The following is a 72,089-nucleotide window of genomic DNA, read 5'->3' on the forward strand; positions in this document are numbered from 1 at the left end:
AACTTCATCTACCGATAATTTATTAAATACACTACAAGGGATTTTAAACTATTTTAATTGGTAAAATAATGTTAAAGCATTATTTAAAAACCTTTAATTGGAGTTTAAACACTAAGTAAGAAATTTGATAAATTTTATTTTCTGCAAATTTTATAAAAATTTCGGCAGAGTGCCATCTATAATTGAGAAAAATAGTTCTTCTAATACCTGTAAAAACACTCTCAATAAATTTATTTTTCAACCTCAAACTCCAATATAGTCTCAAATCTATACAAGTCAACACAATCTCATTTCAAAATATACAACTCAACACAGTTCAATAAAATTCTTCATCATTACTTTTGATTTAATTTACATAAACAAGTTTCAATTTATAGAAAGAAAATTAAAAATAATATTATTACAGACTTTAATGTACAACTGCTGAATTAACTACATAGATACATGTGAACAAAATAATATTTACATCAAACTAATTTACAAGGGTGTAAAATAATACCCGTACAAAAATCCTCAAAGTAGCCCCCCTGACAACTTAGTAGCTCACTCTGCTGCCTTCTCTTTTCCCTTATCTGCGACAGCAAATAAAAGCTATCGCTGAGTAATGTTTACTCAGTGGTGCACAATAAAAATTTAAAGATATTGAATATCAAATAATACATCCATAAACATAAATTTAAACCATTGCACAAGATAATTTATAAGGTTCAAGTCAACTTTTGTAATACCATTTTGTTAAAATAATTTATAAATCACAGTATTGTCAATCCATACACAACTTAGGTCATGACACGGAATTTTCGATCAATGCCATGTTGTACACCACGACAAAGCAATCTCAACCCAACTAATCAAAATCAATGAGGGAGGTGGCTAGCTAGCTATATGAGTACTCATCCGATCTCAACCTTAACTGGCAAGCCAGAGAGGGAGGAATATAGTCGATCTCAACCCCGTAAACAGAGGAGGAATACAGTGATACTGTCATGCTAAGTGTGAATCCAAAACCAATTCAAAATCAAGTTATTTAAACATTTCATTCCAACATTAAGCAAATTCTCATTTCAAACTTCAATTCACAAAGTGGGCAACACAGCATTTTTCAAGACATTATTTAGCATAAATTATGTCACAATGTAATCAAATAAATTTTCTCATAGTAAACCAAAATTAAAAATGTATTATGCACAAACCTTGTATGAGTCGCCTCTAGGCCTTGACTCATTTTCCCCTAACTTCCCTCCCAGCCTCTTTTTCAACTGAAACACATAATTTACAGTATTTCAGTATCATGTCTCATAATTAATCTAACAATTACTTTCATGCATACTTGATTGTATCCCTAAATTTGCTTAAAATAGAATTCTTTGTATTTGACATTTTGGAGTTACTATTTATTGCACTATTCAAGTCAAAATATTGACTTTTTCATGCTTAATAGGTATGTTAGTCCTAAATGCACTCACATACCACATTTTAAGTGTCAAATTTATTGGCATTGATTGCTATTCTAATTTCAAAGCTTCCTAGGAGAAATTGTAAATTTTCAGTTTTGGGTCACTGTTTTCTACTATTCCATTGGTCTTATTACAGTGGGAATTTGGCTAAAGGTCCTTCATCAAATTGTTCTTTATTGTGTCTAGTTTATTTCTCTTTTGAATCACTCCATTTAGAGTTTTGTAACTCAAGTTATGTCTATTTTTCTAGGGCTGGCCGGACTAGGTACCAATCCTGTTCTGGCAGTTTTGAGCAACCAATTTTGGTTAACAATTTGACTTGGTTATGGGCAGAATTTGGGTTTGTGTTCTGCATGAAAATTATAGTACTATGTCATAGCTTCCTAATAGTTCAAAAATCAGGTCATTTGGACCTTTATACACCAAGTTATGCCCATTTGAACATGCACTGTTCATATGATCAGTTTGTGGAGTGACAGTGTGCATTACCTGAATTTAACCTAATTTTACACCACTTTGTGTTCAGTTTTAGGGTTGGGTTTCTGCATGAAAATTGTAGTTTTGGATCTTAGTTTTTATGTCCAATTGGCCTCACACCGATTGGAACAACTAATTTTCAGTTATGCCCTCTTGAGTTGACCAAGGTCAAACTGCCCAATTGGGGCAGCATCCATTCACCCTTTTCAATTCAATCACACTCCAAATAACCCTAATTGACCATTTCAAGTCTCAATTAGGTCCAATTGCATCAAATCCCAAAATCCCTAATTTTTTCCCCAAAATTCAATGGTTCAAGAACCCTAATTTCACTAAATTGCACAATACATGAAATTAAATTATTCTAATCACATCTGCTACCTCCATTGAACTTGTATACATAATCTATTAACTAAAACATATCATTTCCACTCAGATCCCATGGCTGCTGAATTTACTCCCTCATCAGACCAATTGATTTCTTTCATTATTTTGAATTAAATTTCCTCCTAACAATTCAATTTCTAAGATTACATAACTAATCAAGATGAAAGAGAAGTTTACCTTATGGAGCTTTTCAACTCTTCTCAATTTCTTCAATCTTTTCTTTTCTTTCTTATTCCAAGCTTCTCTTCAAGACTCAAAGACAAGATTTAATTAAGGGGACTATGGGATTTATGGTTAAATTAGGGGGTTACTCAAGCTCAAAATTGAGCTTTAATGGAGTTTTGGTGAGAGAAATGAGAGAGATGAGAGAGATGAGAGAGAGAGGTGGGGCGGCCTAATTGAAGAAGAAGACTTTTTTTTTCTTTTTTTGTCTTATAAGGCTAAAAATTATCTCCATAATTCAATTTTTAATTATTAATATTTATTGTGTCATCCATGACATCATAATTACTATATATATATATATATATATATATATTTTTTTTTTTTTTTTCTTTTCTTTCCATAACCTCTTCACTTTGAATTTAATTTCCAATATTTTAATTTCCTATATTTTATTGGACATTTAGGCCAAAAGTCACCTCTTCGGGTGAATTGACCAAATTGCCCCTCACCGGTCCGATCATTTTTTCCAATAACACTGTATTGCTTCTGGAAGTCTGATTCAATTATTTGACCTTGTTCTTAACTTTTTTCCATGGTTTTCACATTTCCCCTAGCTTTGCAATAATTCTTAGGCCTGCGGTGTCATAATGCCCCACTCGAAAATAGGACGGCAACTGACCTCACAGTCACTTCCCGTTTAGGTCACCCATCACTGTGGCCTTTGTCTCATTTAACCCATTATGCCTAGTTTTCTTATTTTCTATTTAACCTTCAAGCAATTGCTATTAATTTTTGTTTGTGGCTTTTCTAAGTGACTTAAATATAGTTTTAAGCCCTTTGACTGTCCGGACCGACACCGGCCACCGGAACAGTAAAATATACAGGACTATTGTAACAACCCAAAAATTTTAAAATAATAATAATAAATTAATTAATTAAAAATTAAATTAAACATTTAAAAATTTAAAATTTTTCCAGGAATGAATCTGGACAATATTTCTGTCCAGGTTCATTCCCAGAATTTCAAAAAAAAAAAAAACCAGAAAACCAGCCCCCCCCCCCCCCCTTAAAACTCTCCCTCCCGTCACTCTCCCTCCCCCTTCCCTTTTTCTTCCGACCGGAGAGCCTCCATCTACCATGGCTGGCCGGCGAGGCGTCCCCACACCCTGGGCGACACCGGAGAGCTGCCAGCTGGCCGGAGCAGCGCCTGCAATAGCACAAATGGAGGAGTTTTTCCTCCTCGACGCGCGCACAGTGGGCAATGGCTTTCCGGCGTGATTCCGGCTTCATCCGACGTCCGATTGAAGCGATTCAGGTAGCGTTGGAAAGCTTGTTCCGAGAGCTTTCTTTTGATACCAATTTTGTACCAAATGGAGGTCGGATGAGTGAGATATGGAGGAGAGAAGTTTTGATTTTTTCAAGCTTTTGGGTCAGATCTAGGACGATCCGACCGTTAGATTGACGATCCGAGACCACCTATGGACTGAGGGAGAGGAGAGGAACATGATGGTATGATCAAATCCGGAAAATGTAGCCGGTGACTGGCGGCCAGCCACCGTGCGCGGTGGTTTCGGCGGTGGCTCCGGTGGGCTTTGGAGATGATTCAACTTCCAGAGGCTTCCTCATAAATTTTTGGAATTTTGAGACATAGATAAACTTCGGGTAAGATTATTTTCATTATTTCTCTGTCTGTGGAGCATAAATATAGTGTTTCTTAAACAGGAAAAATTGGAGAAAAATTCTAAGAAAAATATATGATGAAAGTAAAATTATTTGGAGATATTCTATAGTGTTTGTTGAATTTTTGAGTGATTATAGCATATTTTTGAAAAAATATAGATAGATTTTAGTTAGATTTTAGCATATGGACATATAAGATTATTTGAAATTATGATATTTAAATTTTATATGATTGGTTGAAGCTTGAGGATGGAGATTTAAATATGTGAATATTGAATTGGGTTGAATTAAGAATATGTTAGCTGTTAGAAACTTATGAAATTGAGTAATATTCTTGAGTAAAATATTCATGGGTGATTAGAAAATTACAATTCCTTTTGCAATAGCCTTATAATATTGTTAAGGACTGCGAGATAAAATTTTAGAATTTTTAGAGCTCGTTTGGATAGTTTTTGCAAAACGACTAGTTATGGGGGCTAAATTATAATTTTCCAAATTGTAGACTGTTAACTGTTTGGATGGGCCCAGGAGGGGCCTTGTGATATGATTGAGTTGTGATTGTGTGATTGGCAGATATAGAAGTGTATTTTGAAGCCTTTTGCAGGTTGGGTAGGTCACAGGTATAGGGAAAATTCTATCGGATTTTTGGCATGAATTAGGCTGTCTGTTGCCTCTTTAGAGTTTTATTTTGACTTAGTATTAATAAATTTATAATATAATTATTTAGGTGATCGATGTCAGCCATTCTCCTCCATCTAGCAGCCACAATAGTCATCAGTGTACTATGAGTAAAATATTAATTTTAATTGTAATTTCGATATTATTATATATTCAAGTATGCCCATGCATCACTTATATGTATATATCTATGTAGTTAAACTCTAGGCCAGTTTTATATTGCATTCACAACTGTTAAAGTGCCATAGATGTTGTTTGTGGTAATTTGGAGCAGTATGCGTGCATTAGCGTGCGTGAGGTATGGTGTTGGCTATGGACAGGACGGGTAGACATGGCTTGAGATCTTCGCTGGAACCCGATCCTTCGGAGTAGACACAGCTTGAGTTTTTCGCTGGGACCCCGATTTGGTTTATTAAGCGAAAGTTCGGCTTGAGTTCTTCGCTGGCACAAGTTGGATTAAGAGGGCTGTATAGGGGATCAGCTCCCATATATGTATGGTTTGACATTATCGGGTGTGTGTGAGTGCTCCAAATTACCTTTTTGCTGTTATGATGTGAAAATATTGACGATGTTGCATTTCACTCTACAGGGTGCATTAGTTTTAGATAGTTATAGAGATTATGGTTAAAATTGATATTTTACTCTCTGAGTCGAACGCTCACTCCTGTTCACCATATTTTTCCAGGCTATAGGAGAAGACCTTTTTTTTCAGAATAACCTGTTCCTTTCCTCGCAGGTTATAAAAATAAAAATTTCTTAACTGTATTATTATTATCTAAATTTGTAATTTAAAACCCCGCATGTACTAGTAGTAGCATTAATCCTGTCAGGGATTGCATGAATTTAAGTTTTTGTATTAACAAATGAAAAATTTTTATGAGTTTTAAATAGTTTGTAAATGGTGTAACAGGGTTGAGCTGGGCTCCCCTAATTTTAGTTTCTGATAATTACTAGGCTAAGTTGACCCGAAATAAAATCATAACAGTTTAATTTAAATTATTTTATATGCATATTGGGCCTAAATTGTGGGCCTAGTCATGGGTTGAGGAATAGTTAGGCTTACTACGGGCCTCAGGGGCTTTAGGCTGGTTCAGGTCCTAGTGCCGGTCCGGCTCATAGGTTGGGTCGTGACAACTATATATGTAGGGGTGTTACATATTATGAACAAAAAAGTAAGATTTACTAGTATGAGTTATGGGCAAGTTATGACCATTACCAACAGTGACTTCATCATTGCCATTATAAGGAACAGATTCAGAGATGTTGCCAATATAAGCAGTGAGATGGAAATTAGCGCCTAAATCAACAGTCCATTTGTTCAGTCCAGAATTGTCAGTGGGTGCAAGATAGCTAGTGGGTTGACGACAGGAGGTGTTCAACTTTGGTGAAGGACATTGTTTAGTAATGTGTCCTTGGCCCCTGCAATTATGAAAATAATGCTAATTGGAACAGTGGTTGGTTGAGAGGAATTATGGCCACCACAGGAGGGACCCCTGCCTCATCCATGACTTGAAGCACGCCCATTTGAGTATTGTGGCTTTTCTGGCAACTTGTGCCGATGGTGACATGGATGATGTCACAAATACTCATTAAGTAACATAGCATATAAATCAGTAAACAAAATTGGAGAATTTTTGGCCTCTATTGCAAGGATATATGGCCTGTATTCACTACCCAAACCTTCAAGCACATCATTCATAAGTATGTCTTCGATTATCGATGCTGGGAGAGTAGCTAGCTGGTCAAAGATTTGCTTGGCATGCTACATTTAGGTATTTATGGAATTAGTCCCACAAGAAAGATGCTTTAGTTGCTTTCGTAATTGTAAAATGAAAGTACGTGACCCTGTTGAAAACATGGTTACAAGTGTAGCCCATGCTTCTTTTGCTATCACAAATAGATTTTCCAAAATGGTAGAGAATAGCCAAGTCAAGACCAATTGGTCTAAAAGATACAAACTTTCAGATAGGGTGTGTTATCACCCAACAGTTGTGAGAGAGGATATGAGGATGCAGAAACATGATTGGAGAGATTATATCTGTTCAGCAATGGTAGCAGCTAAGCTTTCCACAACATATAGTTGGAAGAAGTGAGTTTCATTAAAACATATTGATTCACGTATGGAAAGGGAGAAGAAGAAGAAGAAGACAAAGGGGTGGAACTTGTGGTAACTAAACTTTGAGATGTTGACATTATGGCTCTAATATCATATAGCAACTTGGACTGAAGCCAAATGTTATTGATTATTGAGTATTGTTATATATAGCTATAAGAGTCCTTGACATAGATAACTACAGGATAAGCTATACAGATGAGGTTAGTTGTGCAAATGAGAATAATTGTGATATACATTATCACTTTCCTATCAATAATTATCCCTCATAATTAGTTGGTTTGAGGGATAATTATCCCCTATTTATCTATTTTTTATTTTAAAAAGAATTTTAAAATTATTTCAAGATAATATATATATATATATATATATTGTTTTGAAGGATAATTATCCTTTATAACTAGTTGGTTACAGAAATAATTATTCCCCGTTATATGTTTATTTTGACATATTTTTTTTGTTGAATTTAGATAGGCTTTAAGATGTTTGTCTTTTCACTATAAATACCCATCCAAATCACTCTTAAAAGGAAGAACACGAAATTAACCCATAATTTATTAGAGCATTCTAGGAATATTCTAAATTAATTAGAAACTTTCTTTTGTGCATTTAGAGTCACAATCAGCAGTCCATCCTTCCAATAAAATTATCTTAGCTGATTTTTAGTTTTAGGTTCATTTTATGTGTTCAATTTATCAAAATTACATCTCTTTTGCTCCCGGATATACTCCCATCATTTGATAGTATTTTTGAAAGCTTTAAAGGACCTCTAATCTAGAAATTGAAGATAAGTTATAAGATAAATCTGATTGAGCAAATCATGCGCTCTTTATGTATTGAAACATGATGCTGTGAGTTAAGTCTATAATATTATGTAAATTATTTTTCTTTTTTTAATTTTTTTTTAGTGTTTATTTCTTTTAAATTTTTTGTTAGAATGTGAGTATCAATGTCATGTTTTTATATTTGCAACAGTCTTAGTGTTTTTATGTGTATAAATTTAATTTGGGTTCACAGAGTCATATAAATTTTTCCGGGTCAATAATTTTATGTTCTAGCCGCCGAATTATTTCAAATTTTATAACAATGCTGAAAAGGTAGCATGTCAAATTCAATCAGAGGTTCATTGGTCCACTCGGCACATGAAAACTTTATGATTGTACCTTTTTACTTGTGGTTCAGATCTTTACATACTTTATTTAATTCAGAACACTAACACAATCCACTTGGTTATCTGTCAACTATCAATGATTGTCTTTGACAAAAGATTGTTCCCATTTTTCTAATTTATGCAACAACTTATTGCCTAATCTACTGCACATATAATATATATATATATATATATATATATATATATGAAATCCCAAAAGAGGCAAAAATAAATATATGACACGAAATAAATGATTGTCAAGTTAAAATTTAATGGAGAAATTACAATTATTGTTCTAAGAATTTTTCATTCCTTTTATTTACAAGGCCTAATTTTTTTTAAATTATTATTTAATTTTTATATTTTAACAAAATTAATTATTATATTTTAAAAAATATACTATTTAATTTCTGTAATTTACTTTTGTTAAATTATTTAATTTTTTATTAAATTTTTTATTATTCATATTATTTAAATTACTATTTAATTTTTTTGTTTCAAGAAAAATAATTAATTAATTCTTATATTTTAAAAAAATACTATTATTTAGAATTTTTATTTTAGTGAAACTAATTAGTTAGTCTATATATTTTAAAAAATATAATATTATGAAAATATATTATTAGATAAAAATAGAAATTTTGCTATATAGAAATTAAATCTAATTTTACATTTTTTTTAAATTCTAATTTCTTAGAAATTATTTATGCATTTTTTTTACTAGAAAATAATTTTTTTCAATTACTTAAAAATTTAAGGAAATTTATTAATTTTTTTAACAATTTATACATTTTTATTAATATATGAAAACAAAGAGAGTGAGAGGGAGAGGGGCGTAGAGGAAAAGAAACATGGAGAGAGAGTCGCAAGAGGAAAAGAAACATGGAGAGAGAAATAAGAAAAAATAAGAGAGAAATAAATGGGAGAGGATAAAGGTAATTTAAATATAAAAAATAATTATAGGACTAAATAGTTAATAGAGTCAATTTATAGAGACCGAGTAATATGTTTTTTTTAAAATATAAGGACTAACTAATTAATTTTACTAAAATATAAGGATTAAATAGTAGTTTGACCAATTTTATCAGTGAAAAAATTGATGAAAAGATTAAACTATTTAACAAAAGCAAAATCCAATGACAAAATAGTGCATTTTTTGAAATACAAAAACTATGTAACTAGTTTTATTAAAATACAAATACTATAATTTACTCTTTCTGTTTTTTATAAAGTATAATATTATAATTTTTTTAAATCACTCAACTTTATTCCTATCTAATTCCATACTCAAACAATAATTTATTTTTCATTTCAATCCTAGAGCCTTAAAAATATTACAGCCAATTCTTAAACCTCTCTTTCCTTCTCCAATATACATTAAAAAAATTATTATTTAATCGTTGCATTTTAACAAAATTAGCTATTTGATTCTTGTATTTTAAAAAATATATTATTTAATTTTTGTATATTGCTTTCGTTAAACTATTTAATCTCTCAATCATATTTTCTATTAATCAATAAATTTTAATGTTAATCAAACTACTATTTAATCTCTCTATTTTAGTGAAACTAATTAATTAATCTATATATTTTAAAAAATAATACTTTTTAACTCCTCTATTTTAGTGAAACTAATTAATGCCCTTACATTTTGAAAAAAAAAAAAATTCCTAAATGCAAATTAAATTTTGTTGCGTGAAAACTAAATCCAATTTGCATTTGTTTTTTAAGTTGTTTAAATATTTTAATTTAATTCTTTGTGCATCATTTCTATGTTTTCTCTATTAAAAAATAATTTTTTGATATTATTGTTTTGATTACTCAGAGATTTAGAAGAACTGATTAAATTTTTTGCTCATACAATTTATATCATTTTTTATCAAAAATATGAAAATCAGAGAGAATTTTCTATCAAACATGAAAAATAAAGGGAAAATAAGGAGGAGAAAGGTAGCATGCAAAATGGATGAAACATTGAAAAGGAGAAATAAAAGAGGAATGGTTAGGCAATTTTGGTGTAAAAATAATTAAAGAGATTAAAAAGTTAATTAAATCAAATTACATAGATTAATTAATATATTTTTTTAAAATATAAGAACCAACTAATTAATTTTTAAAAAATAGGACTAAATAATAATTTTATTAGCATTAAAATCCTAATTCAATCACTAGTTCAATCATTAAAAAATTAATTATATATATATTAATTAAATATTACACTTATTAATATAATCAAATAAGTTTAATTAACTAAATTTTTTTTTTAGAATCAATATTTCAAAGTTTATTATGCTACATTTACATATATCTCAATAATAATTTTAAATTTTATATGAAAATATTAACAATATTTAAATTTTATTTTTTTTTCAAAATGTATAATTAATATATAAATTAGAAATAATTTTGTAAATGATTAATTATCTTCTTGAAATATTAACTATATAATAAAAATAAAATATAGACATATTATTTTATAAAATTTCTTATATTGTTATAAATAAAAAGATAATAATTAAGTAATATTTTATTTTAAATGTTAAAATGTCAATTCTTTTGAAAATTTTTTATTTAAAAAATTTAAAATTAATCAAATCACTGGTTTCACAGAGTCATTCGAATTTTTTCGGGTCAATAGTTCAATGAAGGAAGCGATCCAATTTTATGTTCAACCCGCCGAATTATTTCAAATTTTATAATAATGCTGAAAAGGTAGCATGTCAAAATCAATCAGAGGTTCATTGCTCCACTCGGCAGCACGTGAACACATTATGATTGTACCTTTACTTGTGGTTCACACCTTTACCGACTTTATTTAATTCAGAACATGAACACGATCCACTTGGTTATCTGCCGACTGTCAAGATTGTCTTTGACAAAAGATTGTTCTTATTTTTCTAATTCATGCAACAAGTTAATAAAATATGTATAAAAAATTGAATATGGATAAGAACCTAATGTTTTTAATAATGAAAAAAAAATGTAATCTACTCTAATTAATTTAAGAATAAAGTTTAGTTATTATTTTTCAGTCGTATTAAAAATCATTAATTTGTAATTTGCATATTATTAAGTTTTAATTTGTGATTTTTTTATTTTATAGTTTGTTTATTATTCTTTGTTCTATTTATAATAAAATTAATTATTTGATCACTATTTTTAAAAAATATACTATTTAATTTTTATATTTTACTTTCGTTAAACTATTTAATTTTTATCAAATTTTTTATTATTCATGTTATTTAAATTATTATTTAATTTTTTTATTTTAAAAAAAATAATTAATTAATTTCTATATTATAAAAATTACTATTACTTGGAACATTTATTTTAGTGAAACTAATTAGTTGAATAATATATTTTAAAAATATATTATTAGATAAAAATAAAAATTTTACAATGTAAAAATTAAATCTAAATTTACATTTTTTTAATTCTAATTTATTAGACATCATTTATGTATCTACTAGAAAATGATTTTTCTTAATTACTTAAAAATTTAACGAAATTGATTAACTTTTTTTTTTTATAAATAGTTGTACATTTTTATCAACATATGAAAACAAAGAGATTGAGAGGGAAAGGAGCGTGGAGGAAAAGAAATATGAAGAAAAAAATAAAAGAAAAATAAATGAGAGAGGATAAGAGTAATTTAGGTATAAAAAATAATTATAGGACTAAATAATTAATAGAGTCAAATTTTAGGGACTAACTAATGTGTTTTTTTCAAAATATATGAATTAAATAATTAGTTTCACTAAAATATAAGAATTAAATAGTAGTTTGACGAATCTTATCAGCGAAAAAATTAACAGAGAAATCAAACAGTTTAACAAAAGCAAAAAAAAAAGGACAAAATAGTATATTTTTCAAAATATAAAAACTATGTAGCAAATTTTGTTAAAATATATGGACTAAATAGTAATTTATCTTTTTTTTATACAATATAATATTATAATTTTTTTTTAAATCACTCAACTTTATTCCTAACTAATTCCATACTCAACAATAATTTATTTTTCATTTCAATCCTAGAACTTTAAAAATATTACAGCCAATTCCTAAATCTCTTTTTCCTTCTCCAATGTGCATTTAAAAAATTATTATTTAATCTTTATATTTTAATACAACTAGCTATTTGAATTATGTATTTTGAAAAACACTTACTTTATAACTCCTCTATTTTAATGCAGCTAATTAATGCCCTTATATTTTTTAAAAAATAATTGCTAAATGCAAATTAAATTTTGCTGTCTGAAAGCTAAATCCAAATTTGCATTTGTTTTTTAAGTTGTTGAAATATTTTCATTCAATTCTTTGTGCATCATTTCTATATTTTCTCTCTTAGAAAATAATTTTCCTATATTATTTTTTTATTACTTGGAGATCTAGAAGAACTGATCTAACTTTTTACTCAAATAGTTTGTATCATTTTCTATCAAAAATATGAAAAACAGAGAGAATTTTCTATCAAAATATAAAAAACAAAGAGAAAATAAGGTGGAGAAGGGTAATGTGCAGAAGGGAAGAAACATTGAGATAGAGAAATAAAAAAGGAATGGTTAGGTGATTTGGGTGTAAAAATAATTGAAGAGATTAAAAAGTAATTGAATCAAATTACAGAGACTAATTAATACGTTTTTTAAAATACAGGGACCAACTAATTAGTTTTTAAAAAATAGGACTAAATAATAGTTTTACTAGCATTAAAATCCTTGACTAATGAAAAAATTGACAAAGGCACCAAACAGTTTAACAAATTAAAAATATGACAAAATGGTTAGTTTCAATATAATGCAAGAACTAAATAGTAATTTTCTCTTAAAAAATAGTAATACATTATAATCATATAAAAAGATATGAAACTTCAAAAACCATCAAACTTTGCCATAAAAATTTTCTTAACCCACAACAAATCAAATATTTAAATAAACTAGAAGCTGGCCTGGCCAACTTACCAATGCGATTTTTGCAGATTAAAAAACATTTGCTTTCCAGTATTCAATTTCTGCCCACTTTACACTGCAGGTACCTCTCTACAACGTCCAGCCCACAGAGCTCCTTCACAATAGGCATGGTGGCAGGAACCCCCACCTGGAATGTTAAATGAGAGCCATCTAAGCAACCCCATGAATGAAGCTGTTTTCGTGCTTCACTAATAGCAGCTTTTGTAGCACAGTGGACTGAGGCTGCTAGGAGTAATGGTGGCTCACCAGAAGCTGCACAAAAGCAGATATGATTCAACAGCTAACATCCTTCATAAATCGACACAACTTATTACTATGGACTCATATAAGCATTGCATTATTTATTGTAAATACCCAATTGTAAATAGCACTAAAATTTACAGTCTTGACACAATTTTCTATCCAGGTCTATTCCAAGCGTAATTCTGATTTTGGCAGTGACTGAAGCCCATATCTATTCCAAGCCTCACTTGCTACTCACTACAGCATTTTGTAGAATAACAATCATTCACAATACCATTTTTCCGGAAGATCTCCAAAATGTAGCTTGACAATAAAATGTGATATTGTAATTTGCAAAACATCTTAGAGACCTTTCAGAAAATGCATTTTTATATTTTCTTCCCTTCTCTTGGAATAGAAACAATTGAAAATAAAAAGTAAAAATAAATTCTGCCAGCTAAATTTATGTTGCAAATTATTACACTAAAACTCTGTTACGCACAAAAATATCAGTTTCATGCAGATAGCATGCTGTCCCATTTGCTCATTTTGTTATTCATCACAAAAGCACCTCTCAAAATAATGTCATCCGGTTCATCTGTAATCAAGCTCGCATTACTGCATAAGTTAGATTATAAGTGAGTCGATAATAATACAGCAAAGATAAAATATAGCAATTCTACTCAATCTTTTATCCTTATTGTCAGTAAACAAATATCCCTCTTGCTTCTTTTCTAAGTAATCAGATCAGCAATTCACAAAATGAAAATTTATACTTACATGTGCATCCAACAGGCTTCAAAAAAATATTGAACACTTGATAATGAGGAAATTTTCAGTTTTGCATGCATGGAGAAATTATCATAGATTATCAATCTACCTTTGGAAGAGAGAACACGTAATTATCATAGATTATCAATCTACCTTTGGAAGAGAGAACACGTTTTGGGTTACGTCCACTGTGAAGTAATGCAACATTGAGCTGCTTTGGTATGGTGTCAATTGTAGGGATCTTGTACGTCCATGTGCCTTCTGTGTCTACCAATCCATCTGAGTTTGTTGTGTATTCTTCGAGCATGAAAAACCCAATTCCTTGGACAAAAGCTCCTTCAATCTGCAAACACAAAGACCTACTTCTGAGTAAAAAATACCATGGAGCAACCACATATAGACTGCCTCTCATGTTAAGCCCATTAACGCCATAGACAGCATTGTGCCCTTCAATTTGATAAAGAAATATGAATTTTAAACACAACAAAATCTAACTACATTTACACATAAGGAAGGAGCAAACCTGTCCTAAATCCACAGCAGGGTTGAGAGATTGCCCACAATCATATAAAATATCTGATCTCAAAATTGTTGTTTGCCCTGTCAGAAGGTCTACTTCCACCTGTGTCACCAGATTCATATCAAGTGCAAAATGATTAGCTCAAAAATTACTACCGGTACTGGATTTAATGAAATCATCCTCAATAATATAAATAATGATGAAGGTTTGAACCAAGCTTGTTTTTTCGCTTTTTGCCATTTCAAAACCAAAAAGCAAAAGGCAATGTTTAGCTAGATAACAAAAAGCAAATTTAAAAAGAGAAAAATATACGTGTTATAGAAGTAAAAAAGTTAATTTGTTAATGTAATTGCCTTTATCTTCTAACATTTAAAGTAAAATTCATATACAACTCAACTAAGTAAAATTCATATATTTATTATATTTCGTTATTATTGCATTTGCTTTCCATATATATATATATATACCCAAACAGACACAAGTACTACAGTTGCAAGTCACTCACTGCATTACCACAGAAAGAACAAGAAGAAAGCATTAAATAAAAAACTTGCCTCGCTCACTGCAGCACCATAGTTTAAGTATTGTTTTGAAGCAAAGTCAGGAATGAAGAAAGAATTCACTGATAAGTTCACAGCTTCCAAATATGCCTGCATTTATGTCTGTAAAAGTGAGATGGCATAGATCTTCCACATCTAAACTATAAAATACAATGAAAAATCAAATTCAGTACCCTCTCACCATGACTATCAGTCTACAAAACCATTCTTCTTTCAAAAGCCACTAATCAAATGTAAAAATTAACGAATCCAAAAAATTCAATGAATGGATGGAATGAAAAGGTACATTAATGGTTGAAAATGAAATGCTATATGCAGTGCATGACATTTTCAAGTGACTGAGATTTCAGAAAAGGGGAAAGTAAATAAAAAGATGATGAGTAGAATGTTCCAAAAAAGCAGATAGCTACCTTTTGAATAAGCATCTCCCATCTTATTGAATCTGTTTGCATCTGCAACCTTTCCTTTAGAGGCATCAGTCTCTCAACCAGTACTTCACAGCAAAGTCTGACTGCTTCACAGCTCGACTCAGATGTAGTGCTCCCAGCAGTGATCCCTCCTTGAATTAAACTCAAAGTATCAGCTTGTATGACTCGTATTTTATCCAAGAAGTCTGCATCTCCATCATATTTGATTGAACTGAGAGCAAATGCAGCCATTTGTTTTACCTTTGTCCAAAGCCCCTGACCCAGCTCTATTCCTCCAACTTCAACAACAATAGACCCATCATGTAGAATGCTTACTTTTCCAGGAGTTGGCCTCATTGACACATCATACACACAAGGTATTCGAGATATACCTCTTTTCTTCCAAATATTATACCTATTAAACTCTTTTATCATTTGAGTCCTTTGGTTAAAGCATGCAGATGTGGCTAACTTATCCCATATTGAAGTTAAAGTATATTCTAGAGGATCACCTGCACTGACATCATAGAATAATTTAAGGCTATCATATGTGTGAAAATTTATGGCCCTCACAGAATCGGCATCAACAGAAAGAAAAGATGCTACTTGTTCAATTATGGCTTCTGCAATATATGACCCTTGCAGGTCTCCAGGGCCCCGCATTGCTGATTTGCTTGAAAGGTTTGTTTTACATAACTTTATATCAAAAGATAAAGCACCCCAATTATACTTTTTAAGTGCACCCACAACTGCTTTTGGCATCATAGGACTTATGTCTAGAGATATGCCAGCATCAATTAATATATCAAGATACAAGGCAGTAATTTTCCCATTAGATTTGAATCCTACACTGTAAGTTATTTTCATAGGATGCCTTCCTCCTGCCATTATCATATCAGTCTTGCGGTTCATAGATATCCTAACCGGGCGCTGATACTTGTGTGCTGCAAGTGCACATGCTGTAGCAACCTAAAACACCACATTCCATAGTATTTGCTATAAATATTAAAGATAGGAGGTACTAGAACATCACTCTATTAAATAATGCAGAAAGCACATATCAATTATAATATGATGCATCATTAGGTCCTCAAAAATAATAAAATATTTCTCAATAGAATTGATTTAAACATCCAGTCTGCATACCATGTCTTCAATTTGTTTCTGCACTGTTCCCTACTGTGATACATTACGACAAAGGAAACAATTTTTTATGAAAGTTGCCCCAGGATAGCATACTAATTGGGTTCACATACCACCACATGTTTTGATTTTTCACCGCTAATTTTCTTTTAGGAAGAAGAGGGGATAGGAGATTTATTAACCCAATAAAGGAGTCTAACATTGATTGCACTAAAAGATTGAAACAGGACCATGCAAAACTGAGACAGACTTACAAGTTCTTATAGAGTCATGTCCACATTACCTCAGGTGTAAACAACTTTAACATCAACTATTTTATACAATCTAACTTTCAGCCAACTCACAATATATTTAATGCCCTTCCCATGCAGATAATATACATGTTAATTTTAAATTGGCTGAAGATCTATTAAGCATTTGAAATCAAACATTAGGCAAAGGAATTAAGACTTCATATTGAAAGGTTGTACGGATGCAAAACCTATTAGCATAAAATGGAAATAGAACATGATGTCTACAATATATATAAGCAAAAAATTAATACAAGGGCCAAAGGATAACAAAGCAGAAAAGTTTCTCCAAAGAGAAGATTTCTTTGCAAACCTATTGCAGACCTTAAACAGGATTCGAAAAGATAATTTACTAAATTCTGCAAAATGAATATTATATTCAACTCAACTAATCCAAACTCCTATCTCGTTGTGGTTAACAATATGGATCCTTGTCCTCCATTCCAATGGGTAAAGGAGACAGGCACACAATTAACAATATTCTATCAGAAATAGTACAGAGAAGCCAAATTCATCCTCCCAACACACATCTGAATGCATGCATAAAACCAGAAGAAAGTGAGGCAGTATTTTCTTCTAGTGTCAAAGCAATTAATAATACAGTTTATTATCAGCATTGAAAAAAAATATTTTGGCTGGAAAAAGAATTTAGGGGCCAGGCCACTTAATATCACCTTCTAGAGCAAGACCAGTGTCTGGAAAGAGCTCAAAGCTTGCACAGGAAGTAAGTAGATCTATCCGCAGAAAACTCAAATTTTGCTATAATGCAGTTAGAAATGTTAACTCCGCCTAAGTAGTTTGCGCTTAGCCGGTCCCAAGCTCGGATAAAGGAGGAGGGTTGCGGTAGGTGACAACCAGCGTAAAAATTTCGTTACACCTTATGATATGGATTCAAATGATATAAACGTTGGGGCGTCCTCTATTAACGATGTGCTACATCGGAGCCCGGGTGTAGTGAGAAATATGCAAGGGTATAGGGCGTTCACCGAAAGCGACGCCATGCCGGCACTGGGATGTGGCGTTAAGTGAGTAAGGGTTCCCACATCATGGATGGGTGTGGGTAAAGAAGTTAGTCCATAGGACAAATAGTAGAACAGATAGTGGAACAGAATATAAGATAGACATAGAAAATAATAGAAGATATCATAGAAGGAGATCAATTAAGAAGGAGCAAGTTAGGAGGAGGATCAGGGTTGGTACTTGGAATGTTGGATCACTTACAGGAAAATTAATGGAGCTTGTGGATACCTTGGAAAGGAGAAGGGTGAATATTGCTTGCATTCAGGAGACTAAATGGGTAGGAGAGAAAAGTAAGGAAGTGGATAATTCAGGCTATAAACTGTGGTTTACCGGAAAGGAGAGAAATAAGAACGGAGTGGGCATAATCATAGACAAGACATTGAAAGACGCAGTAATAGCTGTGAAAAGAGTAGGAGATAGAATTATACTAGTAAAGCTAGTACTAGAAGGAGAAACAATAAATATAGTTAGTATTTATGCCCCACAAATAGGACTAGACAGTGAGAGTAAACAAAGATTTTGGGAAGATATGGATGATTTAATGCAAAGCATACCGAATGAAGAGAATGTTTTCATTGGTGGAGATTTGAATGGACATGTAGGAAGTGATAGACAAGGTTATGAGAATGTTCATGGAGGTTTTGGTTTTGGAAGTCGAAATGAGGAGGGAAAAAGCATCCTGAATTTTGTTATGGCATACGACCTAATACTAGCAAATACCTACTTTATAAAAAGAGAGTCACATTTAGTGACTTTCAAAAGTGGGCAACATAGAAGCCAAATGGACTTCCTCTTAACCAGGAAGACAAATAGAGCTCTATGCAAGGATTGCAAGGTCATTTCAGGAGAGGTTTTAACAAGTCAACATCGGTTGATAGTCTTGGATGTCAAGTTTAGGAACAATTCAAGTAAGGTCAGAAGAAATAGTGTAGCTCGAACAAAGTGGTGGGAGTTCAAAGGAGTAAAGCAAGTGAAATTCAAAAATGAGCTTCTCGAGTCCGAAATATGGAAGTTGAATATGGAGGCCAATGATATGTGGATACAGATGGCATCAAAGATTAGAGAAGTAGCTAGAAAAGTGCTTGGAAAGTCTAAAAGACATGGACCACCCTCAAAAGAGAGATGGTGGTGGAATGAGGAAGTACAAAAGGCAGTGAAGAGAAAAAGGGAATGGTATAAGAAATTATCTAAATGTGATAATAATAAGGCATATGAACAGTACAAGATAGCAAAGAAAGTGGGAAAAAAAGCAGTTAGTCAAGCAAGAGCACAGGCCTTTGAAAAGTTATATAAGAAACTTGGAACTAAAGAAGGGGAGAAAGATATTTATAGATTAGCAAGGAGGAGAGAAAGAAAATGTCAAGATCTCAATCAAGTTAGGTGCATTAAGGATAAAGAAGGAAAAATGTTGGTGAAAGATGAGGACATTAAAGAAAGATGGAGAAATTATTTTAATGATCTCTTTAATAATAGTCAAAATGGCAATAACATGAATATAGATTATAAAACAATAGAAAAGAATGTGAATTACACTAGAAGGATTAAATCTTTAGAAGTATAGGAAGCACTTAAGAGAATGAAAGTGGGTAAAGCCTGTGGACCCGATGAAATACCAATTGAAGTGTGAAAGTGTTTGGGAGATATGGGAGTGGCATGGTTAACTAAATTATTTAATAAGATTCTAAACTCAAAGAAAATGCCTGATGAATGGAGGAGGAGTATCTTAGTACCTATTTTTAAAAATAAGGGAGACATACAGAGTTGCTCAAACTATAGGGGAATTAAACTCATGAGCCATACTATGAAGTTGTGGGAGAGAGTTGTGGAGCATCGACTACGTCATGATACTTCTATCTCTCTCAATCAATTTGGTTTCATGCCCGGTCGTTCAACTATGGAAGCGATCTTTCTCATTAGAAGCTTGACGGAGAAATATAGAGACGTGAAGAAGATCTACACATGGTTTTTATTGATTTGGAGAAGACTTATGATAGTGTTCCAAGAGATATCTTATGGAATGTGTTAGAACAAAAGAGAGTATCTATTAGGTACATAAAAGTGTTGAAAGATATGTATGAAGGAGCAACTACTATTGTGCGCACAGTGAGAGGGGACACGAGATTTTTCGATCTCAATTGGATTACACCAAGGATCAGCCATAAGCCCTTACCTTTTTACATTAGTTTTAGATGAATTGACGAAACATATACAAGAGAGTATTCTTTGGTGCATGATGTTTGCGGATGATATTGTTCTGATAGATAAGACACGAGAAGGAGTCAATAGAAAGCTAGAGCTTTGGAGAAGTACTCTAGAGTCAAAGGGTTTTAAGTTAAGTAGAACGAAGACAGAATATATGCATTGCAAGTTCAGTGAAGGCCAAACTGGTGATAGGGAAAGAGTTAGTTTGAATGGAGTGGTACTGTCTCAAAGTATTCACTTTAAATATCTAGGCTCAGTCCTTCAAGTAGATGGGGGATGTGAGGAGGATGTTAGTCAAAGGATTAAAGCCGGATGGTTGAAATGGAGACGTGCCACGGGAGTTTTATGTTATCGTAAAATTCTCAATAAGTTGAAAGGAAAATTTTACCGTATAGCCATATGACCGGCTATGTTATATGATAGTGAGTGTTGGGCACTGAAAGAGTCGTATGCGTCTAAGATAAGAGTTTCAAAGATGAGAATGTTAAGGTGGATGAGTGGCCACACTAGACTAGATAAAGTCCATAATGAGAGTATTAGAGAAAAGGTTAGAGTTGTGCCAATTGAAGATAAGTTGAGATAAGGGAGATTGAGGTGGTTTGGTCATGTGAAGTGTAGATATACGGAGGCTCCAGTTAGACAAGTAGAGCATATTAGGTTAGAGGATAGAAAGAAAAAAAGGGGTAGACCTAAATTGACTTGGAGGAGAGTAGTACAACATGACCTAGAAGCATTACACATTTCTGAGGATTTAACCCAAAATCGTTTAGAGTGGAGAAAGCGAAACCATATAGCCGACCACAAATTTTTGGGATAAAGGTTTAGTTGAGTTGAGTTGAGTTGCAGTTAGAAATGTTCAATTTTCAAGACTGAAAATTTAGGCAAGACTAGTAACAAAAGCATTAAGCTCAAATCCAGTGATAGATCCACTTATACAGGTCTTTGGAAAGATGATTTACACACAATTCCACCACTGTGAAATTTACATGAAGTGATTGTATACTTCTTTTTACACATTTCTGAGGACTTAACCCAAAATCGTTTAGAGTGGAGAAAGCGAATCCATATAACCGACCCCAAATTTTTGCGATAAAAACTTAGTTGAGTTGAGTTGAGTTGAGTTAATTGTATACTTCTTTTATAATAAGAAGAAATCAACATGTTGAAATATGGAGAAGTGTGAAGATACTTACGGGCATGGATTTCGTGACCTTTCCACCAAAACCTCCTCCAACCCTTCTTGTAAGCACACGCACGTTGTGTTCAGGAACACCAAGACATTTTGCAATCGCAGCCTGTGCATACTCAGGACATTGAATTGAACTGTAAACCACCATGCAGTTGTCTTCATCAGGAACAGCAAGAGCAGTCTGATTCTCCATATAGAAATAATATTGTGACCCGAGTTTTATCTGAATGGCATAATTCAGTAGAAAGTAGGCAATGGGTATAATTCCCAGTATTGAAAGATACTACTAGAAAGTAATTAACTGAGCAATTTTAGATTCATAGTTGTGCCTTCAAAATGAAAGGAATCTTTTCTTAGGCCTTCTTGAGGAGGAAGGAGGGCAAAGAGGGAGTGAAAAAATTACCTTAGCAGAGAGAATCTTGTGATCAGCTTCAGCAATTCCCTTAGAGAAATCACCAACTTGTTTGGGACAGATCACAGGCGGTATCTCAAAAAGGCTAGACCTCTCGACAGCCTCTTCTACAGTTAAAATGGGAGACTCTAGATTTTCCAGGTCATAATCTACCACTGCAAGCTTTGCTCCTACATCTGCGTGTTTCTGTGAATCTGCAAGCTATTTAAGAAAATAATTCGATAGACTAGATTAGGCAAAATAGAAACCATGATCCAATCAAATGCAAATTTGGATAATGCCCATGGTAATAACATTACAACCAATAGAAATGGGGTGGATGTTGCTAAACTTGAGTGATGGACGAGGATGTTACCACAAATGCAACTGGTTCTCCAGCATACTGAGTAAGCTCATCAGCAAACAATCTTTCAGGACCAAAAGATAACAATAAACCAATGTTCTGCCCACCTTTTGGAATGTCCTTGAAAGAAACAAGTGCAGTTACTCCATCTGGGAGTGATTTAGAATTAAATCCTATACCCTTTATCCTAGCAAAAGGCTTTGTGCTATAAATGAATGATCCATACAGACAATTTCCAGGGGATGGAATGTCATCCACATAAACAGCCTCACCTACACATGTTATTATATGAGTAATCAGTTGCTTATTGGTAGCTCTCATTAGTCACTATGAACCAACAAAAATATTTCAAAGAGGAACATGTACATCAAACCAACACAACAACTTAGCTAGGAACAAATACCACTTGGGATTAAGTTGTCCAATTTACTTCTAATGGACAACTTGCATGAATTTAAATTGTTTGGTTGCATGCTAGAAGTGCACAAGCATACTTAGAGAGAGAGACCATATTATCACCAATAATAAGTATGCTACTTGATGCAAGATTGTCTTCTAGATATTTTAATTAAGTATTTGAGGAAGAAATTCAGGAAGTTTGAGCTGGTTTGGTGTTACTAATTAGTATTTGTTTAGTATTTTTCTCAACTTGGGATTCCAAATCCTATTTGTAGTAGGATTAACAATTCTACTATAAATACCTAGGTCCTCTAGGTATTTTGGTAGACTTCTATTATTGACAATTTGAGAAGTGATTTTAAGAATTAATACAAATACTGAGAATCATTTCTCATCCCCTTTGAGTGTTTTATTGTGTTCTACATCACTTCATTAAGATGAAAGATAAAAGATAAGTCAACTTCAATAGCATTAACCTTAACAAAACAATTTAACCCTATCATATCCATGCGATCAGAAAATAGCATGGCATACAAGTAAAATAAATGTAAATTACTAAATTTCATAAAGGAAGCAACTCATAATGATGATTTGATATACTGAAAATCAATAATTTTGGAACTAACCCGAAGCTTGAAGGGCAGATCCAGATTTGGTAATTGGCTCACCAATGGGATGATACTCTTTGTTTAATTCGATCACCTGTTTGGATGATGACAGCAAAGTGGGGTATTTAACATGATCCAGATTGTCATACTTCTCCTTTGATATGACATCCTCCAACATTGAAATACCACTATATCCCTTCAACCAACCATTAGAACTGCTATCTACTAACTGACCAAGAAAATCAAAAAGAAAACCAACAGCCAAGCTTGACCTATATGCAGGATCTGAAGTTCCATCGTCAGGTACAACAGTAGCTTTAACTAATTTAATAGCTTCACAGAGAACAGCATTGGTTAACCAATTTCCTGTTAAAAATTCCTCAACTTTCCTAGCTCTAATAGCATGTTTAGTTCCAAAAGCACCAAATGCCAACTGACAGCTATTCATCATAATTCCATTAGATGATTTTGAGCAGGAAACTTCAGCCAAGAAAGCAGCATTCAGATAAGGCAAAGCGTTTCCAAGGGGCCGCGGTGCAGCTCGGTAGGTTTCAAAAAACAGCTTACTATCTCCTTCAGGATATACATCCTTAATGGATCCACAATTTGGGATTCTAACACTTATGAGTACACTTTTGGAATCCAAGGGAGGCCTTTCTAAAAACTCCTCCAAGGTAAGCTTTTCATGAATGACACCATTTATTATATGAACAAATGAACCGGCCGCAAGAAGTATTGTGGCAATATCTGAAGGGAAATGTTTTCCTTGTGCCATCACCAAATTTCCCCCAATACTGCCTATATTTCTGATAAATTTGGCAGCAACTTTCTCCATATGGTCTGCAATTTTTTTGAACACCAGCTTACTTGCAGAGATAAATTCACCTTTACTTTCTTCCCTCAAAGCTTCAATAGCCTTAGAAATAGTCACAGATGCCCCAATTTCAATCCCAGTGTGGTCCCCCCTAATCATTGAGAGTTCAGGAATATACCTGAGATCAATGTATCTATCATAGTGTTCTACTTCCTTATAATAACCCATGCCCGTGTTACCAACCACCAGTTTCATCCGGACTCCATTGTTGGCATCATAGCTTTTTAATAAGCCCTGAAGCTCCTGAAAACTAGAAGGTTGGTTCCAAGAACATCTTTTAGAATCTATAAGCATGGAAGCTTTGACTTCCCTTTTCAAAAATGCAGGGAAAGTGCAAATCTCATGATTACGATTGTACAAAGGTAATCCACTTATATTTACTTCATGTCTCTCTCCCTTTTTCCAGAAAGAATTAAATCCCAAATCCTCCATATCGACATCAGATGCAAAACTTTTGCATGCATCAGCAATGGGTCGATATCCAGTACAGCGACAAAGATTTCCTGCGATAGCTTTTTCAGCTTCAAGGACTGTCAGCTTGGAATATCCTGGAGAGGGTTCAGGTCGATCAGTCTTTTCAGCATTAACAAGGGCCCCAAAGAGGGACATGCACATTCCAGGAGTACAAAAGCCACATTGAGAAGCATGGAATCCAGAGAACCTTTTGTGAATTGAATGGAACCCAACTTTGCTATTACCCAGGCCTTCAGATGTTGTAATTGAACATCCATTTATACTGCAAAGTAGTGTGAGACATGAACTCGCTGTAAAATCCTCAACTTGGTCAAGCAATGGATCATGCTTGGAGAGCAGAACAGTACAAGCACCACAACCACCTAAAATCATAAATAGAATTTAGAACACAAAACAAACTAACACTCAACAATAGATTTCAACCCCACAACCTTACTAGTTCTTTTCTTTCTTTACTTTTCTAACTTTTTCCCATCTTTCTAGGAAATGAACACATGGGTAGTCATTTACAAAAGAATATCATATTAAACAGCCTTAGCTTGCAACAAGAATATGACCATTCACCGATAAAACAATCAAGACTGAATGAAATCAGGGATGAACAGACTACAAGATAAGATATGCAAATATCCTTGTTCATTTAATTGCATGAACTCTCTTAAGCAACCAGAAACCTTTGCTTTTAAAAACAATGACTCTCAGGGCTCAGGCTTTTCTAAGCAGTAGGCTAGCTTTAGATGTGTTATGGGCCAACCTGAAACAGGCAAAAACAGTAAACATCCTAACAACTAGGGGTGAGAAAAGAAGATTGAAAAAATCAAACTGCATATTTGAAATTTAAAAAAATAATAATAAAAAATAAAAACCAACAAAAAAAAAAAAAAAGTGGTTAACGAAACTGCTATTTTTAATTTCAATTCAATTTCAGTTTTATCATTTGAAAACCACGTTGAATCAAATTGAACCAAACTCTATTTAATAAACATATAAAATCATTTCAGTTTTGATTTATTTCAATTGAATGGTAAAATTATTCTCCATATATTTTTACTTTATATTTTGTTTATTTTATATAAACTTTATTCAGAACTATGGTCCCCTTTTGTCTTCCTAATTTTCTCAAGAACCATGTTGTTTCAAATTCATCAGTTACTGTTTGTATTGGTAGTTTTTAATTTATGTAAACTCCAATTATTTATTATGCAAGAAAAAAAAAACAATTATTTAGGCTCAATTGCAATATTTGGACTTAAATTTAAATTAAAAATCAAATAAAAGATACTTGATGTCAACCAAATTAAAAAATAATAAAAAAAAACGATTGAGCTGTCAACTGGTTGACCAGATAACAAGTTTGACCAGTTTGATTTTGGAATTTGGATGCACAGTTGACTACCCTCCAAACAACCCATTAGTTGTAATACCCCAGCCCATAATCCCATTTTGGAGGAAAGATAGAAAGTAAAGCATAAAATACCCCAAAAAACGCAGCTACCCTAATAACTTGGACCAGCTATTTTAAATCAAGTATATTGGTTTAACTTTTAAATTTATTTAGGCCAATTGGGATTTGGCTATTATGAGGGTTGCAGTCAGGTGGACTTGGGCTATTGCAAGGCCCATGTAGTTGGTAAAGGAGTTGTGGGCCCTGGCTATTGCAAAGGTTGCAGTTGATAACAACTATCATCCTTAGGTCACGTTTGACTGCAACGGGAAAATAAAACTCCAAGTTTTGGCTACTAAAAGAGTTCCTATAGTGTCCTATTATAAGGGCTGTAGTAGTTGATGGGTTTGAGTTATTACAATGGCCGTAGTTTGTAGTGTCGTAGGTGGGCTTAGTTTATTACAGGAGTTGTAGTTGGTGGCAACCTTCATATTCCTTAGGTCATTGGTATTCTATCACTGCTGGTTCAAATGCTATGGGATTATAACAGCTGAACCTTGAACTCCACAATTTTGGTCATTGCCAATTCTCCTACAGTGGCTTGAATTGCACATCAGTAGAAGGTAAAAAGAAGTAACTTCAGCTGACCAAAATAATGAATTGGTTTGGATCAAATTTCTAAAAGCTACTCAAGCAAATTACATTATCCTAAGCAGAACAAAATGAATCAACGCATTTGAAAATCTACTCAATTACATATACTGAGACTAAACAAGGAAAATCCATTTCCTTTATCAGCAGCCATAACTGGACCAAATCATCAAACTCTAAAAGTACATTTCACAAGATTAATTCTTACAGCACAATCAGAAGTCAGGGAAGAAACTCCAGAATTCAACATTTGATAAGAAATTGATTAACCCACCAAAGGGAAAGTTGATTTAAAAAATTCTACAAGTCCATATGCTCAAAAATAGCATTTAATCCAATTAATTGAAATTTTAAAGAATTCATTAATTTAGGGGCTGGAAGTAATGCTTATCAATTATTAGACAAGAAAACATCCTAAAATTATCAAACTGTGAACAAAAAAGAACCAAATAAACTATAAATTTTTGGGACAGGCAGAGTCATCAACCCATCATATTAAAAGTAACCCAAATTGAATATTCAGATAATAGTTCAGAAAGAGAGTACCTTCACCACAACCAAGCTTTACACTCTTGAAAGGGGTCTGAGTCCGCAGGAACTCAAGCAAAGTCATAGAAGGATCCACAGTGAATAGCTCAAACCTCTGTCCATTAGCAGCAAAAACCAGATGACCCTTCTTGGCCATTTCACTTTCCTCTTCCATTTCGTTATGTGTTTCTGGGAATATCCACCCAAACCCAAAACCTGCAATGAGCTCATCCCCTTCCTGACAAGTATATAAGCAGACAAAAACAACAATGTCACAAATCTTCGAAAGAACAGGCAATGGGTTAACGTTAAACCTGAATTACATCGTTGCATTTGTAATGCCGACCTTTGTTTAAAGAAAGATTCAAATCAATAAAAAATAAATAAATAGAAATTTCAATGGACGATAATCTTATACATCTGCGGAGGTGTTACCAAAGCAGATACATTGATTTTGACTTGTTGAGCATCCCTTCTTCGTTTTCCTTAGAAGGTGACGCCGACGGATGGAAGTTAAAAGGAGAAACGGGTTAGATTTTTTTTGTCCTTTCCTCCTAATCTCGCTCTCTTGGAGGAATAAAAGACTTTCGGCTGCCATTGTTTTATGTTTTTGGAAAGATACGAGATTTCATTACAATAGGGAGCCAGTACGGTAAGAGGCCTGCAACTAGCATACATTATTACGCTTGTGAGCTCAATTCATGACCTGTTGAAGCAAAATTAGTCCGCTCGTGTGATCCATGTGCAGCGTGAAGCAAATTTTGCGGCACATTGCTGGGCTCGTGTAGCTAAGAACTATCCTTTGGGTTAGCATGTTCTGATGGAGCCCCCTCATGCTCCGTCTAGCTTGGTTGCTGCATGATTTAGCTGGTGGGAGGAGAGCACGCTTTCATAGTGAAAGTACTATTTTGCCCATAATCCATTGTCGTTATTGTTATGTGGAGGTAAATTGGAAAAAAGGTTCAATACGTCAGTGAGGTTTAATTTAGTTTATTTTTAATTTTTAATTTAATTTAATTTATAAATTTTAATTTATATTTAAATTAATATAATTAATAAAAATATTATTTTTTAATAATAAAATATAATATAAAAATAATTTATTTAATATTTTAATTATACAAATTATATAATATAAAAATAATATTTTAATATCATTTTTAAAATATTTAATTATTTTGTTTAAATAATATTAAAAAATAACTTTTGTTAATATTAAAATATTATTTTTATATTGTATAATTAATTAATTAATTTATTTATATATTAAATAATTTATTTAAATAAATTATTTAATATTTAATTATTTTTTAATATTAAAATATTATTTTTTATATTGTATAATTAATTAAATAAAAATATTATTTTTATTATTCAATATTAATAATTGGAATAGTAATAATTTTTAATTTTAATTAATTATATGAAAATATAAAAATATTTTTTTATATTTTCAGTTTAATTAATAATATTGAATAATAAAAAATAATATTTTTATTTTTATTAATTAATTATACAATATAAAAAAATATTTTAATATTTAAAAAAATAATTAAATAATTACATATTTTTATTAATTGGATTAATTTGAGTATAAATCAAAACTTATGAGTTGAATTACACCAAAAATTAAAAATGAATTAAATTGAACCTCCCCAACAAGTGTAGAAGGCAAATTGAACTTTCTTCCGGAGTAAGTTACATAGAGAACAACTTCAATTTGTAAAATAAAATTCTCAATATCAATTTGACATTTAGCAACCAATTTTTAGGTTATTATTACCGATAAGACATTTATTATATTAAAAATTATATTTTTTCTATTTTAATTTAATACTTATAAAAAAAAGTAATTATTTTTTCTATTTACTCACAGCTATAACAATTAAAATTACACATTTTAGTAAAAAAAATCTATTTTTTTAACTATCAATCTATAAAAATATAAATTTTCAATTTAATAGATATTACATCATAATAAATAGCCAAAAAATAAGCTGTTAAAATTTATAAGGAATTTTATATTACTTAATTTAAAGGTTAGAAATTTTGTATTATAAATTAAAGTTTAGGTATTTTATTATTACATATTCTAAATTAAGATACCATTTGTATAATTTACCCATATTATATGTGTCATGATTGTGCTAATGTGTCTTCGATCTTCAAAGTGTAGATTTTTTTCTTAAAATGCATTTGGTCATAGGTTAAAAAAATCAAGATGAAATATTATATATAAATGTTATCCGAGTCTATATATTTATCTCTCTATATATATCTATCTATATAATATATAAATACATGAAAGAGAGGGAATATTGAGTTTGGTTAAAAATACCCCTAGCTATTATAATTTTGTTATTAATAGTTTTGAACAATTTTAATTTTAATACAATTATATATATATATATATATATATATTTCAAAAAATCACGAGAGTTCAAATTTTATGTACAACAAAAATACATATATAGTTAAGTATAGAAAATATTAAACTCTAACTTACTAAGTGCTATGATTTTTTTTTTAATAAATGATTACTTAATAAATTAGTATTTTATTAAAATTCCTTTTTAAAAACTTTAATTAAAATACTTTATAACATTAATTATTATAAAAGTTAATTGATTATTTATAATGATTATTACTATATTTATTTGTTATTTAATATCGATTATTTATAGTAATTATTATTATATTTATTTACTTAAATTGATATGTAATTGGAAATTATCTCAGAAAATTATTAATAGCAAAATATTCATATGTAAAATTATAATTCAATAACTATAATTATAGTTATAATTCCAATATAATTATAATTCTAAATTTCAAAAAGTTTAGAATTTAATGTCACACTTTGATGATAAAAAAAAAAATCATCTATATATTACAAAACAATATTGGCATAGAATTATAGTAACGTTAGAATTTTTATTTTAGTTCCTTTAAATTGAGATTACATTGTTATTATTGGTATTTTTATTATTTATTGAGATTGTAATGTTGACATTGGAAAATAATCCGTTTGCTCTATTGGGTTCATCTTTATATAAAAACTGCTTTTATTTTTAGTTGCTTTTATTGTTGGGAGCGTCTGCTATCCAAGAAAGATGTATTTAGCTCTTCTTGAAAATATATTATGAGTGCAAATATAATGAGTTATCATCATATATTATAATGATAGAATATTTTTTCCCTTCTGTGAATGATTTTCAAGTGGTTGGCATTGCATAATTTGCAGATATAAAAAGGCAGGCTACTTGGATACTGATGTTGGGTAGTTGAGTTTACTACTCTTGCTTTCATATTCCTAACTGTGGTTGGCAAACTAATCCTAGGTATTTTCTTTATGGATTTTTGCTTTCTTTTCATTAATTGAATATTTTATGAAGTCTTTTTTACAGAAAGAGGTTTTTTCTTTAAATATATATTTGTTAGATTTGAGGGCCACTGGGTTAACATCATAGCTAGATCTAATGCATCTTTTTTATCTTGGAATATATTAAATAATAATTATATATAAAAAGGAGTTGAATGTGTGAATGAATAAAATTATTTTTAATTATTTATGTTAATTATATTATTATAAATTTAGTTGCTGCAAAGATATAATTAAATTAAAAAATTTCAAAAATCAACCATTAAAATAAGAGATAGCGCAAGTACATAAATAAACAAAAAAAAAAGATAAATCACGAGGATGAATAACGAGTACAATGTGTAACGTATGTTAGAAAAAAATTAGTATATTTAAGTATCTAAATAACATTAATAAATGATTAAAAGTTATAAGAGTAATAATTACATCTTGTTAATATCGTATCAGACACCCCTTTAAAGAAAGTAATTATTAATCTAGTCTCCCAAAGTTAATATTTAACCCTCAAAATAATATAAATATTAATGAAGTGAAAGGTTAATCCAATCTCTTTAAATATTAAAAAAAATTAATAAAAATTAAAAATTACAAGACTAATAATTATTTCTTATTAATCCTTGATAGTTGCTTAAAATGTCATATTTTTATCATTACATACTTAATTTTTTGAATTTGTTTCTTATTCAACTAGCTTGTTAATACTTTTTTTTTTTTTTATGTTATTAGGTATTTGCAAGAGCATGAAAGAGCTTATAAAGTATAAAAAAGTGAATTGAGCACAAAAAGAAGGCATAAGGAGGTGTGATTTTGGTGAGAATTTAGCCAATGACAAAATGGGCTTAGAAATGTCTTTTTTATGGTATTTAGAGGCTAATGGTAGAAAACGAATGAATTTGGACATCAACTCATGTTGAGTTTCTTTAAACAACCTTAATAGAGCTTGTATGTGATTCACTATCTGGAGTTTGAATATGACCTTATGTGCTTAGATGGACCTTAATTAATATATTTTGAGGCCATATATGAAAAATGAGTGCAATTGGCCTAGATTATGTTGAGGATCACATGTTGAATGTATTTCAGCTCTTTATGTTAAGTTATGTGAAACCATAAGTTAGGGCCTTAATTGGAGGGTTTAATTTTTTATTTAAGGCTCAAAATAAATAAAATAGAGGTGTGTGGGTGCCTAAGATCATGCAAGTGGAAAATCTATATAATGAGAGTTATTTTTAACTTGTTTTCCTACTTTAACTAGGATTCTTGAGAGAATTTTAAGTCAAAATGCAATTAGGACTTCCAAATCATCTCTGAAATCTTAGTTTATCTATTTTTCTCTATAAAAAGAGTCCAAAATGTTGATATGGAGAACATCAATTCCCTTTTACTCATAGTAGATAAATTCTCTCTTTGTGCATTCAAATGTATCAATTACTGGGTAAATTTCACCCATCATCCTTGAATTTGGATGATTATTTTAGTAATATCCTTGAACTTCAATTTGTATCACAAAAATCCTTTAATTTTAATTTAGCACTTTAAAAAATCCTTCACACCGTTTTTAATGGAATCTCAGGTGAGATGCTGACGTGTAAATGCCAAACTTAATTTTAACTAAAAAAAATTTCCTTTCTTCCAAGTAGATAAAACACTCTCTCTCCTCTTGCTTGATTGTTTTTCCTTTCCTAATCTTGAGCCTTAGTGATGAAGTTTTTAATCGATCAGATCAACTCGAAAGCTACTCTATTTGCCAAGACAACCTGTTAAAATCAGTTCCTCTTACACCTAAGGAGATTAATAATTCCCCCGAATTTCTATTCTTACTCTCCTTATGGTGTAATTTCTTTCATGGATTGCTAGAGAGCTGGACTACCCACTTAAAAAGTGTCTTGCAAAGGGATTCATTTTATAAAAAATGTCTCTATCTATAGCATTCTTGAGACAAAAACTAATTGATACTTTCTATTTAGTTATTTTGGAAGGGGGCAAACTTGGCCTTTCTTGCTCTGTTTGGTTATACAGTATATATATGTATGCTTTATGTCTTTCTTATTCTCTTTTGGTGTCGATGATGCACTAGAGTTTGTTTCTTGGTGGTTTTTGGACTCGCTTGTTGCAATGAGATTTGATTGTTTCACTAAAAAGTGTTGTAATGTCTCAAATTTGGTGTTGAAAGTGGACCTTTAGGTTATGAAAGTTAGGTTTTTGAAGCGAAGTGGACTTTCAGTGGGTTCATAAACTTTCAAGTGGTCTTAGGGATTTGTTGTTTGTCTTCTTTGTCCTCAATTTGATTCCTTTGATTATCTCTTTAGGCCATCATTTTTGCTATAGGTTGTCAGATTATTCGTGTTCTCAGGCTTAGTGACCTTATTTAAGGGTTGGTTGTCATATTTGCTCCATATTTGATTTGTCTTCCATGGTTTGTTTTGATGTTCTGAAGTTTTAAGAGGATTCACCTGAATGCTATCATAGTCTTTTGCGGGTTCTTAATTAGAGGCATTTGCAATTTCTTTCAGTTTCGGTGTTGTTTTCGTTGCTTTTTTTAGTAGAATTTTTTTATTTTCAGTCTTAATTCTTCTTGTAACACCCCTAAGTTCGGTAGTGCATTCTGCTGTTCCGGTGACCAGTGCTGTCCGGACAGCTAGGATGCCTAGAACCACACTTTAAAATGAGTGAGGAGACATAAAATAATGAAATACAAGAAAAGAAAATACAAGAAAAACAAAGGAAAAATCATAGCAAAGAAATGTAACCAAGTTAAGCGAGCCGAAAACCCTAGCGATGGGTGATCAGCCAGGAAGCCACGCGTGGACCGTTGACTAGCTCGGATCATGGGAACCCTAGAAAACATTTTTAGAACTTAAATAGACCCTTATTGAAGAATAAATATCATTAGAAAGATCAAAGAAAAATTAAATAATTAGTACAAAGAAAAGTGAGAAATCGAAAAACGGACAAAACCCGGTGTTACCGAAAAATCGGGAATGTAACCCGAACAGGGGCATTATGGTCATTTGACATCCCGAAGTGTCTTTTGACCTAAATTTCCATTAAAAATAAATAATATTACACTTAGAAAATAAAATGAAAAATTAATTTGGGGGTACCTAATATAAATAGCCAAAAGTGGAGTGAAAATTGTGTAATTAGCACTTAAATCTTATTAAATCATTTTCTCAAGTAAGTGGTCCACTAATGAATAAAAGAAACACATAATGGGGCAGGTGTAAGTCCATAATGCAGCTGAAATCTTCATCTTCTCCAACTCTCTCAACCTAGCCGAATTGAAGAAGAGAAGAACCTCCATGGCCGTTTGCTCTTAAGTTCTCTTAACTCCTCCATTTCAACTCCAATCTCTTAGGTTCCTTCATGAAAAATTGTCTACACATCATAAGGAAGAGTTTGATACCAAATTTAAGAAGTTTAATCAAGGTTTGGCAAGTTCCAACCATAAGGTAAGTTCACATTTTTGAAGATAGCTTTGTTAAACTTTGTGTGCATGTTATGGGTGTTGAATTTGTGAAGGAAATTTTTTAGTTTGAAGAGTTATTGAGATATCCATTTTTGGGCAGCCATGTAGTCATGTATTTGATGAAATAATTGTGCATATATTTGATGGGAAATGATGTTGGTTATGGTGATTTAATAACCTAGTGAATTACTTCATATGTATATGGTGATTTTTGCACTTGGATGGGAATTGATGAATTGTAGGACACTTTGGTATTGAGGAAGATTTTCGGCAGCTTGGGGATTCTTGAATAAATGTGTGTGTTCATGAAGGTGTTGGCAGAATATTGACATAGAAGTTTGATGGATATGTATATAGATTGATTGTGTAAAGTGTATGTAAGATTTGTAATGGTTAGGTGTGTATGTGATTGTACTTAGAACTTGTAAATGTGAGTTGTATTTGATGTATTGAGAATATTTGTATTCTGTCCAAATTGACCATAGTAAGAAGTGATAAATGAATATGGAATGGTATAAAATCAGAATTAGGTATGGGGATTTAAAGTAGAGCAAGTTAAATGTGTGTTTGAATTGGGGTTTGAAAGGCATATAGAGGGCAGTGTGCAAATAGACCAATAAGTTTAAATGTGTAACCTCAATTGGTATGAGACCAATTGGAGGTGAAACTAGGCACAAAATGTACCAACTTTCATTGAGAAAACATACCAAAATTCTGCTTGCAAGGTGACCTAAGAAAATGACCAATTCGGATTAGGTGCAATTAGGACCTGAAAAATGACCAATTGGGCAGCAGTGAGTGTTTAGGCCATAACTCACTCAAAACAGGTCCAATTGACCTGAAATTTTAACCATGAATAGTTAAGACCCATACCTACAAGTCTTATGAAGACACCAAAGCCCATAAATGACCATAAGCAAGTCAAAAAGCTTGCACAAGTTCGGGTCCAAAAACTGACCGAACTAAAGTTGACCAAATTGACCTAAAATTGACCTAATTTGATGCCATTTGACCAGCAATAGTGTAATGACCATAACTTGGTCTACTTAACTCGGATTGACCTGAAATTTTGCCCCGCGTGCAATAAGACATAGATCTACAAGTTTGTAGTTTTGACCGAAACCCGAAAACCGAGGGAACTAGGCCGTCCGGCTAGGTCAAACCAGTATCCCGGAATCCAGCAAGTTGCATTAAAATGCACTAAACAAGGAAACGAGTTTGGCAAAACGTACCAAACCTAAAACCCTATCGAGTGTGACATATTAATGACACTAAAACCTAATTTACCTAAAACGCATCGAGGGTCGGTATATTAGGTGATTAAGCAAATAAAGGTATTCAGTGAATTGTTTATCGAACATTATCGTTAGAGGCAAATTAATTTAGCACTGAAACACTTCAAATTGTGTTTCTCAGTTAACAAGGACTCAAAGAAAAGGGAAAGAAATACTGAGTCAAGACCAGGAGACAAATATCAGAGGTTTGTGCACAACAACTGTTTCTTTTGAATTATTTCCAATTGAAATAAATATTGACTAATTGTATATTATTGTTTTAAATTGTGGAAATGAGTTTGATGGACACTTATTGATTGAAAAATATTGTGAATGGTTTGAAACTGTGAAAAATTGTTTGAATGACATTTATGGATACTTATTGATTTAAAAGCATTGGAAATGGTTTGAAACCACAGCTATCATGTATATTGATTGTATTCCTCATTAGCTTGTCTAGTGGGACGAATTGAATTCCCTCTCTGGCTGAAGTGTTGAGGTGTGTGCCTGTTGAGGATGAATTGGATGAGTACTCATATTTTTGCTAGCTAGCCATGTTATTCCTCATTAGTCATCGACTTTTGGGACGAATTGAATACCTCATTAGCCATCGGCTTTTGGGACGAATTGAACTATGGATCATGATTAAGCTGTGTGTGATTTATTGATGTGTATTATGAGATTGTGAAATGGATTTAAACTCTCATTGACATATACTGTCTTTTGAATTCAAACATGACCTGACTTATGGAAATCTATTGTGATATTGAGAAATGGAGTTTAAATTCTTATTGACCTTTATTGTCTTAAATTTGACTATTGTTTTAAGTATCCACTATTTACATGATTTATGAATTGTGATTTAAAATTGTATTTGGTTAATGTTGTGCACCACTGAGACATTGTCTCAGCGATAGCTTTTTATTGCTGTCGCAGGTAGAGAGACAGACAGGGCAGCAGACTAGGCTGCATATACCTCCAGCAAGAGATTTTTGGGTATAGTGAGTATACCACATTTGGCATTTTGTACTGTAATGTATGACACTGTATGTATATTTTGTTTTTTAGTTTTGAGCAGTTGTAAATTCAAATTGTACCTTGAAGTTGTAAATTAATTATGAGTTATTCGACTTGAAAAAAATTGTATTATATTTCCTTATCTCAGACTTTGAAAAATTTCTATGGAATTGAGTTGATAAATTGTTGTGTTGAGAAATGTATTGGAGTTGAGATTTGGAAAATTATTGAAGTGCTTTTTACAGGTTTTTTGAAGAACTGTTTTGTCCAAAATACAGATGGCACTCTGCCAAAATTTTTACAGAAATTCCAAATAAACCAAATGAGTTAGTTATTTCACTTCAGTTCACCAAAGTCTTTAACACCTGTAAATAGTGCTCACCACTGTAAAAGAAGTAAGAAAAGTTTTTAAAATCCCTTGTAGTGTATTTAATGGGTTATCAGTAGACGGAGTTGGTAATTCATTAAGTATACTACGGGATCATGTTATGCCTTACAGAGGGGTAGGGTGTGACACTTCTGGGTTAGTTGTTTTGTTGTAGCTTGGTGCTTCATCTTTGGTCTACTTTATTTTGGAATTCAATACCTGTTGGTTTAATTTGTTCAAGGTTGCGTTGGTTGGATTTCTTGAAGCATCTGAATTATGGTTTCTCTTTGGAGTTCTTAAGTTTTATTGTTATCCATAATTGGAATCATGCTCTGTGATTTGTTGGGGTAAGTTGAAGTTTTTAAATGTTTTGATGAATTAGTTTGTGAATTGTGGTTTTGTATCATTGTTGATTTTAGTTCATCAGATGAAGAGAGAGAGAGAGAGAGAGAGAGAGAGAGAGAGGTGAGAGATCATGCACGGAGAGAGAGAGAGAGGGGAGGGAGAGGAAGGAGATGATGGAGTGTAAGAGGAAGAATGTTCATGGCAAAGAGAGAAAATTTTATATTGTCAAAATGCCAATGTGGCACGTTAGCATTTATACGTCAGCATCTCACTTGAGATTCCATCGGAAAATGATGTAAAGCATTTTATATAGTGCTAAATTAAAATTGAAGGATTTTTGTGATACAAATTAAAGTTCAAGGATATTACTAAAACAGCCATCAAAATTCAAGGATGATGGGTGAAATTTACCCATTAATTACTTGATCTACTTGATAGTGTGATTTCTTCTTCTTCCTGTAGGCCTTTATTTTTGTGACCTTATAGGTTTGTACATTGAGGCTATAAGGAACCCAATGATAAAAAAAATTGTACGATTGTGAGATATATGTAGAGGCATTAAAAATGAATAATCATATATATGGGATGTTTCTTGGAGAAAATAATTTTGAAGAGAAAAAAAATATTTAATTAAATTTAAATGAAATTTATTTTTTATTTAAATTTAATTTTGGAATTTGTTTTAGTAAAAAAAAAAAACTTAATTAGACCTAATTCGGCTCTCTAAAACCAATAAGACCTAGTATAGAATTTTGATTTAATAAATAAAAGCCCATCATTATTTTATTAAAGAAAAATAAAAATTGAATAGGAATTTTCCTCTTTAAGACTCTTTAAATCTTCTTATTTAAGGATTACATAAACTTTATATATACCTTTTTTTGACCTAAACCTATAAATACCTCATAGAAAAGAAGAAAAAGTAAGGGAGAGAGGGGAGGAGAGAACAACATAATACAAGAAAAAAAAAACTCTCACTCGATCTCTCCAATTCGGTAAGCTTTCCCCATCTCCATCTTTCTTTCTTCTTCTTACTTTTTTCCTTTTTCTTCAATAAACCTTTAAGATTTCTTTAAAGTATGTGTTTTAAATTATAAACATTCAAGGAATACACCATATATCTGTTCTTCCATGTTTATGTGTTTTTAAATGGTTTTACATGTTCAGAACATTCATGTATATGTGATAAATTTGAGAGTGATAACAACTCTGCACTTATTCTTATTTCTATCACTTTGTTTTTAATTAATTTTTGTGTACTTTTGTTATGTAAAAAATTATATAAAAATTATATATGTAATCTTCATGAAATTTTAATAATTTTAGCCTCAAGAATCATGAAAAAAAGTTGTTAAATTGAGTAAGTTATAGTTGTCTAAAGTTAGGATATCTGTAGATTACGATTTGTAGTGTAACCAATTTTTAAGGCTCACATCTTTCTCAATTTTTCATCATTTTCTGTAATTCTTGAGTCTAAATCTTGTCTAACTTTTTCCATTGGTTTCATAAACAAATATTATATAGTTTGAGAGATATCACAATTTTAAAAAAGTAATGTAAATCTATCACTATCAAAAGTTTCGATTTTTGTAAATTATTTGCTAATAATTTTGACTTGATTATTAATTTTATAATTTAGTGTAATTTTAACTTGATTATTAATTTTATAATTTAGTATGATGTTTGATCTTACTCCAATAATTTTTTTGTAATTTTTATATTTGTTTAGATATTTTTAGAAATTCAAATATAAAGACACAGTGAATCTGCTAGATATGAAAGTTTCATTTTGTTTATTTTCTTTTGTGTTCAAGTTTTAAATTGCATCTTGATCTGATTATTAATAATGTATATAATATGATATGGTGTTATAAAGTGTTAGAATTAGGTTTGATAGTCCTATGACCATTGTATAGTTTTGGCCCATTAAAAGTCTATATTGCAAGTGATTAAATTTTTAATTTTAATATTTATTTTATTTTCAAAAAATAAATTGGTAAGTAGTCCTAAAGTATATACTAAAAAAGGCAATAACTACATGGAGCTTAAGGGAAATGAGACAGAGATTAACTTGCTATACTAGAAGAGAAAAGCCTTTTTTAAGGGTAGCTTGCCCCAATGGCAATTGCAATAATTAAAAGGGATAAATTTTAACAACCATCCCTGAACTTATTTAGTATAACATTATAGTCCTTCAACTTAAAAATGTAACATAAAACCCCTTCAACTTTTAAATTTTGCATAGTAAAATCCCTATAACCTCTAATTGCCAGTTTTTCAGTTAGACACTGACCTAAACAGTTCTAGCGTAGAGCTTAGTCAATATTTCTCTTTTTTCTCTCAAGTTATGTGTAAATTGAATCTTTTTTCTCACTGTAAACAGAATGATTTTTTAGGTGCAGAGAGAATAACTTTACAATTTGAATAAGAGAGGAGAGAGAAATGTTGACTAAGAGCCATGCGGGAGCTTTTCACATTAGTTTTTAACTAAAAAATCAGGGATAAATTTTGACAACCATCCCTAAACTTATCTAGTATAACATTATAGTCCTTCAACTTAAAAATGTAACATAAAACCCCTTTAACTTTCAAATTTTGTACAGTAAAATTCATCTAACATCTAATTGTCGGTTTTTCAGTTAGACGCTGACCTGAATAGTTCTAGCGTGGAGCTTAATTAATATTTCTCTTTTCTCTCTCAAGTTATGTGTAAATTGAATCCTTTTTCTCACTGTAAACAGAATGATTTTTCAGGTGCAGGGAGAATAATTTTACAATTTGAATAATAGAGGAGAAAGAAATGTTGACTAAGAGCCATGTGGGAGCTGTTCATATCAGTTTTCAACTGAAAAATCAGTAATTGAAAGTTAGAGGCATTTTACTGTGTAAAATTTGAAAGTTTAGGGGATTTTATGTTACTTTTTAAAGTTTAAGGACTGTAGTGTTACAACCATCTAAGTTCAGGGATAGTTATTGAAATTTACCCTAATCAAAAGGTAAATTCTCCTTAAACTTTCTTGAGGTAATAATTTTGCATGTAATATGTAGTAATAATATGAATTTATTCGATAAATAATAAAATCAATTTTGTTTGTGTTTTAACCCATGTTTGGTATGAAAATTAAATTTAATTAAATGCTTGGTAAATTATAAAATAAAATAGTAAATTAGAAATAATTTTTTTAGGTTGAAATTGTTTGGAACCTTTTGGGTGTTTATTAGAATAAATGAAACATGTACATAATTTATTTAATTTAATTATCTTTAAAGCAACTCGATAAATAAATAAAATAGATTAATTAGAAAATTAAGGTTGCTTATAAATTGAATTTGTTTGTAAATTAAATTATTAATAATAAATTAATTTTAATTATTTTATAAATTTCACTTAATTTAATTTAGCAACCTTATAGATAAGGAGTACTTGTGCATAAAAATTTTTTGGTAAACAACAACCCCTATTTGAATTACTTGCATGCGTAAGTTTAAAAATTCCATTTTTAGGTAAAAAGTTTGATAAAGGAATAGTGAATAAGACTTTTAGAAATATTAGTGGAGGACTAGCACTCTAATTATCAAGGTTAGACTAGGTGTAAGGAGTGTCTAACACCTTCCCCTTACATACCCACTATCCCGAACCTAGACATTGGGTTATGGTAATGGCGGTTGTAGAACCTCTAAAAAGTATAAGTTGCCATCCATGACCTTATCGGAAAATTGAATGCATCAATCAAGTCCCTTTAGTCATCCCTTTGGAAATTGATGCCTCAATCAGATGTCCCTTGGAACAAGGAATATGTCCAGGTTATTACTTGGGTGGTAACTCCTGTCTATATGTGCCTTTATAGCATAGATCCTTAGCATTGTGGTAGTGTTATGGGAAGACAGTATTTGCCAGTGGATTCGATTCTATTAAGATTATATAAATTATATATCTATAAAATGTTATCTAAGGAGGTGGTACTTAAGTGAGACCTATGTGACACTACCATTTTTTCTGGGCATGACCTGGTGCACTTTATGTGATCCTAATAGATGATTTTTCATCTCACACTACATGACCCTTAACACAGTTTGGCAACTCCACTAGGGATAATGGATAGTTACTCTAACGTGTTTTTACTATTCTAATATTATTCTTTTATTAAACTTCTTTGCATTGCACTACACTATTACACGAATCATGCTTACCCCTTATGTAACGCTCTCACTTTAAGTAGTCCATGCATTCTACTGTTCTGATGACTAATGTTTGTTCGGACAGCTAGGATATCTGGAACTACACTCAAACTAGAGTGAGGAAACATAAATTGATTGAATACAGACTAAGTAAAATTAAAGAAAAGTAAAAGAAGTGAAGTATAACTCGGTTAAATGAGCCGGGGTCATGGCGATGGCTGACCGCACCGGGAAGCGACTGTTAAGATAGTTGCCGACCCCAGACCCGCGAGAAACCCTAGGAAATAATTTTTGGGATTAAATTAGAGGATTTATGAAGATGAAATTATATTAAAAATGTTAAAGAAAAATTCAGGAAAATTAGTTAATCGGTACAAACCAAAAATAATCGATAAGCCTAGTAAAGGGCATTTTGGTCATTTCAACCTCATAGTTGAATTTCTACCTAAATGTTAATTAAAATGAGAGGGATTAAAACACATAAAATAAATTAAATCATGAAAAATGCAATTGAAATGGGAAAAGAAAGAAAAGAAAATTAAAATGGGATTTATGACATAAGCATGACTTAAAGGTGATGTAATTAAAAAGTTTAACCAATTAAATGTTAAAAAATATTTATAAGAGATAAGAAGAGATGAGATGAGACAAAATTAACATAAAAAGCAACTCATCTTCTTCTTCCTTTTACCAATGGTCGAACCATATGGAGAGTTTTCTCTCCTCCATTTCCATCCTTCCTAGCTCAATTTCCCACCCTTTCTCACCATAAAACCCTAGACTCCCTTCACTAAAAACCATCCCTACACTATAAGGAAGATTGTGGTTGCCAAAAAGTGAAGAAAAATTTGAGTTTCACAAGTCCAAGAATTGCTCACAAAAGGTTAGTGCACTAAATAAGTTCTTTTCCTTCTTTAATCTTTGTAAGCATGCTAAATCAAGTAGAAATTGCATGAAATCAAAAGAAAATCATGAGTAAATAGTATCTCTAAATTTTGGCATCCATGAGAAAGTTTTAGAATTGTTGGTTTTTGATGAAATTAAGTGGTTTATTTATGTTATTGATGAGTATAGATGATGGATAAAGTGATTAGTGTGAGTTTGGCATGTGTATGCCATGAATTGGAAATTTAAAGTTAGGGTTTTGGTAAAAATTTGGGAATTTTGTGTATGGCTTGAAATTGATGATGTTGAGATAAATTTTTTACTATTAGAAGTGCTATGAATATGAAATGAAGTTTGGGAGTTGGGAGGATTTGAAATTGGGAGTGCTAATTTTTCGGTGCAAAAAATTAAACCTTAAGTCCAGTGTGGTTTTTAAGCCATAAGTTAAATTGTGTTGCTCCAGTTGGCATGGGGTCAATTGGAGATGAAACCTAGGACAATGTTCCACATTTTTTATGAAGAAACCATGCCCAAAAACTGTCCCTAACCTGGCTTAAAATTGACTTGAATCCGGGTAACCCTAATATGGACCTGGAAAAATAATCAAATGAACAGTAAATGTTCAAATGGCCATAACTCACACTAGGAAGGTCAGAATGACATGATTCTTCAACCATTGGAAAGGTTAGGCATAGGAGCACATTTTTTATTAAGAACATAGAACCCAGATCTGCCTCTAATGAAGTCAAATTGTTAGCACAAATTAGATCAACAAAACTGTCCAGAACCAATCTTCCCAGAATTTGTTGGACTTAGGCTCACCCGACCAGTTTTGGCAAAAATGTCATAACTTGGTATAAAAAATTGAAAAAGCAATGAAACCAGTGCCAAAATTTTTATAAGACATAGATCTATAATATTGATGTTTTGATCAGAACCCAGAACCCAAGGGAACTAAGTCAAATTGTTAGAACAAGTTAGTACACCAAATCCTGGAATTTGCCTCAACTACTACTTGACCCCAGAAAAGAATTTATATCATAACTTTCACTAAAAAATCCCAAATGGGATGAGATAAACTGTTCTGAAAACCTAAGAGATAGGGTTTCAACTTTGATTTAGAAATGTTTCTCAAAATTTGAGTGTAAGAACCCTAAAATGAGAGTCAAATCCACAGACCTGAACTTGGAATCCTATAGACACAGGGCACCTGAGTCTAGGCCAGTTAATTTACTATAATTAATTCTACAAGATCTGAAAAATTGTAATTCAAAATTTTGAGTAATCATCTATGAAGAACATTGGCCTAAAAGTGGCTGTAACATGTCTAAATAATTAGGAAAAGATTAACTCCAGAATCTGCCTAGTTCTGGAACTTGAGTGAGTTAAGGAACCAGTTTTGGTTATTTGACCATCACTTGAGTTCTAAAACTCCAAATGACATGATTCAAAAAGAAAAAGAAAGACAAGACATAGAGAGACAACTTCCATGAGAAAGTGTAGCCAAACAGTGGCCACATCTTGGCCAATTTGCTAGGATAAGATAAGATGCCAAATCTAGACCTAAAGAAAGGTTCAAGATATTATTTGATACATGATATGTAAATTACCTATATGAATTGCTAAATGTATAAGTTACATGAAAATGAAGGGGGAACCTATTTTCCCACTATAAATTGACATGAAACTACTATAAAGCACTAATAGTGCATGACATAAAATGATAAGATCATAAGTAATTAATAATACTAATTTGCCCAAAGTATACCTATACTTATTTATATAGCATGGATTGATTGGTATACTAATTAGGGACTACATATTGTAGTACTGTCCACAGGAATAATCATTGATAGATAATATATGTCTGATATGATTGTTCTACAGGCTTTATGCTTGCCCGTTGGCCATTGTGCCTGATTTTATTTCTGGCTTTATGCCTGCCCGCTGGCCTTGTGCTTGACATGATAGATGTATACATGTTAGACATACGGATGTTTAACTAGTATACTCCCGTGTATCCAGTCTTTATAGTCTGTCATAGGTTACTTGGGCACAGATATGTGTAATATACTTTAAGTTTAAATAAATACATGAAGAAAGTACTCATATGGGTATAATAAGATTGAATATGTAATATATGAATAAAAAGATCCCGATAAATTATTTGCTCCCAAAGTTTCATAAATATGTAATTAATTCAAAAAATTAGTAAATTTTATATGGAATAATTATTTCAATTATTAGTTATTTTTATTTCAATTATTGCACCACTAAGCAGAAATGCTTAGCGCGATGGATTGTTTCCTTGCGTGGGTATAGGAGACCACCAGTAGCCGCAGTAGAGCTTAGACAGGACTTTGATCAGATCTGCTACAGTGTAGATTGTCACCTTAGCAGTTCATTTTAGTAGGGCTCATGTATAGTTAAATTTTGCATTTTGGTTATTATATGTAAGTAAATGATGTAAATCATTTTGTGAATGTAAATAAATTGTAAATTATTGTATGCAAATTTTATATGAATGTATGAAGTTTATATGAATGAAATCAAATTTATTTTCTTAAAAATTTATATGAGCAATGATGTGATATATGGACATATGAAATGGACATAAATTGCTTTTAATAGGTAAATAAGGAAACCGCTATGCACTGAATAAAATAAAAGAGATTCTGTCTGGGTCTTCATGAAAATAAGATGTGATAAAAAAAAATTTCTACACATAAGATAATATAATTAAATAGACATTAAATTAATATTGTACATGATAAGACAGGATAGGGTGCTCCGATACCGAATGTAGCACACCTTGCTCGACTACACTGTATATGGGTGAGGGGTGTTACACTGTAGCCCTATTAGTACTAGTTGAGGAGGCCATAGTTCCACTTGAGCTATGGCAAATTGGTGAATGCTAGCACCCCCTGTCACACCCTACCCCTCTGTAAGGCATGACATGATCCCGTAGTATACCTAATGAATTATCAACTCCGTCTACTGATAACCCATTAAATAAACTACAAGGGATTTTAAAAACTTTTCTTACTTCTTTCACAGTGGTGAGCACTATTTACAGGCGTTAAAAACTTTTGTGAACTGAAGTGATAGAACTAACACATTTGACTTATTTGGAATTTCTATAAAAATTTTGGCAGAGTGCCATCTGTATTTTGGATAAAACAGTTCTTCAGAAAACCTGTAAAAAGCACTTCAATATTTTTCCAAATCTCAACTCCAACAAAATTCAACACAATATTTTTCTCAACTCAATCCACAACAATTTTTCAGTATTTTCAAAGGATGAGATAAAAGAAATATAATATAAATTTTACAAGTCAAAATAACTCATAATTCACTTTACAACTTCAATGTACAATTTTAATTTACAACTGCTCAAATAATTTACATACATATTATTACATGCATACATCAGACCTATGTACATGGGTATACCTATAATATACCTGGAGCTGGTCTGAAAGTGTCTTCAAAGAAACTTACTCACTGCTCTATGCTCTTCTTACCTGCGACAGCATACAAGGCTATCGCTGAGTGGTGAACTCAGTGGTGCACAACTATAATTTAAAACATAGTACAATATACATTGGCAAAATTTACAGTAAATAATTTGGAAATCTGAATACTCATCAAATTCCAAAACTCAAAATATTCATTGCCAATAATGTAAATCATTTGTATAAATGACTTTGATCACAAAATTCAATTTATCAAATCGTGACTAACCATTTAAGTAATTCCAACAAAATCAATTATACATAAACCATAATTGAAATCACAATTCTTTACCATTCAAAAGTCATTCTGTATCTCAAAATCATTATGTATCTCAAAAATCAATCCTTATCTCAAAACCATGTTGTATCTCAAAAACCACGCTGTAGCTCAAAAACCATGCTGTGTCTCAAAAACCATGCTGTATCTCACAAATCATTCTTTATCTCACTAACTATGCAAGACTAATCCGATAGGGCCATCTTCGATGTGATTCTAACTCCCTATGGTCGGGGAGGTCGAATCAGATTCTAACTCCCTATGGTCGGGGAGGTCGAATCATCGTGCACAGTACCATCACAATAATGAATCTTCCGCAAGGGCCATAACGATAAAATAAACTTAGATCTAACCTCAAATCAGAGGAAAATCTAAGCCTGTGCACGTACCATGGTAATCAAAACGCAACTAACTCCATTGTCTTCTCAACAAATGAGAGAGACGGGTAATAACCTAGTCAAGCATCTATAGTGAGGTATAAAACAATATCACAATCCTTTTAGTGAGCATAAATCACAATACAATTCAATTCAAAGTCAATTCCAATATCCAATAATTTTTATGCTCATCACAATTCAAATCATAAATTTGCATTTTTCCATGAAAATTACCATCACAATTCAAAACATGTTCTATCACAATTTTCCAAAACATAATTATTCAATCCATAACAGTGCTTAATACTTATGGAAATACCATTTCACAAAGCTAAATTCATACATACTATAACAATTTCAATAATCATTGAATCAAATCCAATGCTTGTTAAACATAATACATAAGAAAAATATGTCATTTAATCATATGTAATATTCAAACAAAATCAGTTAAAAACTAGTTATGCACAAACCTCTGATGACTGTCTCCTGGTCTGGACTCAGTATTTCCTTCCCTTTTCCTGAGTCTTTACTAACTAAGAAACACAAGTTGAAGTGTTTCAGTACTAAATTAAACTGTCACTATCGACAATGTTTGATAAGTAATTCACTGAAAGCTATTATTTGCTTAATCACCTAACATACCGACCCTCGATGCATTCTAGGTAAATTAGGTTTTAACGTTACTAATATGTCACATTCGATAGGGTTTTAGGGTTAGTACGTTTTACCAAACTCATTTCCTTGTTTAGTGCATTTTAATGCAACTTGCTGGATTTCGAGATACTAGTTTGACCTAGCCGGACGACCTAGTTCCCTCGGTTTTCGAGTTTCGGTTAAAACTACAAACTTGTAGATCTATGTCTTATGGAACGCAGGGCAAAATTTTAGGTCATTCTGAGTTAAGTAGACCAAGTTATGGTCATTATACTATTGCTGGTCAAATGGCATCAAATTAGGTCAATTTTAGGTCAATTTGGTCAACTTTGGTTCGGCCAGTTTTTGGACCCGAACTTGTGCAAGCTGTTTGACTTGCTTATGGTCATTTCTGGGCTTTGGTGTCTTCATAAGACTTGTAGGTATGGGTCTTAACTATTCATGGTTAAAATTTCAGGTCAATTGGACCTGTTTTGAGTGAGTTATGGCCTATACACTAACTGCTACCCAATTGGTAAATTTTCAGGCCCTATTGCACTTAATCCGAATTGGTCATTTTTTCATGTCACCTTGCAAGCAGAATTTTGATATGCTTTCTTAATGAAAGTTGGCACATTTTGTGCCTAGTTTCACCTCCAATTGGTCTCATACCAATTGGAGTTACACATTTAGAGTTATAGGCTAAAATGCACACTGCCCTTAATTACATTGCTTAAACATCATTTCATTACACATTTACTTTGCTACAAATTCACCTCTCAACCCCATTCTGTTTTGGTACATTACAAAAACCATATATCACTTCACTTTAAAGTCATTTTGGGCAGATTACAAATATCCTCAACACACCAATTAAAACTCTAATTCACAAAGTCTAAATACAACCATAAATACACATAAACATTTCTAGTTTTTACATACACTTTACACAACTAATTCATATACATATCCATCAATCCTCAATGTCATAATTCTGCCAATATCTTCCTGAACTCATACATTTATCAAAGAGTCCCAAGGCTGCCGAATTGTCCCACAATGCCAAAGTGTCCTACAATTCATCAATTTCCATTCCAAGTGCACAATTACCATATACATGTGGAATTAATTTACTTGGACATTAAATCACCCTAATCAATATAATTTCTCATCAAATATATGTATAAACATTTCATTAAACATATAACTCCATGGCTGTCCAAAATGGACATATCAATAACTCCTCAAACTTAAAAATTTCCTTCACAATTCAAACACCCATAACAAGTATACAAAGTTTAACAAAGCAATGTTCAAAAATACAAACTTACCTTTGGTTGGGACTTGTTAAACCTTCACTAAACTTCTTGATTTTGGTATCAAACTCTTCCTTGTGATGTGGGGATAATTTCTAATGAAGCTACCTAGGTGATTAGAGGTGAAATGAAGGAGTGGATCAAGCTTGAAGAAAAATGGCCATGGAGGTTTTGGGAGCTTTTCATTCACGGCAATGGAGGTTTCTAATGTTGAAGATGATATTTTAGTGGAGCAATCTGCCCACTTAATACATTTTAAAATCCCTTAGTGGTCCACTCACATTAGTTAATTCATTTAATATGTTTAATGTGCTAATTACACACTTTCACTCCACTTTTGGTTATTTGCATTAGATACCACTAAACTAATTTTTCATTTTATTTTCTAAGTGTAATATTATTTATTTTTTTATGGACATTTAGGTCAAAAGACAATTCGGGATGTCAAATGACCATAATGCCCCTGTTCGGGTTGCATTCCCAATTTTTCGGTAACACCGAGTTTTGTCCGTTTTTCGATTTCTCACTTTTCTTTGTACTAATTATTTAATTTTTCTTTGATATTTCTAATGATATTTATACTTCAATTGATGTCTCTTTAAGTCCTAAAAATATTTTTCAGGGTTCCCCACGGTCCAGGGCTAGTCAACGGTCCAGGCCGTGACTTCCCGGTGCGGTCACCCATCGATAGGGTTCTCGACTCGCTTAACTTGGTTACATTTCTTTGCTATTATTTTTACTTTGTTTTTCTTGTATTTTCTTTTCTTGTATTTCATTATTTTATGTCTCCTCACTCATATTGAAGTGTAGTTCTAGGCATCCTAGCTGTCCGGACAGCACTGGTCACCGGAACAGTAGAACGCACTACCGAACTTAGGGGTGTTACACCCCCTGCCCATACCTTCGAGTATATAAAAGAGCCACAATTATAGCAGTTGTACTTAATGGATAAGCTCTCGCATGAGTGACCCTTTCTCCTACCTAATAAAGCCAGTGAGCCCTAGATTTTAGCCTTAAGTACCTTATAGATTTATTGTGTTGGATTATAGCCATACTGTCCAAACTATAAGTCTTAATCGTAGTTGAAATGAACCTAGGCCTATGCATAAACCCAATTTGTGTACAGGCCCAGGTCCATTCCAAAACCCATGTTAGGCAAGAGGATGCACATTTATGGTTAAATATTAAGGATATAAACCCATTGTTTGTAAGGGGAGGATCATCCTAGACCACCCCCTTTTGGTGTGTCTAGTGTACCAAAGCCTCGGATAGATTTTTATCCTATCCCATACGTGAGAGTTAGAGGAATAAGAGGGTGAAGATTCAACTATAATGAAAGGTTTTTCTTTGGTTTTGGTTTTTTTGTTTGGTTTATGTACTTCAAATTTGGCTTTGTATTTTTGAGAATAGGTAAAGGTAAAAAAAAAAAAGGTTTATTTATGCATTGCATTTATGTACACAGCATGTTTAAGTTAACCCTTAAGTCTTTTTTTTTTAGCAAATATAGCCTCAAAACACACCAAAGAGACTTTTGATTAGGTCACTTGAGTTAGGGAAGGGAAGAGGCTAGTAAAGATTTTACCTGAACTAGTTATGATTGAAGACACTATGGCCATGTTTAAGAAAATGATAGGCCAAAATATTTAAGCTGAAAAAGAAAATAAGGTTATTAAGGTTCAGACTGTGTCTCACACCCTAAAGAGATTTTCCTAAGTAAACCAACACTTATCTAAAGTTTTTGAGTGTCTCAAAGGTTGATGCCTCCTACAGCGCATAGCACCTAGACCATCACCAAATCCACTCCCACCTAGCTATGATATCAACCAAAATTGTCAGTTCCACTAAACCCATGGTCATGACACCGATTGATACGTCTGGCTTAAGCATGATATCCAAGACCTAATTGATGCCAAAAAGATAGCTGACCTAGAAAACTGACTAAATGCTCATACTAGCCTTATGCCTAACTGTAATTTTCCACCTCCACCAGGTCTTTACATGATTTCCACCACTCTAAATACCTTGACCAAATTATTGACCTTATTCAACCCATTCAAAAGCCCGATGAATCTCAGTCTATAATGGTTATCGACATGTGTGATAATTCTAGTAATGATGAGGGTCCTTTGGATATTTGGACCGATTCTAATGGGGAGATAGCTGTATTGCAAGTAGATGGTTCAACTCCACCAATGTTTGGTTTTTAGGTTACTAGGATCTATAAAGATTGGATGAATCTGCAAGTGGTTAATATGATGAAGGGGATAAAGTTTTTTCTTGGCATGGGCCTAGAAAAATGTGTAAATTGCCTACTAACTTTTCTTAAGATTAAGGCAAATCATGAGGTATGGTTTAGGTTATGAGCCAACTGAAGAGGAAGAAGAGCCAAAGCCTCCTAAGTTCTTGAAAGAGAGAGCAATTACCTAGATAGATGATCAGGAGCTACCACAGGTGAAAGAGCTAGAGCAAAAAATTGGCACAACTAATCTAAATATTGCATGAAAGCGAAGCACTAAACCTACACCCCTAAGTTTGAGTTTCTCTTTTGTAATGGCAATAATGTTGATATTTCTAATGTATTTGATGTTGATTTTAAGGCGAAAATCAATAACATGACCAATCTTTTTGTTTACTTGTTTGATGTTTATTCTAATGGGCATATGCATGGCATTCATAACCATTTAAAATCTATTTTTGTTAATGCATTAAAACCTTAAAGAAATAAAATCAGGCGAAGATCTAACTCAAAAAGAAAGAAATGATTTATAACTTTATTAAAAAAATACCAAGAAGTGTTCGCTTGGTCTTATAAGGATATGCCTTAGATTAATTGGGATACAGTACAACATAAGATTCCTACAAATCTGAATATGAGGTCTGCATCTATGGCCTAGAAGCATTGATAGTTATTAGGGCTAAGAAAGTAGAGGTAATTGGAGATTCAATGCTAGTGGCCTCTTATATTAAAGCTAAATAAAAATTGAAGGAAGGAAAGTTGAGGCCATATTTGAAGTATGTAAAGAAACTATTAGCTAATTTTTTTATAAGGTGACAACAAAGCACATGCCTCAAGCTTAGAGTCAGATGGCCGATTCCTTAGCTACACTAGCATCCCTATGGGAAAGAGGTGATCAAAACTTGATCCAACTAGTTATTTTAATGGGAGGTAAGATTTCATGTTGTAAAGGATTAGCAATAGCACATTTAGACCTAGAGGATGAACAAAAATGATATGAAGACATAAGGAGGTATCTAGAAGTGAGGGAATATAAAAGAAATAAAGTAATAATTCATAGATTAGCCACTTAGTTTACTTTTGCTGGGGGGCAACTCTGTAAAAAGGTTCTTTGAAGGACTCTTACTCTTGTGTGTGGCAAAAAAAATAAGCTGAGCAAATAATGGAAGAATTACATGCAAGAATGTGTGGTCCTCATATGAATAGAAGAGTTCTGGCTAGAAAATTCCAAGGTTGGGTTTTCACTAGTCTACTATGGAGATTGATTGTGATAAGTTTGTCAAGAAATGTAATGAATGTAAACAATCTACGGCCATGTATGAAGGAGTGGAAGCGTGATAATTGGGCATTAGAACCTTGAATTTCAAAAATTATTTCTAAGGTAACATGCACCATGCCAAGTTTCTTATGAACCTAATCAATTTCCAATGCCCAATTGCATACCAAAATATATTTTAGCATGCATTAAAATTTTATTTTCCATTAAAGATTATGAATTAACATTTAATTCAATTAAACCCTAACTAAAAGAGGGATTTTTAGGTATTAACCTCTTGATGCACAATTGATGCAATCTGAGGATGCTCTTAAGACCCCAAATGTTGTCCCTCTAGCTTGTCCACCACAAGCACACCAAGAAGCAACTATGGCAGCCCCAAAATTTATTTCTCAAGCTTTGCCAACCACCTGAAGATGGGGTTTAGAGCTTTAGTGAAGGTTAATGGATATTTAGGACACTAGAATCCTTTTCTAGTAATTCTAACGCAAAGAAAACAAGGGATTTTTCTTTGAATCAAGTGAGAAAAGAAGAGAGGAGATGGTCACACCATGTTGCCGTCCAACATTAGAGAGAAAAGAGAGGTCGGTTGATTTTTCTTTATAAGCTCTCTTTATATACTTAGGTCAAGCCCTAACTCCCTTGCCACATGTCACCACAAGATCCCATCTTCTTATTATTTGATTTAATCCTATAAAGCCATGTGTCAAGCTCCATTTAAATCATAACATGTGGTCTTCCATCATAGGAAGGCAAGTGGCAAGATCATATGGTGCCATGTGTCACCATCTCATGGTGCCACATGTCACCATGTGAAAAGACCAATTTGCCCTTACTCTTTAATTTGAGTTCTCAACCCAAAATTATAATTTCTCCTCTTTAAATCAATTTATATCAAATATTAATCAATTAATTAATTAATCTCCATTAATTAATTTCTCATAATTAAATTCATATTTAATCAAATTAAATATAAATTTAATTTATACTATACATCCAATAACCTAGATTTGGTTTCAAGTCATGCTAGGTTTGGTTTGCAATCTTATTGCAAACCAAACCTCTTTAATAAGATTGCAAACCAAACCTCTTTAATTAATTAATTAAATCACATTTTAAATGGTGATTAGCTTGTGTAGATGTGTGACTTACTAGGCTCATTACTTATTGGCAATAAGAAATGATATTAACTCTTAATATCATTAGAACTCTTTCTTATCGTAAATGATTTCTCTAAATCATTTCAGGCATATCATAGACCATGGTTGACACCTAGCATAGTATGCCATGGCCACCCAATCAGTAATAAGGAATACCTTAAATGAACCTTTAATCATATGTTACCATGCACTAGATTCTCTCTATTACAAAATCCCAATTTGAGCTGGAGTCATGGTTAATGTCAAACTCCATTTGCTACGAACATTATGTTCTCTTTTAATTCCAGTTCTTGATTAATTAGATTTTCTTGTCAGAAACCCTTTTCTGACTAAATCTGTCTATCCTAGCCAGGAACTTGAAACATCAAAAACAATTAAATAAACATAAGATTTTATCCCTATTTACTTAGGGTAACGGATTCCATCTTGATCAACACCTATCCCCATATATAACTAGTCGGAGCTAACACATGCCCATATACCCATACACAGTACAAGTATGAAAGGAGTATCAAACTCAAACCACCTATATACAAGATAACTGTACTATCTCAGGTCTAAAGATTATATGCACTGATATGATATATGACAATGCATTGACAAGAGTAAACTCTATGTGCTTGTCATAAGCATCACTAGTTCGGCCTACTTATCATGTATAAGTGCCTATCATGTTTGTTATGTGGCATGAGACTCACCACTCCATCTTATTTATATCTCATATAAATACCTTGGGAACAAACATGATTATAATCTATCTGGATAAGTCATGTCCTTTGTGAAGTATCCTCGATTATGAACCAATTTATGATACTTTGTGCTAGAAATACTATCACTCATATTCTTAACAACTTAAGAATAGAATTTCTAACAAAATATCAATGGACCTTTTCTACTACACATAAATATATTATGTAAACAGAAAAGTGAAATTGCCTTTTATTAATAAAATATGTACAAGATACATACAAAATAATATGCTCTAGGGCATACTACTAATAATCTCCCACTAGCACTAGAGCCATTCATTACAATATCTTAGACCCTTCTTCTCAAGACGTCGGTCTAATTGAGTTTGTGACATATGCTTTGTGAATAAATCAGTTGGATTTTCAGCTGATGTTATTTTCTGCATGGCTATATCATCTCGCCCAACTATCTCTCTGATAATGTGGTAACGCCTTTCTGTGTGTTTGGATTTTTGGTGAGACCGGGGTTCCTTGGCCTATATGACCGCTCCATTGTTGTCACAGTAGAGAGGAGCTGCTAACTCAATGGAAGGAACTACTACAAGTTTTGTCACGAACTTCTTTATCCAAATAACCTGTTTTGTAGCATATGGTGCAGCAATGTACTCAGCCTCTGTAGTGGAATCAGCAATCGTACTCTGTTTAATTACAAATGAACACAAACTCAGAGGTAGACTTTTTATCATCAATATCTAATTGAAAATCAGAATCAGTATAACCATCCAATTGCAAGTCACCACCTCCATAAATCAAGAATAAATTCTTAGTTCTTCTCAAGTACTTAAGGATATTCTTGACAGCTATCCAGTGTTCCAAACCTAGATTGGATTGAAACCTGCTAGTCAAACTAATAGCATACACGATATCTGGCCTAGTACACATCATTGCATACATCAAACTTCCAATAATCGAAGCATATGTAATCTTGGCCATTTTATCTCTTTCTTCTGGTGTCTTTGGAGACATCTCTTTAGAAAGGTGAATAACATGTCTTATTGGTAACAATCCCCTCTTGGAATCAAGCATGTTAAACCTCTTTAACACCTTTTCCAAGTATAGACTTTGAGATAAACCAATTATTTTTTTCGCTCTATCTCTATAAATGCGAATTCCAAGAATATAGGTTGCCTCCCCTAAGTCTTTCATGGAGAATGTATTTGACAACCATACCTTGACAGTTGTCAACATACCTATGTTATTACCTATCAACAGAATGTCATCCACATATAAGACAAGGAAAGTGACAGCATTATCACTAACCTTCTTATATATACATGGTTCATCCACATTTTTTGATAAAACCAAATGACTTAATGGCTTCATCAAAACGGATGTTCCAACTCCTCGAAGCTTGTTTTAACTCATAAATGGATCGCTTTAGCTTGCACACCTTGGAACTATCTTGGGATTCAAAACCTCTAAGTTGTTCCATGAAAATGTTTTCATCAATGTATTCATTGAGAAAAGTTGTTTTAACATCCATCTGCCAAATCTCATAATCATAGTATGCAACTATTGCTAATAGAATCCTAATTGATTTAAGCATGGCAACAGGCGAGAAAGTCTCCTCATAGTCGATTCCTTGCCTTTGGCGAAACTCTTTTGCTACTAGCCTTGCTTTATAGGTCTCTACATTTCCATCAGAACTAATTTTCTTCTTGAAAACCCATTTATTCCCTATAGGTACAATACCTTCAGGTGGGTCAACAAGGTCCCAAACTTGATTCTTATGCATGGAATCAATTTCGGATTTTATAGCTTCAATCCATTTTGAAGAGTTTGAAGGAGTGGAAGCATGAAAAATATAAGTTTAGATCATTGAATTCAAAAATTTTTCTTCTAGGGTCACATGCATCATGCAAGATTCATTTTTATCTATTTGATTTCAATGATAAACAGCATATTAAAACTCTTTTAATATATTTTTGGATCTACATTTACCATTTAAGATTTTAGAATTAACAGATTAATTCATTAGAACCCTAGATTAGATCAAGAACAAGTGCATTAACCTTTTTGATGCACCGCAGTGTATTTGGCACCTTTGGGATGTGCCTAGGACACCAGATGTTATCCCTCTAGCTTGTCCACACCAAGATCACCAATGGCAGCCCTTTGAACAGCTTTTCAAGCCTTTTCAAATAATTATAAAATCATATTTTACCTTTAGAGATGTTATAGATGCTTATAGGATACTAGAAATGATTTCTAGTAATTTTAATTCAAGAGAATATTGGCTATTCTCTTTGAATTGATGAGAGATGAAGAAGAAGAGAGGGGAGAGGCTCTTTAGGTGGCCGCACAAAAGAAAAACAGCAGCTTGTAATTTTTCTTTTCATCCTTTCCCTTATTTAGCTAGGTCACCACTTAAAACCCTTGCCAAATGTCACCTTCTGATCGGCTCTTAGTTTAATTGACCCAATCACATTGTGCCAAGTGTCAAACCTAGATTTAATCTTTACTTTGATCATCTTACATGATTAAAAGACAAATGGCAAGCTTATTTGTAGTGCCATGTGTCACCATTTCATAGTGCCACATGTCACCCAGTGAAATGACCAAAATACCCCTGTGTCTTAATTTTGAGTTCTCAACCCAAAATAATTATTTCTCTTCTTCTAATAAATTTATATCAAATATAAATTAATTAATTAATCTCTATTAATTAATTTCTCATAATTAAATTCATATTTAAACACTTTAAATATAAATTTAACTTATACTATACATCCATTAACCTAGATTTGGTTTCAAGCCATGCTAGGGACTTTGCAATCTAATTGCAAATCAAACCTAATTAATTAATTAATTAAACTCTTTAATTAATTAATTAAATCATATTTAACTTGGTGATTACTTGTGTATGTGTGTGACTCACTAGGCTCATCACTAATTGGCAATGAGATATGATATCAACTCTTAATACCATCAGAACTCTTTCTTACCACAAATGATTTTCCTAAATCATTTTATGCACCTTATAGACCATGGTTAACACCTAGCATAGCATGCCATAGCCACCCAATCAATAATAAGGTTTACCTTAAATGAACCTATAATCATATGTTACCATGCACTAGAATCTCTTTGTTACAAAATCTCAATTCTAGCTGGAGTCATGGTTTATGTTAAATCCCATTTGCTATGAATATTATGTTCTCTTTTAATTCCAGTTCTTAATTAAAAGATTTTCTCATCAGAAACTCTTTTCTGATTAAATCTATCTGTCCTGGCCAGGAACTTGAAACATAAAGAACAATTAAATGAACATAGGATTTTATCCCCATTTACTTAGGGTAACAGATTCCATCTTGATCAACACCTACCTCCATATATAACTAGTAGGAGCCAACACATGCCTATATACCCATACACAGTACAAGTATGAAAGTAGTATCAAACTCAAACCACCTATATACAAGATAATTGTACTATCTCAGGTCTAAAGATTATATGCACTGATATGATTTATGACAATACATTGACAAGAGTAAACTCCATGTGCTTATCACAAATGTCACTGGTTCGGCCTACTTATCATGTATATGTCACACCTTACCCCTCTGTAAGGCATAACATGATCCCGTAGAATACTTAATAAACTACCGAACTTCACCTACCGATAACTCATTAAGTACCCTATAAGGGATTTTAAAACTATTTTCTTACATTTTGGAAGTGGTAAGCATTTTGGTATGAATTAAAATCATTTATTCAAAGCTTAAAAACTAGTAAAAAAAACTTTGTCCATTTTTATTTTTTCACAAATTTTATAAAAATTTCGACAGAGTGCCATCTGTATTTTGAGAAAACAGTTATTCAAAAACCTATAAAAAACACTTTTAATAAATTTTTCATAACTCCCAACCTCCAAATATTCTCAAGTCAATTCCACAATTTAATTCAAAATTTGTCATCTCAAAATTCTTAAAACAAACTATTTCATATCATTCCATCAATTTTGTATGCACAAATTAAATTTACAGATATATAATCCAAAAATAAAATTATTATAATTTCTTATACAACTGCTCACTTTACATTGATACATACAACATCACAATATTTACATCAAAATAACTACAACGGTATAAAATAATACCCGTACAAAAAGATCAATAGAATCTTCAATATTGATAGCAGCTCACTCTGCTGCTTTCTCCTTGCTCTTATCTGCGACAGCAAAACAAGCTATCGCTGAGTATAAAAATACTCAGTGTTGCACAATAAAAATTTTAAATACAATACATAAATCATTCCTTGCCAAAACATAATTTAAATATTTCTCAATCACATTTCACAAATTATCAAAACTCATAATAACATAATTTAGTCAAATAATTTAAGAACATAGTGTTGCCAATTCATACACAACTTAAGGCATGACACAAAATTTCCGATCAATGCCGCGTTGTACACCACGACAAAGCAATCTACAACCCCACTAATCGAAATCAATGAGGAAGGTGGCTAGCTAGCTAATGAGTACTCATCCGATCTACAATCTCAACTGGTAAACCAGAGAGGGAGGAAAATAATCAATCTCACCCTATAAATGAAGGAGGAATAATGTGATACTGTCATGCTAAGTGTGAACACAAAATCAATTCAAAACAATTTAATCAAATAATTTGTGAGAAATCTGATCAATTTCCAAAGTCATATTTATGATCATAAAATGGCAACACAATACATAATTAATCACAGAAGTCAAATTTTTGAGAATAAAATATTTAAATAAGAATTATTGTGCACAGACCTGACGTGAGTCGCCTCTAGGCCTTGACTCAGTCTCTCAGAGCTTCCAAGTCTTTTTCAGCTGAAACACACAGTTTCACAGTATTTCAGTACCATAACTTAGCATAAATCCAAAAATAAATTTAACTTCACTTTTACCTAGCTCTAATGTGCTAAATTCGACGTTCTCGAAATTTTTGTGTTTCGGGTTACTATTCACTATACTATTCAAGTCAAATTGTTGACTTCCTAAGGCTTAATAGGTATGGGAATTCCAACTTCACCCACATACCACATTTTGGTCACCAAACTTATTGGTTTTGGTCATTTTCTCAAAACTTAAGTCTTTTAGGCAAAATTGCCAAATTTTCAGTTTTGGTGTCTAAGGTTGCACTGTTCCATTGGTCACTTTTCTATTGGAATTTGGAAAAACTTCCTTCATAGAAAAATGTTCCCTATTGTCTTATGTTTATTCTCCTTTTTGAATCACTCCAATTAGAGTTTTGTAGCTCAAGTTATATCCAAATTACGGTTACTGTTCATGCTGCAGATTTTAGTTCTGGCAGATTATTGATCCAACTTTGTTCAGCAATTTGATCAAGTTAAGTCCATAATTTGGTCTAATTTTCTTCATATGAAATGTTCTACTATGCCTTACGTTTCCATCGGTTTAGGAATCACCTAAATCAGAGTTTTCTAGAGAGAGTTATAGCCATTGAAACTTTACTGTTCATATGGTAAATCTGCAGTTCTGCAGATTCAGTAATTCAAATTTGCTCAATAATTTGATTGGGTTAATGGCATAATTTGTGTTTGTATTCTTCATGAAAGTTTTAGGTCTATATCTCATCTAACCACTAGTAAAATTTCAGGTTATTTTGACCTGCCTAGCTCGAGTTATGGCCAAATGAACAAACACTATTCATTTAGTCAGTTTGTGCAAGGCAGCCTGCAATTTTCCAACTTTGGTCAATTTGTTCACTAGGTTTTAGTCACTTTTTGGGCATGCTTCCTAAATGAAAATTGTGTCATTTAGTGCCTATTTTCATTCCCAATTGGTCTCATACCAATTGGACTTGTAAAATTTCATTTTGGTCCCTCAAAGTTGACTTAGTCATGCTGCAGCAGCATGACCACGCTCCCTCCGAATTTGACTTTAATTCCAACACTTCTAACACACTTAATTAGGTTACAAATGACCATTTATCACTTCACATTAGGTCAAAGATACCATTTACAAATTTCTCCAAATTTTTGCCTCAAAACCCTAGGTCTCAAACCCTAACCACACTAATCCATTGCAATTAACTAATTCAAAGCATATAAACACAATCTTTCAACTCCTTCAAGCATCTTAACATGTTTAACTTAATCAAACTCATGCAAATCACTCTCCTCTCCCTGCTGGCCGAATTTTAATTTAGTCCCTCACACATATTTTTTTTCATTTTAAGTTTATTTATAAGTTCTTGATGCTATACATACACTAATTAAACTAAAAATTTGAAGTTTGCATTACTAATCTTAGGTGAAGTCTTTGATATTCACTTCCTCTCAATTTTCTTCAATTCTTTTCCTTCTAATCTTCCTTCCAAGATTTTTTTATAAATTTTCTTCAAGAAAAACAAAGGATTTATGGTGGAATTAATATTTAGGAAGCTTAAAAATAAGCTTTCATGGAGGAAAAGTTTGAGAGAGAGCTTGGGAGAGAGAGGCGGCACACTAGGGAAGAAGACAATGAAATTTTTTTTCTTTTCCTTTCTTTATTTATTTTGTCTTATGGAAGACTCCAAAATTCCATTTAATTTAATTTATTAATTATTATTTTTATGGCAACATGCATGATGTCATCACCTTTTTAACTTTTTCATTTTCTTTCTTTTTTTTCTATTTATTTTTCTATTAGTTCTTTAATTTAATTCTTGATTCCAAAGTTTTCTTTTCTCCGATTTTATTTGACAGTTAGGTTAGGAGTCGGCTCTCGGGGTCAATTGACCAAATTGTCCCTCACCGGTTCAACCCGGTTTACAAATAATGCAATATTTCTTCCAGCTCCCTAACCTAATTATTTGACTGACTTAACAGTTTTTTTTCATGATTTTCTCTTTTCCACTGTGTTCATAATGGTCCTAAGGACCGCGGCGTCACATTTTACGGTTCGAAATTTGAGTTTAAAACGACTTCGCAGTCGTTCCCGAGAAGGTCACCCATCGCTGTGACTCTCGGCTCGTTTAACTTCTTATGTTCTGTTTTTCTTATTTATACTTAACTAATTGGCAATTACTAATTATTTGTGTTTATGGATTATCTAGTTGTCTTAAGTGTAGTTCTAATCTCCTTAATTGTCCGGACCGACACCGGTCACCGGAACAGTGAAATATACCAGGCTATACAAATAGGGTGTTACAGTATAAGCGCCTATCATTTTGTTATGTGGCATGAGACTTACTATTCCATCTTATTTATATCTCATATAAATACACTGGGAACAAACATGAATACAATCTTTCTGGATAAGTCATGTCTTGTTTGAAGTATCCTCGATTGTGAACCAATTTATAATACTTTGTGCTAGAAATACTGTCACTCATATTCTTAACAACTTAAGAATAGAATTTCTGATAAAATATCAATGGACCTTTTCTATTATACATAAATATATTATGTAAACGGAAAAGTGAAAATGCCTTTTATTAATAAAAGATGTACAAGATACATACTAAATGATATGCTCTAGGGCATACTACTAACGGAGTCTATATCTGATATAGCTTCTTCATCGGTAAGAGGATCATCTCTATGATCTATTTCTTCATGAGTAAACAACTCTTGTTCATCTTCATGAAGAAAACCATATCTCACTGGTGGGTGAGATATTCTGGTTGATCTGCGAGGAATTACTATAGATGTTTCATCAATAGGTGTAGGTTGACTAGATGTATCTATATCCATTTGATCTGTTGGTTAGTCAGAATTCTCCAATTCTAGCTTTATTTGCCTTCCTTTGCCACCTTCTTGAATAAACTGTTGTTCAAGAAATATGGCATCTCTGCTTACCATAATCTTTTGTGATGTAGGCAAATAAAAATAATATCCAAAACTTTCTTTTGGATATCCAATAAATCGACCTTTTTTTGATCTGGTTTCTAATTTATTAGTATTCAACTTTTTAATATAAGTTGGACAACCCCAAATCTTCACATGCTTAAGACTCGATTTTCTTCCATGCCATATCTCTTAAGGTATGAAAGAAACTGATTTTGATGGAATCCTATTTAGAATATGTAAAGCTGATTCTAATGCAAATCCCCAAAAGGAGATTGGCATATCAGTATAGCTCATCATACTGCGTACCATATCTAATAGGGTACGATTTCTCATTTCAAATACACCATTCAGTTGTAGCGTTCCTGGAGGAGTCGGTTGTGAGACAATGCCATGCTCTTTCAAATATTCATCAAATTCAGTACTTAAGTATTTACCTCCACAATCTGATCGAGGAGTTTTAATACTTTTTCCTGTTGGATTTTCTACTTCACATTTAAATTCTTTAAACTTTTCTAAGGATTCATGTTTGTATTTCATCAAATATAAATACCCAAACCTTGATTTATCATCAGTAAAGGTAATCAATTAATGAAAACTGCCTCTAGCCATTTCCTTATATGGACCGCACACATCACTATGTATCAATTCCAAAATATTTTCTGCTCTTAACTCTTGTCCAACAAAAGGTGATCTAGTCATTTTGCCTTGAAGGCAAGATTTACAAGTTGGAGTAGGTTCAGAACCCAGTGAGGATAAAATCTCCATTTTCTCTAGCTTTGCAATCCTATCTTTTGCAATATGACCTAATCTTAAGTGCCAAATATATTTTGAACTTGAGTTGATTTTCATCATGGAATTACATTCATTTAAACTACTTGCTAGTTCCTGCATATCAAAAGTAATGTGAGAACTAGTACTAGTATCTAAAACCCAAGCTGTAGATGAACTATGAGTATCATCAGAATCTAAGTAACAAGACACAGACATACCTACTGAAGGTCTATCCCTTTTATCCTTCAAAGAAACAAGATACTATGGGCAGTTCCTTTTCCAGTGCCCATTCTTCTGGCAGTGAAAACACTTTTCCTTGCCTTTGTCAGCTTCTATCTTACCCTTCTGTTTAGCTATCTTCTTGGAAGGTCCAGGAAATTGAGGTTTCTTATTCTTATTGCCCTTTTTCTTTTTGGACTTTTCAGTAGAAGAAAAAGATGCAATCAAAGCCACCTCTTTTCCTTTATTGCCTGGCATATTCTTTTGGGCAATAACCAGCATGTTAAGCAACCCAGCCAAAGTAAACTCTTGCTTTGTCATATGGAAATTTGTCACAAAATTCCCAAATGACTCAGGCAGGGACTGAAGGATCAGATCCGTCTACAGTTGGAAATCCATGTGAAAATCAAGATGTTCCAGCTGCTCAATAAGCCGAACCATCTTGTGGACATGATCTCCTACATTCTGTCCCTCAGACATCCTCATGCGAAATAGCTGTCTAGATATCTCATACCTAGCATTCCTACTGTGCTCACCATACAACTCTTGCATGTGATGGAGGATCTCACTGGCATTTTGCATATTTTCATGCTGCTTCTGTAACTCATTACTCATAGAAGCAAGCATGTAACATTTGGCTCTCATATCATGCTCCTTCCACTTATCCAAAGTATCTAGTTCCTCTTGAGTGGCCTTTGGAGGTAAGGGACCAGGAACCTTTAAGTCTAAAACATATCCAATATGTTCTAGGTTCACAACAAGTTTTAAATTTCTTAGCCAATCAAAAAGACTAGGTCCCGTTAACCTATTATGATCAAGTATGCTCGCAATGATATTGGATGGTGGTGGTTGTTGTGTGCTCATTATTATCAGAAAATTAAATGCAAAAAATAACTAGATTAATTAGTAAATGTATCAAGTAATTAACCAAAATGATTATGGTCTTTTAATCAAATTAGTCCTCCCATTAACTTGGAGAATCCTACACTTCCAAAGTAGAAAACGGAAATCCTAGTTGGATGGATTTCTAGTGGGTGATTGAATTCTTATAGTCTTATTGATCATCCTCAGGCACATCCATTATTGGAATTACAATAAACTATAACTGAACAACTCCTTGCCCATCACATCTCATGTGAGGTTCAATCATTTACTTAGCCCCTAATGCTCAAAATCTCAAGCACATCCATTATTGATTTATCTTGCATTAATTAAATTGATCCCATTGAGCCAGCAAACATGCAAATAATTTTAATGTCCTCAGGCACATCCATTATTGGGCACTATTTACATATTTACAACATCTTATGCTTAACAATTAATCTTAAGAAAATCTCTTAAATTAAATGCATCACATGCAAGTATTTAAAATTTTTTAAAATAATTGCCTCAATGGAGGGCCATAATATAATTACTTTAATTATACCATTTCGAAATTAATCATTTGTTTGGAAGATTTTGTGGTCGATTTAATTACTATTATGGTCTCACTTTGCACATTATCCAATTAGCATGCATATATCATATACTTGCATACATTCACATACATCTCATGCATACATGGATAAATAAATAATATGGTATGATCATGGACTTTCTAAGGAATTCAATTCTGAGCCACCAAGAATTGAATTAGGGCATTCCTAGGTGTATTTCATTCATTCATCTTACAAAAGTTGCTGAAGGAGTACATAATCAACACTTGATCTTGATTTCCTCCCACTAGTCCCACTAATGCTTTTGACCTCCTTGATCTTCTTGTAATCCAATTACATTGTAATCCTTGGTATACCAAGACGAGTTTACAAGAATATGGACTTTAAAGTCCTTAAATAAATGAAATTATAATCCAAATTATTATAATATTTATAATACATGCCACTAAAATAAAATTAATTATTTTACAACCCAAAGAAAAATAAAAGAAATAAATCCAATCACATTGGTCTTTTATTGTCCATGATAATCTATCGTGCATATTAAAATTTAACAATAAAATAAAATATACATTCTAAAAATTAAATTGAATATCACATATTCAATCAAAAAATTCATATTTGAATCTTATTGAAATAAATTTAAATTTAGAAACCCTTTCCAAATTTAATACCTTGAAAACATTTTTCAAAAATTAATTGTGTGATTAAAATTCCTAATTAAACAATTTAATTAGGTATGGGCCTAATTATGGGCCTTAAGATATACAACAATTGCATAAAGAAGCCCAAAACCCAAGCCCAAAACCAAAATGCACCCTTGGGGTATGCATCTCAACCATGCTGCCACCTTTGATTACCTAAACAGCCTTGAATCAATCCAAATTTGATCCAATCACACAATTAAACCTCATATACAATCTTAATGGCAAATATAGTGGCTCTGATACCAATTGAAGGAGTGGAAGCGTGATAATTGGGCATTAGAACCTTGAATTTCAAAAATTATTTCTAAGGTAACATGCACCATGCCAAGTTTCTTATGAACCTAATCAATTTCCAATGCCCAATTGCATACCAAAATATATTTTAGCATGCATTAAAATTTTATTTTCCATTAAAGATTATGAATTAACATTTAATTCAATTAAACCCTAACTAAAAGAGGGATTTTTAGGTATTAACCTCTTGATGTACAATTGATGCAATCTTAGGATGCTCTTAAGACCCCAAATGTTGTCCCTCTAACTTGTCCACCACAAGCACACCAAGAAGCAACTATGGCAGCCCCAAAATTTGTTTCTCAAGCTTTGCCAACCACTTGAAGATGGGGTTTAGAGCTTTAGTGAAGGTTAATGGATATTTAAGACACTAGAATCCTTTTCTAGCAATTCTAACTCAAAGAAAACAAGGGATTTTTCTTTGAATCTAGCGAGAAAAGAAGAGAGGAGATGGTCAAACCATGTTGCTGCCCAACATTAAAGAGAAAAGAGAGGTGGGCTGATTTTTCTTTATAAGCTCTCTTTATATACTTAGGTCAAATGCTGACTCCCTTGCCACATGTCACCACAAGATCCAATCTTCTTATTATTTGATTTAATCCTATGAAGCTATGTGTCAAGCTCTATTTAAATCATAACATGTGGTCTTCCATCATAGGAAGACAAGTGGCAAGATCATATGGTGCCATGTGTCACCATCTCATGGTGCCACATGTCACCATGTGAAAAGACCAATTTGCCCTTACTCTTTAATTTGAGTTCTCAACCCAAAATTATAATTTCTCCTCTTTAAATCAATTTATATCAAATATTAATTAATTAATTGATTAATCTCTATTAATTAATTTCTCATAATTAAATTCATATTTAATCAAATTAAATATAAATTTAATTTATACTATACATCCAATAACCTAGATTTAGTTTCAAGTCATGATAGGCACTTTGCAATCTTATTGCAAACCAAACCTCTTTAATTAATTAATTAAACTCTTTAATTAATTAATTAAATCACATTTTAAATGGTGATTAGCTTGTGTTGATGTGTGACTTACTAGGCTCATTACTTATTGGCAATAAGAAATGATATTAACTCTTAATATCATTAGAACTCTTTCTTACTGTAAATGATTTCTCTAAATCATTTCAGGCATCTCATAGACCATGGTTGACACCTAGCATAGTATGCCATGGCCACCCAATCAGCAATAAGGAATACCTTAAATGAACATTTAATCATATGTTACCATGCACTAGAATCTCTTCGTTACAAAATCCCAATTCGAGCTGGAGTCATGGTTAATGTCAAACCCTATTTGCTACGAACATTATATTCTCTTTTAATTCCAGTTCTTGATTAATTAGATTTTCTTGTCAGAAACTCTTTTCTGACTAAATCTGTCTGTCCTGGCCAGGAACTTGAAACATCAAGAACAATTAAATAAACATAAGATTTCCCTATTTACTTAGGGTAACGGATTCCATCTTGATCAACACCTATCTCCATATATAACTAGTAGGAGTCAACACATGCCCATATACCCATACACAGTATAAGTATGAAAGCAGTATCAAACTCAAACCACCTATATACAAGATAACTGTGTTATCTCAGGTCTAAAGATTATATGCACTTATAGGATATATGACAATGCATTAACAAGAGTAAACTCTATGTGCTTATCATAAGCGTCACTGGTTCGACCTATTTATCATGTATAAGTGCCTACCATGTTTATTATGTGGCATGAGAGTCACCACTCCATCTTATTTATATCTCATATAAATACCTTGAGAACAAACAAGATTACAATCTTTCTGGATAAGTCATGTCCTTTGTGAAGTATCCTCAATTGTGAACCAATTTATGATGCTTTATGCTAGAAATACTGTCACTCATATTCTTAACAACTTAAGAATAGAATTTCTAACAAATTATCAATGGACCTTTTGTATTACACTTAAATATATTATGTATACAGAGAAGTAAAATTTCCTTTTATTTATAAAATATGTATAAGATACATACAAAATAATATGCTCTAGGATATACTATTAATAAAGTAAGCTCTATAGTATGACTTCGCCATGGTTGTTTTCAATTTAGGGCATTTATCATCGAAAGGGTTATTCCCATGGCTTCTAATGGCCATAGATTTATAATTGTGGCAATTAACTACTTCACTAAATAGTTGAGATTGAATCCTTTAAGGTAGTGGGTGCTAAGTAGATAAGCAAATTTGTATGGAAGAATTTGATCTATCGATTTGGACTGCCTCATGAGATAGTCTTAGATAATTACATTCAATTTAGGGAGATTTTCAAGAGTTAATTGAAGAGTTCAAAATTAAGCATCGTATGTCTTCACTATATAGGCCTCAGACTAATGGAGTGGTTGAACTAGCCAATAAGAATATGAAGATTATTTTAAGAAAAATGTTTAAAAAATATAAGGATTGGGCCAAAAAACTCCCTTATACTCTTTAGGGTTATCACATTACTACAAGAACATCCACGGGGGCAACCCCTTCTCTTTAGCATATAGGACTAAAGCAGAGCTGCTCACTGAGCTAGAAGTTGAATCTTTATGAATGATGCTTGAAGCCAAGGTTCCACAAAATGTGTGGACTCAGAAAAGATATGACGAATTGGTCTTGATTAATGAAAAGAGAATGAGAGCCTTGTATCACATATATGTTTATTAGAGGAAGATAGCCTTAGCCTTTAGCAAAAAAGTTAGGCTAAGAAAGATCAAAGAAGGTGATATGGTTTTGAAATAGGCCTAGCCCATTCCCTTTGATCTAAGAGGAAAATTCAAGCCAAATTAAGATAGCCCATATATTGTTATGAAGATCTTACTAGGAGGTTCTGTGAGAATATCAAAGCTGGATGGAAATGAGTTCCAAGAATCAGTTAATCTTAACAAACTCAAAAGGTACTTTGAGTTAGATAGGCCCACTAGGCTGAAAACCTGCAAAGGGCAATCTAGGCAAAAGTTAGGGTCAAGAAAAGATAAGAAAAAGAAATAACAAAAATAAATAAATAAATAAATAAAAGGAAAGAAAAGAAAAATAATAAATGCTAGGCTAAAAATCTGAAAGGATAGTCTAAGCAAAAGGAGAGTGAGAGAAGATCTAGATGGAAAACCCAAAAGGGCCATTCAGTAGGTTATAGTTTTATTTCTGACTTTGAAAGATTCGAAATTTCGCAAAACTAAATATAAAAGGGGTAATAGTGTACCCGGATTAATAAAGAAAGTTTTTGTTGCATGATAAAAAATGGATTCTATTTAGTTATGATTGCAAATGCTAGTGTCTAAAAGGATACATCAAATAGCTAGGTAGTAGGACTGTATGTTTAAGTTCAATGTGAGTTTTCTTATTATGATAGAATAATCAATGGTGAATTCCCTGATAACAGCTTGAGTTAAAAAAAAAAAGAAAAAGAAAAAAAAAAGAAAAGAAAAAGCTAAATCAAAAAATTTAAAAAGGAAGTTTAGGCAAAAATTAAGCTCGCTAACTTGAAAACTCAAAAGAGTAGCTTAGGCAAAAGTTAGAGCAAGCCTGCTGAAATAAAAATCCAAAAGGGCATTTTAGGTGAAAATTAGGGCACAAAAAATAAAACACATATAAGAGAAGGAGCAGAATAAATCAAGACAAGGCATGAGCTTAAACATGGTCTTAGAATAACAAGCCATAGTAAGAAAAAAAAGGAACTTTAAAAAAAAATTAGAGAGAAATTGTATTTTGACCTAGGGTAGTCTCTTGGTGTGCAGTTTTTGAAAGCTTTGAAAAATTCTTACCTCCTAGTAAGTTTTTCACAATACCACTATGAAAGCTTTGAAACTTTTAGTAAAATTCCCGGCGATATTCATTCCCATTGAAGTTTTCAAAGATGCTCCCCAGTGGAAATAAGCATGCATACATGAAGGATAGAAAGCATGTGTAAGTTTAAAAATTGCATTTTTAGGTAAGAAGTTTGATAAATGAATAATCAAAAGACTTTTAGAAACATTAGTAGAGAACTAGCACTCAAATTAACGAGGTTAGACCAGGCGTAAGGGGTGCTTATTATGAACCCACTATCCTGAACCTAGACATTGGGCTATGGTGATGACAGTTGTGGAACCTCTGCAAAGAATAAGTTGCCATCCACGACCCTATCAAAAAATTGAGTGCATCAATAAAGTCCCTTCAATTGTCTCTTCAAAAATTGATGCCTTAATCAGATGTCCCTCGGAAGAAATAATGAATATGTCCTAGTTATTAACTAGGTGGTGACTCCTTTCTATCTATGCCTTTGTGGCATAAATCCTTAGTATCGTGGTAGTGTTATGGGAAGATGGTACTTATCAGTGGATTCAATTCTATTAAGATTATATAAATTGCATGTCTAAGGAGTGGTACTTAAGTGAGACCAATGTGACTCCATCTTTCCTAGGCATTACTTGGTACACTTTATGTGATCCTAGTAGATAATCTTTCACCTCATGCCACGTGACCCCTAGCAACACTTCCTTTTGGCTTGTGGAGTGCTTTTACATCCTTGTGGCATCATCATCAACATTAGATTCCAATTGATCAAATTCCATTCATAAGGAGCAGTATGCTTTTCTCTCTTCTTTTGTTAATTTATTTATGTTTAGTGTTCTTAGTTATGTGTGAGTAGTTTTGTAATTTAGTAGGGAGATAGTTGAAGCCATGGAATATATTATCATGTGACTTTGATTTGAGTTTAATAAAATTCAAATTTGTTCTATGTAGAGTATCACTTATCTTTTAGTTTATTTTATGAATGTTGAATATATGGTTAGTTAGGGTGTCCAACAAATTAATACATGAAAACATGAAAACATTTTTTGAGCAAAACCAAGAAAACATTTTCATTCTTAAATACATTTTGAACACGTCATACATACATATACACATACATATACCCTTCTACCCCCATTCCCTTATCAATGGAATCTTTAAATTCGTCAAAATATTCCTCCTATGATAGAAATTTAGACGTTAGGAAATGGTGGGTGTTATAGCATGTGCAATTGAGTTGAGAATGCTAAGAAAGTGAAAGCACCAAGCAAGGAGACTTCAGCTGAACAAAAGGTCAACCATAGAGATGAAAAAGAAAAAGTGGTTGACAAAAACAAGGAAAAAGAGCAAGAAGCAGAAGTCCTTTTAAAGGTAAGTCCTTTTACACCTCTCTCAGATTATAAGTCTATATCTCCCTTTCCTAGTAGGTTTGCAAAGGCAAAGAAGGAAGAGCAAGAAAAGGAGATTTTAGATATATTCAGAAAGGTACAGATCAACATCCCTCTTTTGAATGCAATCAAATAAGTGCCAAGATATCCAAAATTTCTCAAAGATCTATGCACAACCAAAAGAAAGCTAAAAGGTAATGAGAAGGTAAGTGTGGAGGAGAATGTCTCTGCTGTGATATAAAAGAAATTACTTCCAAATACAATGATCTAGGTACATTTATTATTCCGTGAAAAATTGATAATACTAGATATGAGAGGGCTATGCTAGATTTAGGAGCATTTATAAATGTTATGCCTAGATCCTTTTATGCTCCTTTGAATCTTAGGCCTTTGAAAGAATCTGGTGTTATCATATAATTAGTTAATAGGTCTAATGCGTATCCTAATGGGGCAATTAAGGATGTTTTCGTTCAAGTCAATAAATTGGTTTTCCTTGTTGTTTTTTATATTTTGGATATAGAGGATAATAATTCTCCTAATACTGTACCTATATTGCTAGAAAAACCATTCTTGAGTACTTTAAAAACTAAGATTGATGTGCATGATGGTTCACTCACTATGGAATTTGATGGTGAAATTGTGCATTTCAATATTTTTGATGCCATGAGATATCCTAGTGATGTGCATTTTGTTTTTCATATTGATATTGTTGATCCATTAGTGCAGTAAACATTTGAGTTAGGTGGTGAAGACAAGCTGAATGTAGTTATTAGCTATAATGTGGAAAAAGAATGTAGGACCAATTCACAAAGAAAGCTTGCCATTGGTAAAGAGTAGGAGGAGAGTTTGAAGTTCCTTGATTTTGGATGAAAGAGAAGGCTTGAAGTCGACCATAAGACTTTAAACAAATACGCTGCCTAGGAGGCAACCCAAGAAATAAACAGATTTGGATTCTATCGCCCTAGTTTTTATTTTATTGTTTTTAGTTTCTCTTTTTTACATGATAACTTACATCAGGGACAATGTAAGATTTAAGTGTAAGGGAGGGTTTTTATGTGTTTAGTTCTTTTTTTCAATTAAATTTTTTGAATTTTTCTTTATATTTATTGGTTTTTAGTTTTTTTCATAGATTGATGTGATTATGCACATTATGAGTATGGATTGATCAAGTTTAATGAGAGCATGAATAGAGTGGATATATTGACTTGCAACTTAGGCTTTCTTCATATGGTAGTTGAATTGAAAGGTTGAATATACTAATATGGAGGATCAATACCTTATGTGAGCTTTTGAGCCTATGATTAAAACATCAATATCAATCTATTTCTTTAGTGTGTGGATATTGATTCCTTGATTATGTATTTCTAGAACTTGCTTTAAATCTTTTTGAGATTATATGAATATATGCTTCATTTAAGTGATGAAGGAAAATTAAGTGTAACCATTTGAGCTTAAATAGCCAACCTATTGACAACTAAGAGTTGTCCCCTTTAGTGAGCCAATTTTGAGCCTACATTATTCCTTTCTTTGTTGTCGCAAGGTATTTTGCGGTCACTTGGACGAAGCTCTTCACCGAAGTGCGAAAAGTGAGGAGTCACCACTCTAATTTTGAGAGAAATTAAAGAAAACTATTTTGTGAAAATAAATTAAAAGGAAACCACTTCAAAAGAGAACATAGATTCTAGGTTCGGAGTCCGTATATGGGTGGCGAAGGTGTTAGGCACCCCGCCTCGTCCCTCAATGGGGTTAAACAGATTTGATGTTATGCTCTTCATAAATTAAGAGATAATTAGAGCGTTGGGATAGTGATGATGTTAGTCCTTTGTGTGAAATAAAGGAATACTTGATATTTGACTTATTTTGGGTTGCCCATGAACACGAGTTCATGAGATGGAGCTTTTGTGAATAGGTGTCGAGTAAAGTTATCTTATGTATTGGAGTTGTGTTGTTTAATTTGGATTTTGTTAAGAGAGCTTGGATAAGAAGTTTATACCGATCTCTAGGCATGTTTTTAGAATTTTAAGTGGAAGATTTCGAATAAGAACTTCCTCCGATCTCCATAAATTTTATTAAGGTTTTGGCTGAGAATCGGGTAAGAACTCTCCCCCGATCTCTTAGAGTGTCTAATTCAAAATTTTAAGTG

General features: G+C 32.3%; 1 protein-coding gene across 8 annotated transcripts; it reads right to left on the reverse strand.

Moving 5' to 3' along the window:
• Positions 1-12,899: 12,899 nt before the first annotated feature.
• Positions 12,900-27,711, reverse strand: LOC110641462 (indole-3-acetaldehyde oxidase). Of its 8 annotated transcripts, none has more exons than XR_009147721.1 (12): positions 27,490-27,707; positions 27,090-27,309; positions 23,179-24,870; positions 22,166-22,425; positions 21,802-22,011; positions 21,403-21,621; positions 15,558-16,523; positions 15,142-15,237; positions 14,591-14,689; positions 14,177-14,410; positions 13,799-13,894; positions 13,181-13,326 (listed from the first exon to the last, which is right to left on the reverse strand). XR_009147721.1 is itself a non-coding variant. In XM_058144434.1 (12 exons), the coding sequence occupies exons 1-11, from the start codon at positions 27,667-27,669 to the stop codon at positions 13,812-13,814; spliced, it is 4,215 nt and encodes a 1,404-aa protein (XP_058000417.1). In that variant the 5' UTR covers positions 27,670-27,707; the 3' UTR covers positions 13,181-13,326; positions 13,799-13,811. The 8 variants fall into 8 exon arrangements, 6 of the variants coding, with proteins under 6 accessions (XP_058000414.1, XP_021648875.2, XP_021648877.2 ...); XM_058144434.1 differs by having other exon boundaries at positions 14,221-14,410; XM_058144431.1 differs by lacking the exon at positions 13,799-13,894 and having other exon boundaries at positions 12,900-13,326; positions 14,221-14,410; positions 27,490-27,705.
• Positions 27,712-72,089: the final 44,378 nt, after the last annotated feature.

Source organism: Hevea brasiliensis, chromosome 1 (genome assembly GCF_030052815.1).
Source record: "Hevea brasiliensis isolate MT/VB/25A 57/8 chromosome 1, ASM3005281v1, whole genome shotgun sequence".
In the NCBI taxonomy this organism is placed as follows: Eukaryota; Viridiplantae; Streptophyta; class Magnoliopsida; order Malpighiales; family Euphorbiaceae; genus Hevea; species Hevea brasiliensis.

Coding starts and splice junctions, on each gene's coding strand:
- LOC110641462 (XM_058144431.1), bottom strand. CDS start 27,669: ATGGCAGCCGAAAGTCTTTTATTCCTCCAAGAGAGCGAGATTAGGAGG. Junction 24,871..27,089: donor AAAGCTTGGTTGTGGTGAAG/GTACTCTCTTTC, acceptor TTATGATTTTAG/GTGGTTGTGGTGCTTGTACT. Junction 13,327..14,220: donor ACGTGTTCTCTCTTCCAAAG/GTAGATTGATAA, acceptor GCTTTTGTGCAG/CTTCTGGTGAGCCACCATTA.